Below are 72089 nucleotides of genomic sequence, written 5' to 3' on the forward strand. Positions count from 1 at the left end.
AGGGTGCCAAATATTGCCCCAATCCATGGTGGTTTTGTCAGTTTTTGGCCATTCCCCCCTCTTTTCGTCCGAAAACCCCTCTTTCGACACATCTACAGCATGGGGACACCATGCCACCAACTCCAAAAAATCAAAACCCATAGCAACCAAGGTGTCATATCACAATGTGCACAAGGGTGCCAAATCTTGCCCCAATCCATGGTGGTTTGGTCAGTTTTTGGCCATTCCCCCCTCTTTTCGTCCGAAAACCCCTCTTTCGACACATCTACACCATGGGGACACCATGCCACCAACTCCAAAAAATCAAAACCCATAGAAACAAAGGTGTCATATCACAATGTGAACAAGGGTGCCAAATGTTGCCCCAATCCATGGTGGTTTGGTCAGTTTTTGGCCATTCCCCCCTCTTTTCGTCCGAAAAGCCCTCTTTCGACACATCTACACCATGGGGACACCATGCCACCAACTCAAAAAAATCAAAACCCATAGCAACCAAGGTGTCATATCACAATGTGCATAAGGGTGCCAAATCTTGCCCCAATCCATGGTGGTTTGGTCAGTTTTTGGCCATTCCCCCTCTTTTCGTCCGAAAACCCCTTTTTCGACACATCTACACCATGGGGACACCATGCCACCAACTCCAAAAAATCAAAACCCATAGCAAAAAAGGTGTCATATCACAATGTGCACAAGGGTGCCAAATCTTGCCCCAATCCATGGTGGTTTGGTCAGTTTTTGGCCATTCCCCCCTCTTTTCGTCCGAAAACCCCTTTTTCGACACATCTACAACATGGGGACACCATGCCACCAACTCCAAAAAATCAAAACCCATAGAAACCAAGGTGTCATATCACAATGTGCACAAGGGTGCCAAATCTTGCCCCAATCCATGATGGTTTGGTCAGTTTTTGGCCATTCCCCCCTCTTTTCGTCCGAAAACCCCTCTTTCGACACATCTACAGCATGGGGACACCATGCCACCAACTCCAAAAAATTAAAACCCATAGCAACCAAGGTGTCATATCACAATGTGCACAAGGGTGCCAAATCTTGCCCCAATCCATGGTGGTTTGGTCAGTTTTTGGCCATTCCCCCCTCTTTTCGTCCGAAAACCCCCCTTTCGACACATCTACACCATGGGGACACCATGCCACCAACTCCAAAAAATCAAAACCCATAGCAACCAAGATTTCATATCACAATGTGCACAAGGGTGCCAAATGTTGCCCCAATCCATGGTGGTTTGGTCAGTTTTTGGCCATTCCCCCTCTTTTCGTCCGAAAACCCCTTTTTCGACACATCTACACCATGGGGACACCATGCCACCAATTCCAAAAAATCAAAACCCATAGCAACCAAGGTGTAATATCACAATGTGCACAAGGGTGCCAAATCTTGCCCCAATCCATGGTGGTTTGGTCAGTTTTTGGCCATTCCCCCCTCTTTTCGTCCGAAAACCCCTTTTTCGACACATCTACAGCATGGGGACACCATGCCACCAACTCCAAAAAATCAAAACCCATAGCAACCAAGGTGTCATATTACAATGTGCACAAGGGTGCCAAATCTTGCCCCAATCCATGGTGGTTTGGTCAGTTTTTGGCCATTCCCCCCTCTTTTCGTCCGAAAACCCCTCTTTCGACACATCTACACCATGGGGACACCATTTTTTGAGGTACCTAACTTGAAATGGACTGAAATTTGGCACAAGGGTGCATCAACATGTGGCTAATGACGCTAGCATGCTATCTTGGCAGTTTGGTTTGAAAATTTTCAAAAATTCATCCCCTAAACTCTAGAAGAGGCATCACTTGTCAAGCATGTACATCTTAGGGTATTGGGAAAATTGGGAGCACGTGTTGGTCTGATTTGGCATCACCACATTACCCTAGAACAAAAGTTTCACTTTGAAAAGGTTTGACAACCTCTTAGTACAATGGGGTCAACCTAGGTTTGACCAAACACTCAAAATTCCAGCCCTAATCATGGTATGAAATTCTTAGAAATTTGAAAGAATTTACATACTCGATTCATTTTTTATTTATTTATTTCTATGTGTGATCACTAATTCGTATTTAAAATATTTTATAGTTTTTAATACCCATCTTGAAAATTCTGTGCCTGCCCATCCGTCATGCGTGGGACCCATGTCAAAGTAATGGGAAAGTGGACTACATGCAGGAATCCATGTTTTCACACGCACGCGTCACACAGAGGAACCCAAACGGCAGCATCTACTGTATATCCATCGGCCCCATCGTCTCTCCCACCCGCAACTTCTATTCCCCAATCTGGCAAAAAACCCTGCTTGCACCTCCACCAGCGCACCACCGACCTCCCCTTCCACCGAAGATCCCGAAGATGAAGCGTGTTCGCGGAGACGAGCCGGAGGCGAGTGCGGTCGTCAACGTCGACAGAGGCGACGGCGATGCTCCGGTAGTAGTCGACGCCGCGGAGGCGGGATCTTCTTCCGGAACTAGCAGAGCCTCTCTTCGCCGCGCCGTGACCGTGGAGGGCTCCGCCCAACCGGCCGTGGTCGCCGTCGCTGATGAGGCCAACGGAGAAGTCCTCGCTCCCGCGGCACAAGCAGATGACCAGGGCTTCGATCCGAATGACCCGTTCTACCGTGACTCCATGCAGTACCGCGAGCTATATGGCCCCAGAGAGTGCGACGAGTTCGAAGAGGAGGCCTCGGACAACTGCAGCGAGGTACTCTACTATTCCGATCGATCCCCTGTTTTTCTTGATCTTACTGTTCACCATGGGGTTTGCTCGTACGGTAGATTGATTTGCCCTGTATGCTACTTGTTGTACAAATTGATGATTCTGGGGTTCTTACTCATCCGATTTATGGTTTGTAGTTACTAGATTTGTAATATTTGATGCACATCTTGATTCAACTGTACCAAAGTATCAACCAAATGATTTATGGTACCATGAATATTCATGCATGTTTCAAATTAGTAGATGACAGTTATCTTAATTAGGTCATGATTCCTTGTGTGTGATGAATCATACCTGCTTAGTGTAATGCTCACTGCATTTCAAACTTAAATTCATCCGAATATGAATCATACCAGAGTGATTATGATTACAAGAATTATATTATAGGTACTATTAATTGATCTGATCCATGGATTTTATAATCACCATTTGTCTTAAACTGGTGCTTATTTATACGATGAAACCATAGTGTGTACATCATTTTTATTTAGGGAACAAATGAATGATCAGATGCATGTAATTTATGACCACCATTTTTCTTGAATTCCTGCTTATTGACGTCATGAATCCATATTGTTTTATGAATCAGTACATCTTCAGGGAACAAATGATTGATCCCTGATCCATGATATTTATAATCACCATTTTCTCTTAAATTGGTGCTTAGTTATATTACTGAAATAATGATTGGACTACCCATGAACAATTTGTGACAACAGTTTAAATTGGTGCATATTTATATTAGTGAACTAATTATCTATGGTTGGATCTGGATCATAAATGTTGATTCTACATGATGATTACTTCTTCGTATTGTTCATAAAAAAATATTTAATGCTTGAATTGTATTTCAGTTAATTTCCTTCTCTCACTTCTTCTTTACTTTCAAATTCGCAGGAAGACTCTGAGGACATTGGCAGCGACAAGGAGGACCGGGACCGGAAGAGCCGCTCTGCTCGAAGAAGTCGAAGATCGGCTGATCCCGTTCCGCCGGGACGGTAAGCCTAATTGCCCATTCTGCGGCAGGGTTTTCCCGATGGATATTGACAGTCTGATCCAGCACACGACGGGAGTTGGAAAAGGTAGCGCGCATAAGCACAAGGGTGCTAGCAAGGCAAAGCACGCTGCCTTTGGCAAGTTCCTCAGGGACTACGTCAAGACTGGCCTCATCCCGCTCGTCGGTCCAGCTGTTGGCCCTCATGTTGTCCACTAAATTTAGTTTCTGTTTAGTTGTTCCCCTGGAGGTTCATGGTTAAACTATGTCATGTTTCAAAGACTATGTTCTACTTTTGTTATTTGGAACCTGGGCAATCATACCCAGTTGTTTAAGACTATGTCATGTTTATATGTTGTTTGCTATTGCAGAAGCATTACTGCTGCACATCTTATCTCTTTTTTCATGTTGATGCACGCTGCATTTGTGTAGATGTTTTATTCTGTAGCTAAGCAAGTTTCGAGTTAATTTCGACTACCAATGTTTGGCTACAGCAGAGTTGTGTAGATTACATATCCCTTTGTCCCACAAGTTTACTACTTTTATGTCTCCTTTTTTCGACTTGTAGTTGTTGTTGTTAGTTTCAAGTTTTGTTTTCATAAATACAATCTGTGTTGGTAATCAGCAAAATTGAAACCTCACAGGACAATTTGGAGGATGTGGTGCTCGAATAATAGTGGAAATGTGATATTATTTTTTACATGCATAATATATAGAAAATAGCTAGATTTCTAAATCGATGCATATGAAGCTACATATATAATCTTGGTCATAATCCCCTTATCTAAAGGGGATGGATGCATGGCTTCACGTCGTCGTCGCTTTCATCGTCAGTATCTTCGTCGTCTGAGTAGTAGTACCTCCTGCACATTGTTCCGTCGAACACCTTCACTGTGAGCACATCATCGCCTTCATATTTGAAGTGTACGAACCAGCCGAAATCCACACCGTGCGTGATGGCGAATTTCTCCCAGCCCTTGTCGAGGTACATTCGGCCTTGTCCGTCAAATAGGACCCCCACGGTCCAGAGACGAGGACCGCAGTCAGCTGCTCGCAGATACACCTTAGCTGGCTCCTGGCCATCAAGATAGTCCGCAAATTTTTTTGGTAGTTCCTGCAAAGAGATCGAGCGCTGATCGTTTGAAATTAAAGGTTTTTTAGAACATGCCCATAATTAATCACATGCATCATATATGTGGGAACGCGTACATACCTTCTTGACCAAAGGGTCTTCATACACGACGATGAAGAACTCCTCTATGATCAATGGCAGTGTTGACGGTGGTGGTGGCAATGATGATGATCCACTTCCCCTTCCCCTTCCCCTTCCCTTTCCCCTTCCCCTTCCGGTCCGCGTCCGAGACATGGAAGCCATGGCAATGTGGATCAAGTGTATGTGAACAAAGAAGAGAGAGTCAGAACCTATTGACAGAAGGGATGGCCGTGTGGGTGTTTATAAGGGAGAGATGACCGTTGTAGGTGTTTACACAATAAAATAAGGAGGAGGTGAACGTTGTTGGGGGTTTACACAATAAATTAAAGAGGAGATGACCGCCGTGGGGGTTTACACAATAAATTAAGGAGGAGATGACCGTTGTGGGGGTATATATCTCAACAAAAAAGTAATGCGGACTATCTTGACGGAAATGGAACAAATGGGTACAACAAATCGTTGATGGTTGATGACCCACAAGTATAGGGGGTGTATCGCAGTATCTTCGATAAGTAAGAATGTCGATCCCAACGAGGAGCAGAAGGTGTTGACAAGCAGTTTTGATGAAGGATTCACTGTAAATGCTCACAGACAAGTATTCAGGGGGTTTTGATGTAACAGATGAATAAAGTACGAGTAAGTAAAGTGCGAGAGTAATAATTGCAGCGAGTGGCCCAATCCTTTTTAGCACAAAGTACAAGCCGGTTTGTTTACTTATATTAACCAAACGTTCTCGAGGACACACGGGATTTTAGTCTAGTGCTTTCGCTACATACGGCTAATTAATCTTCACTGTTTTGATAAGTGTTGTGTGGGTGAACCTATGCTAATGTACCGCCCTTCCTAGGACTAATACATACTTGTGATTATACCCCTTGCAAGCATCCGCAACTACAAGAAAGTAATTAAGATAAATCTAACCACAGCCTTAAATTCTGAGATCCTGCTATCCCTCCTGCATCGATATACCAACGGGGGCTCAGGTTTCTGTCACTCCGGCAACCCCGCAATTGGCAAACGAGTACAAGATGCATTCCCTTAGGCCCATAAAGGTGAAGTATCGTGTAGTCGACGTTCACACGACACCACTAGAAGAATAACACCACAACTTAAATATCATAACATTGAATATTACTCAACCATACTTCACTACTAACATTTAGACTTCACCCATGTCCTCAAGAACTAAACGAACTACTCACGAGACATCATATGGAACATGATCAGAGGTGATATGATAATGAATAACAATCTGAACATAAACCTTGGTTCAACGGTTTCACTCAATAGCATCAATAACAAGTAGAAATCAACACCGGGAGAGTTTCCCCTATCAAACAATCAAGATCAAACCCAAATTGCTACAGCGGTGACGAGGTGCAGCGGTGGAGACGGCGGTGATGATGATGAAGATGATGGTGATGGTGATGGAGATGATGTCCAGCTTGATGACGGTGACGATGGCGTCGATTTCCCCCTCCGGGAGGGAATTTCCCCGGCGGATTCCTGCCCGCCGGAGAGCTCTTTTATCTCTGGTGATCTCCGCCCCGCAGAGGCGGCTGTGACTCTTTTTCGACATACCCCTCTGGCTTAGGTTTTCGGGACGAAGGCATACGCGAAGAAAAGGAGGCGAGAGGGGCTGTGGGCCCCCCTCCTCACAGGGCGGCGCGGCCAGGCCTTGGGCCGCGCCGGCCTATGGGGTGGGCCCACCTCGGGTCCCCTCTTCTCCCCCTTCTGGCTCCCTTCGTCATCTGGAAAAATAGGATTTTTCATATAATTTCTGTCAACTGTTGATCTTCCGAAATATTGCACTCTGACGGTGCTTTTTCCAGCAGAATCCTGGCTCCGGTGCGCGATCCTCTAATAATCATGAAACATGCAAAATAGATGAAATAACATAAGTATCATCTCCAAATATGAAATATATCAATGAATAACAGCAAATTATGATATAAAATAGTGATGCAAATTGGACGTATCAATGGTTTATCTTTTTTGCGTGAAGAGTTGTGTAGATTACATATCCCTTTGTCCCACAAGTTTACTACTTTTATGTCTCCTTTTTTCGACTTGTAGTTGCTGTTGTTAGTTTCAAGTTTTGTTTTCATAAATACAATCTGTGTTGGTAATCAGCAAAATTGAAACCTCACAGGACAATTGTTGACATATCATGGCAAAATATTTACTTCTATATAGTAGAAACCAAAGGTCTTTGGGTTGCAGACCATGCATCTACAGTTTCAAAAGAACTGACTACTAGCCAAAAGCACCTCACGCAGGAGGGAGACCAAACCAAAAGATCAGGGGGTCATGCAGCATCAAGGACTCTGTCGACCACGATCTTGCGGTAGAGCTCGTAAGAGACCCAAGCATCAATGGCTGCATAGTCGATGTTCATCTTTGGAAGTGGGAAATCCCCCCACAGTCTGTGCCGATGGTGGTGGAACTTCTTCTTCATATCACCGTACGATGAATCAATGAGTCTGGCTGCCATGGTAGCCATGCCAGCCCTCTGATGACCAGTGTACTTGAAGTACTCGTCCTGGAGATCGACGTAGTACTCACGAGGAATCTGCATGTGCCATGACCTCCACAGAACTCTCGTGTCACCACGGATGTCAACACTCGCAAACGTGATTCCTTCTCCAAAGAAATCGCAGATAGCCGGAGCGTCCCACGGGGCAGCACTGCAGTAAACAAAGTAATGTACTAGTCACAGATCGAGCATATGAACTAGGAAACAAATTAGGGATCAAGTAAAGTAAAAAAAGGAAGTCACAGATCGAGCATATGAACTACTCAATCAAATGAGGAATCAAGTAAACTAAAAAGGAGTCACAGATCGAGCATATGAACTAGTCAATCATATGACGAATCAAGTAAACTAAGTAGCAAATATGCAAAGAACCTACAGAGGAGACGAAGATGAAACAAATTAATAAATCGGGAACAATGTCTAGCAGATTTAGATCGGGAATGTACTGATATTCGGGAACAATGTCTAGCAGATTTAGATCGGGAATGTACTGATTTTCGGGAAGATTGTCTAACGAGAGTCGAAGAGAGACACAACGGCAGAAACTAAAAAAGCCCAATCGAAAGATTCAAAAAGGGGACTTACGCTGCGTAGTGGAACACCAGCACATGTCGACGCATGCAGAGTTGAACCACGGCGATCTTCTTCTCGTCCTCGGCTCGATGGTTGGTGTACTCGAAGTCGAGGCCCACGAACTTGTGCTCGTCCTCCTTGAGCCACTCCGTGTACATGTCGAGGACGCGGCACACTTTCCAGGGGTCGTTGGTGTAGACCACCTCCAGTTCCCCGCCGTCGTGGATGTGGACTGCGCGCGTGCTGGACCAGTAGTGCAGTTCCTGCTCATCCATGTCCATGGCGACGCGGCGGCGGGAGACGAATAGACTGAGGGAGCGGAGACGACGAGAAGTGGGGAAACCAGGAAGCGGTGCGAATATTGAGACGGTAGGGGAGGGGGAAGGGGATAAAAATCATCCCCATTAATTACTCCGTGCGAATATTGAGACGCGTAGACGACGAGAATATTGACGCGGGTCGTGACTTCTGACGTGCAGTCCAACTGACCAGTGGGGCCTGCGCATTCGATCGTGTTGTCACGTCAAAACCCAGCACCGCCCATTTGCCCTCCTCTTGACCTACCGAAATTTACTCCACGATATAACTGGCCATCATATCACGACCTCCTTCAGCCGCCGCCAGATCTCGCCACGTCTCTCGCCGCCACAACTCGCCACGTCTCTCGCCGGCGAGACTTGTAAGACTCTCGCTCCGCGTCGAGACCAAGGATGGCGCCTACTAGTGGAGTAAGTAAATAAAATGTACGTCTCGCGATCGATCGTTGTTTCCGATTTGTAATCTTTCTTCATATTTTTTGCAGTGTCCAGTTTGCTTTGACAAGAAGGGGATGTGCGGCGGAGGGGGAGTCACGTTAGGTTTTTTCGTGCAAACACTACAAGAGGGTTTTGAGGAGAAGACGGTACATGCACTTATAAGTTTAAAATTCATTCAGATGTTTTATTAATTCACCGCCACATCAAAGTTTAACACGTGATCCTAGTAGTTATTGCTAGTTTAGTACTATTATTCAGATGTGTGTAATAATTTTTGTTCACCATATGTATTAACCGCTTATTTATGGTTGAGTTTTAGGATAGTTGTGATAACTTTTACGTTCATATGAGTTTTACGATAGTTGTAGCTGTTAGAGATAGAGGTATCGGTAGTTCAGTCCTATACCGATAGAAGTTCAGATATGTGCTGATAGAAGTTCAGATATGTGCTGATAGAAGTCCTAGATACATACGATGTATTACTTGCGCAACAATGTACCTCCCCTATATATTAATGAGATCTGAGAATAGTTAACTTACTTTTGTATTAACTCTACTGAATTTAGGTCATCCCTTGCTACTATAGACCGTATTTCCTTCAGAAGTATGGTGTCCAGACCTCCGACAGGACAACTTTTGAAGCTGCACTTAGAACCAAAGATGGCCATGCATTTGTTGTTAATGTTACCAACAGAGCTGGCAGAACCTATATCAACGGAAGATTTTGGAACGAATTTGCTAGAGTGTACAATTTTAAGGTTGGCATGGAGTTAATTTTCAGAATTAAGTCATCTGGTCAGGATACTCTTGTAATAACTGGAACTGAACCACTAATCCATCCAGGTAATTATCCACCTTTGGACAGAATGATTGATCATATTAATTATTCCATCTTATGTCAGTTATTTTAATTATGCAGCTTACTACCAGTTGTCCCGTACGAAGCGTGACATTGTTGACTCGCTCGCATTACCGATGGAACAATGATAAATTGGAGGATGATGCATATCTGTCATTCTTCAGGTGGACAACTTGGACTACCTTGTTGAGTACCACAATGCTGGAGATTATGATCAAGGAGCACTAGTTGTCCCAATGCTGCATACTACGAATTGGATAAACAATGAAAATTACAACAAACACGTGGTAAGCAGACCATGTCATTTCATTAAGTTTGCGACCTACATTACGTACAAGTGTTAACTAAACTATGTCCCTACTGTTGGAACAGAAAATCCCTAGCCGTTTGGTTCCTAAAGATATGGAACAATATGGTGCAATCAGTATTGTGTGCCATCCCAGTACTTTGGTGTGTGCATCCTACGCAATTTCTTCAGACGATGGTCGTCTCTGCGTCAGTGGGTGGAAGGAGTTCATGGACAAGGAAGAGCACCTTCAGATGGGTGACAAGATGTTGTTCTTGCTTTACCTGGGAAATGCAGGGGTTTACTTGTTTGCTACCCATGTGCCTGAAATCGATCTGGAGTAGCTAGTCAGTGATTCATGGTGCCCGTGTGTCCAACTATGCAGCCCCTTTAGGTTTTAATTAAGTTGTAAGACTCTTTATGCGATTGTCGATTTTGCTTGTGTTAAAACAATAGTTAGTCATATCGTGCTGCTGGTTGTAATCGTGTCAAGTGTCGATTAATTAAAACCATTGTCAAAGTTATGTTACCGACATGTTGGCTTTCTTATATCTGTCCATATTTTTGCTTATATTAATTTGCTCTTAAACCCTTCTGGATAATTCAATGACAAGTTCGAGATCGTAAACATCTAAATAAGAACATTTCAAATGTTTGGAACAAAACATATAGTTGTATGCATTACATGTTTCTATCAATCTACATCACTATCTTCTTCTGAACTTTTTCCCTCGTCATCATGTATGTTCTCTTCCAATATGAGACTATCTTCCTGATTCTCTAGTTCATCTTCGCTCATATCCATGTCAACATTGGGACTATCTTCCCCATTCTCTAGTTCACGAATTGTACGAGCATCATGAATACGTACAACTTCAGCAAAGACGATGATCATCCTCCTCTGCTTCCACCTCTGCTTCCTCGTCTAGGTCGACAACATCATGAAATGTATGGTCGACTGAACCTTCATCCTCCTGGTATGCGTCTTCATTCCGTACAAATGCATCATCATTACCATCTTCTAATTCTGGAACGTCGTACACGTGTCTATGGCTGAACTTCTGCACCACTTTCCACGGATCACCAAACTTTGTATCCTCCAAATAGAAGCATGTTTCAGCTTGACTGGCCAATATGAATGGTGAATTCTTGAACCATAGGATAGAAGTGTTAATGCTTTTAAAATAACCATCATCTTTTATCTTGGAACCCTTGCCCGCAAGGTCGAACCAGTCGCAACGAAACAAGTACACGGACCTGTCACCGTGCTTGTTACTCCCGTACTGCAGTTCAAGAACTTCTTGCAGAACACCATAGTACTCGGTCTCATCTGCATCACCAAAAGATCCCTTAGTCGCTACGCCCGAATTTTGAGTCTTCAGGTCTTTATCCCGAGTAAGCGTGCGAAACCTCGCACCCTTTACGTTGCAACCAGCGTATACTACTACACGCCGGTCTGGCCCAGCAGCCAGAGACTTCAAATCTTCTGATGCATTGTCCAACTGTCTCACATGGTTTGCAAACCAACCTGCAAACTCTCTCTGAACCGTCTCCTCGATGTCATGCACACCCCTACCTCCCAATTCTTGTCGGAATTCACTGAAACATAGAAAAAACACATATGAAATACAGGATAATTATGTCTGCAACATTGAGAAGTAGTTATTAAAGTGAAGCTAACTACTTACTTGATATAACATTCTACATCGTCACAGTTGTTCAGCACATACCAAACCATTTTGTCAAATTCCTTGTCAAAATGTTTCAAAATGGATTTCCCAAGAACTTTAGCCCCAACTGAAAATACTTCCATCTCGTCAGGATCAGGTTTTCTCCGTATGTCTTGGTTCCTATCATCTTTGTTAAATCTTGTTTCTGTGCCATCCTTGAAAAATCTAGAGCAAAAAATCAAACACACATCAACAATGTAGCCCTCTGCGATAGAACCTTCTGGCCTTGCTTTGTTACGGACCGTAGACTTTAGATAACCTAATCTTCTCTCAATTGGATACATCCAACCATAATGAACAGGACCCCTCAAAAGAGCCTCGTCAGGAAGATGAATAGCTAAGTGCACCATTACATCAAAAAAAGCTAGGGGGAAGAGCTTCTCAAGTTTGCATAGGATCACAACAATTTCAACCTTCAATCGATTCAGCACATCAACTTTCAGGGTTTTGGCACACAGCTCCCTAAAAAATCTTCCTAGCTCTGCAATAGCCACATACATTTCCTTAGATGCAATTCCCTTGAGCCCAGCCGGCAACACTCGCTGCAGAAGTATGTGGCAATCATGCGTCTTCATACCGGTAACCTTACAACCAGCAATATTCACACATCTTCCCCAGTTTGCGCAATAACCATCTGGGAACCTAGTGTTTGCCAAATACCTACACAAATGTCTCTTTTGTTCCTTCGAAAGCGTCCACGGTGCAGGGGGCTTCGCATAAGTTACTGCTGCATCATCATCATCCTTTACAATTTTCTTCAACCAATACTTCTTCCAGATTTTGAATTTCTTCAAATCAATTCTAGCACTAACAGTGTCCTTATTCCTGCCCTCAAGTTCAAGTAGTGTACCAACAATATTGTCACATATGTTCTTCTCAATATGCATCACATCTAAGTTGTGAGCTATCTTAAGTTCTGGCCAGTACGATAGATGATGTAAGCTGACTTTCAGTGCCATGTTGGTTCACCGGTATGCTTGCACGCTTCCGCTTTCTACTTATTGGATTTTTCCCATGTTCAAAATCCTTAACCCTTTCTACCTTCCCAGCTACCTCTTTGGGTGTGTACTTCCTTGGTGGATCTCTAGTCTCAGTTTTACCATTGAAAAGTCTGCTTTTCCTGTATGGGTGATTTTTATCAAGAAATCGCCGATGCCCAATATATCCAATTTTGTTTTTCAAAGATTCAGCGCAAGGATTCTCATCGCAATGCACACACGCATGAAATCCTCTTGTGCTTCGGCCTGACATAGTGGCATATCCAGGATAATCATGAATAGACCAAAGAAACGCAGCATGCAATGGGAAATATTCCTCTGTGCATGCATCAAATGTCTCCACACCACTCCATAGCTGCATCATATCTTTTATCAGTGGCTGCATAAATACATGAAAATCTTTCCCTGGGGAATACTTTCCGGGATTAGCAATGCCATCATGTAATTCGATTGATCCATGCACATCCATGGTGGGAAGTTGTAAGGAATCACAAAAACAGGCCACATATCGTAAGGATTACTCATACTTCCAAAGGGACCGGCCGTACGTGGCAAAACCTAGTCTTATGTTACGAGGATCTTTAGCAAACCAATCAAACCTGCCATCAAACTGCTTCCATGCCTCACCATCAGCAGGTGCCTCAAGACATTGGGCTCAACAACCCTCTTCTCTTTGTGCCATCTAGTATGTGTCGACATTTCCTTTTTAACAAATAGTCTCTGCAACCTTTTAATTATAGGAAAGTACCTTAACACCTTGTGAGGGATTTTCTTTTTCCAAAGAGGGTCTCTATATCTTGATAATCCACAAACATGGCAGTTCGTATCGTCCTTGTGATCTCCCCAAAATAAAGAACAATCAAACTTGCATGCATGAATTGTCTCATAACCAAGCCCAACATCAGAAAGAACACTCTTAGCATCAGCATATGATTTGGGAAAGTCCACATCTGGCAAAGCTGTACGTAAAAGCTGAAGTAAGAGATCAAATCCTCTGTTTGTTATCCGGCTGTATGAATTGACATGAAGGAGCTTAATAATGAACGACAACCTAGTGAAAGAGGTGCATCCCTCATAAAGTTCTTTTTTCGCTGACTCAATTAGATTAGCATACAGATTTGGCAGGTCAGGACCTTTATTTCCAGACTTCTGCAGTTCATCGATCATACTAGACGAATCATCAACATAACAATCACCATTGTCTTCCTCTTCATCGTTGTCACTATCATACGCACCATCATCGTTTCTATCCCGCCCTTCGTCATCACTAAAACCTTCCCCATGTCTAGTCCATCTTGTATACGTCATGGACATACCTGAACAATTGCAGTGATCCTCGACTGTTTTTATATCCTGGCGTATCAGATTTAGGCAGTCCTTGCAAGGGCACAAGATTGGTTCATCTGTATTGTCCAAGTGTTCTCGCGCAAACTTGATGAAATCCCTAACACCTGCCATGTACTTTGTTGTGAACTTCTTGGTGCCATCAGTTATCCAACTTCGATCCATTGCCTACAATTCAGTTAAGAACATGCCAACGTTCTTCAGAACAGATCTTGACAACTGATTAAAAAATCTAGACCTAACGAACAATCAGGAGAACTCACCGATGATGCGTCTCGCCGCCACCACAATGGAGCCTTCACGGAATTCTTCTCACCTCGACGAGAACGCTAGTCGATTCGACTGTTAGCAAGATCACCTATATAGGCCGTGTCTGCTAGCGGCGCGACTTAAACGAGGCACCCTCGGCCGACATAAATTAATAAGGGAATTATTATGTCGTAGCATCTAGATCACACCATTGAAATAAATATGTAGAATAGACTAGTTACGGATCCAGATCAAAATTCCATATCTACCTTAGCGGTAAGACTCCACGTCGGTCACGCCAAAGCCCTGGTTCGATTCTTCCAAACCACAATTTTTACTTAATTAAATATGTTCCTGACAAGTGGGTCACTCATGATATATAAAACTAATAACATTTAATAAAGTAACTTAGTATTATTTCGTCACCACGATCTTTGATTTCGTCACCTATTAACAGACACGATGGAAGCCCTTCCCGCTTGGGTAATGGGTGACGATTTTTTGTTGACGAAAAATCATACCATCAAGCATTACCTTAAATGCTTGACGAAAGATGAATTCGTCACCTATAAGGACACATCCATGACGGTATGCATTTTTGTCACCAGGGTTTTCGTCAACAAATCCCCCATCTCTTGTAGTGACAATTTCTAATGTGAGAACTATCAGAGTGGGAACTATTGATTGTCCTATATATGAGCCTAAAGAAGAATATCAAACTCTTGTGATTGGATCCTATCAATACAATACAAGGCAACATGATTGATTTGAGGTTTAATTCTTCTTATGCTATGTAAAATTTATTTGGTGGCAAGACTTGATCAACCTTGTTAACAAATTCATTTTATATGCATGAAGGAACTAAACAACATTTCTTTCTTCCTCCACTTGTTCTACTTGCTGTAGCACCTTTGTTTTGCAAAGTTCTTTAGTTATATAGAGATTTCAAAATCTTTTTCTGCCAGTAATAATAAATTTAATACCCAGAAATGTGCATTTTTGAAAGTTTTCAAAAATTCAGAAAAATTATACCATTGGTCTTATTTTTCGAAGAGGCGCCTGGGGGCACCATGGGATTGAACTCCACTTAGGCCAAAAGCCTAAGCTTGGGGGGAGGTATACCGGCATCACTCATTCCTTGCATATTATAGTTGCTGGATACTTGTACATACTTGTTTAGCTTCTTAAAGTGGTTTTCTAATAAGAGGGAGATGATATTTGGGGAAGTGCTGATTGAAAACAGATTCTGGACTGATACCAAAAAATTCTCAAAAACAGCCAGAACGTTATTTTGCAAAGCCAATTTTTGTGCATGTTCCCCAGGTTGTTATCTAACATTCATTAGTTGAACACTTTTCGAGCTGAGCAGCGGAAGAATTTCTTAAAAATCGATTGCTGTACTGTTGTCAAGTTTGACGAATTTCTGCTGCTTTGTGTTTATGTGATTCTTTTAGTTTTATTTTCTTGTTTTTGCTTTGTTTCTTTCCTAAAACACAAAAAGACCAAAAATATTTATGTTGTTTCTCTTTACCATTTGTTTATTTTGGTTTCTTTCTTTTATTTTTCTTTATTTGCTATCGTTGGTTTGCTATAAGAAAACCCAAAAAGATTTTGCTTTGTTTGCTTGTTTCCTTTTGTTCTTGTTTCCAATTCGAAAACACCAAAAATATTTGCTGTTCTTCTTTGGTTTTGTAAAGTTCATCATGGATTTCAGGGGTCTTTGGTGGCGGGAGCTTGGTTTTCATTTCATAATATTCAAGCTACACAAGTGAAAAGGCAATAATGACGATCTACGACAATTCGACTGTGGTGAGAGGCTGGTATGAACTCTATTTGTTTTTATTTTTGTACATATACTCATCCATGTGAGCATGCTTAGTTGGTTCATGTGAGGTATATGTCATTTAAGAAAGTCTAGTAGTTCATGATCTCTCATGATTAGCTCCAATTTATTAATATGAGTAGCATATCATAAATATTTGCTTGCATTGCTTTATTCATAGATAGGTATGACATTGTGGTATCCTCCTCTGAATAATTCACTTGAATCAACTTGGCACATGCTCACGCATGCATATGACTGAACAAAAGTCAATTAAGCCTCGATGATTTACTTTACCTCAGAGTTCTTGTATCACTTTTATGCATCCGTTAATTTATTTTGTCGCAAGCATGATTATGACAGTTACTGCTCTCTTGATTGTCGCTTCCCAGTCTATTGGTAGCCTTCATTTGTACTGAGCAGGAACGCTGCTCGTGCTTCCAAACCCCTGAAAACCAAGTTATTCCAAAGTGTCCACCATAAATACCTATGCATGGCATTTCAAACCATTCCAAGTAAATTCTCATGTGCTACCTTTAAACCTTCAAAATGCTTCTCAATTTGTGTCAATGTTTTATAGCTCATGAGGAAATATGTGGTGTTTATCTTTCAATCTTGTCATTTACTCCTGACAGACTTTCATAATGGACTAGTGGCACATCCGCTTATCCAATAATTTTGCAAAAAGAGCTGGCAACGGGGTTCCCAGCCCCAATTAATCAACTTTCATTTATAATTCTCTTCACATATTTTTCCCTGATTTATCAGTAAGCAACTTAAATTGCAAATAGACACTCCTCCATGGTATGTGATTGATGGAAGGCACCCGAGGATTCGGTTAGCCATGGCTTGTGTAAGCAAAGGTTGGGGGGAGTGTAATCCATAATGAAACTAAAATATATGTGTAAACAAAAGAGAAGAGGGATGATTTACCTTGCTGGTAGAGATAACGTCCTTCATGGGAGCCGCTCTTGAAAGTCTGGTTGACGAGGTAGTTAGAGTACCCACTATCATTCGTTGACAACAACAAACACCTCTCAAAATAATTTTACTCCTGTTTTACAAATGAAAAGCTCTAGCACATGTTAATCCCTGCTTCCCTCTGCGAAGGGTCAATCTTTTACTTTTACATTGAGTCTCCATCCTTTCTTTGAGCACTTTCTTGAGAGCACAACTGTCATTCTTAGTATAATATGCTTGTCCCAAAATGTGATTAACTGTGGTATAACTTTGATGCTTTTATCTTTGATAATCTCTATTTCCAGTCTTCCCATGAACTTCAAAGGTGCCCAAGCATTTATGTTTTGCTGTACAAATACGGGCAAGCGAGATACCACTTTATCATATCATTCTATAAACATTGCAATCCTGCTTATAGACATGATTCATGATGCTCATTATTAATTTGTTGGTACCTTTTCCATGATTGACATAGCTATTAGATGATTTTATTTGCATGTATATTATTATGAATTGCTTAAGTACTTGCCATATCATGAGAATATTTACATCATATGAACAAATGTGTTCGTGAAAGTTCTTTTATCGCACTCAGTTGTTAACTGAATTGCTTGAGGACAAGCAATAAGCTAAGCTTGGGGGGGAGTTGATACGTCCAAAACGTATCTACTTTTCCGAACACTTTTGCTATTGTTTTGCCTCTAATTTGTGTATTTTGGATACAACTAACACGTACTAACGCTGTTTTCAGCAGAACTGCTCTGGTGTCTCGTTTTTGTGCAGAAATCCAACTTTCAGGAAAATCCCCGGAATTAATGCCCAAGGGCTTATTTTTCCAGAAGATTCACGGAGCCAGAAGGGCAGGCCTGGGGGAGGCCCAGGGCCCCCAGACAATAGGTCGGCGCGGCCTGTAGGGGGGGGGGGGCGCCGCCCTAGCGTGTGGCCCCCTCGGCTGGCCTCCGACGCCCTCCTCTGGACTACTTAACGCCTTCGACCTAAAAACGCACGGGGTGAGACGAAATCGCCAGAAGACATCCAGTACGCCGCCACCATCGCGAAACTCCGTCTCGGGACCAGAAACTCCGTTCTGGCACTCCGCCGGGACGGGGAATTGGAGGAGATCATCGCCATCATCACCACCGACGCCTCTCCATCGACCAGCCATGTTTCCCCCATCCATGTGTGAGTAATTCCTCCGCTGTAGGCTGAAGGGGATGGTAGGGATTGGATGAGATTGGTCATGTAATAGCATAAGATTGTTAGGGCATAGTGCCTAGTGTCTGTAATTGGTACTTTTGTGATATTGTTGCAACTTGTTATGCTTAATGCTTGTCACTAGGTCCCGAGCGCCATGATCTCAGATCTGAACATGTTATCAATTCATGATGATATTCATTGCTTTATGATCTTACCTGCAAGTTGTATACACGTATCGCTGTCCGGAACCCGAGGCCCCAAAGTGACAAGAATTGGGACAACCGGAGGGGAAGACGGTGATATGAGGATCACATGTGTTCACGGAGTGTTAATGCTTTGCTCCGGTGCTCTATTAAAAGGAGTACCTTAATTTCCAGTAGATTACCTAGAGGCCCGTCTGCCACCGGCTGGTAGGACAAAAGATGTTGTGAAAGTTTCTCATTGCGAGCACGTACGACTAAATATGGAACACATGCCTATTGATTGATTAGTACTTGGATACCGCTTTATTATTATCTGCAAACGCTCTGCGTTGATTGTTACATGAGTTTCTCTCATCCATGCAACGCCCATTCATCCATCCATGTGCCTACAGTATTTTAATCCTGCTGTTTACTATAATCACTACTGCTGTCTTTGTTACTCTGCTGCTGATATTTCACTACTGCTACTGCTATAAAACTGTTATTACTGATAAACTCTTGCGAGCAAGTCTGTTTCCAGGTGCAGCTGAATTGACAACTCCGTTGTTAAGGCTTTCAAGTATTCTTTGTCTCCCCTTGTGTCAAATCAATAAATTGGGTTTTACTTCCCTTGAAGACTGTTGCGATCCCCTATACTTGTGGGTCATCAAGTACTCAAAATTTATTCGAGAAATGTTGCATTCAAACGGGAAGAGATTTACAGGTTTCACTGACGAAGGAGTTGCAGCAGCGGAAGTTGAAGGAATATCCTTCCCCTTGGAAAGGGAAGAAGCAGATGATATTTGGGCCGCGGGGACTGTGGCAGGGGCTGAAGCCTCGGAAGCTGCAGGATCCGGCGGAGCAGCGCTAGTTTTGGACTTTTTGGGAGGAGGCTCGATGAAACCTTCATCACTACAAAAGTAAATGATTGACAGAGTCAAACAGAGGATGCGAATAGCAAAATTGGAACGAAGGAAAAGACGAGGACTTACAGATCGTAAAGATCATCTTCATCGGCAAAACCGCCGGATGATCTCTTCGAAGGCAGAGCTTCGGCTTTCTCCGCCGCTGCATCAACAAAGGCAGCATGATCAGCGTCGTCATCATGCATTGATCCAGCTGTGTCGCTAATATCATTGGCTGCAGTTTCGGGATCGATGAGGACGGTCTCAGGGTTTATTGGGTCAGCATGTTCGGCTTCTGGACTAGCATTTCCTTCAGTATGAGACCCTACAGGGGCTGAGGAATCTCCTCTCTCGGAAATATCGTTCGGCAAGTCTTGCAAATAATCAGGATCTATAGGATTCTGTCAGGAGTAAAACAAGTAAGGACAATGGCAGTCGAGTTAAGCAAGAAAGACAACACAATGGGAATATGAAAGAAGGGAATTACCTCGGTTGGCGGGTAATCAAAATCAAATGGTAAATGGGAAGATGTAAGAGGAATCGAATCTTCCTGGCTGAAGTGAGTAAGACGCCAAACTTCGTCAAGCAGTTCCTTTTCACATAGTTCGGCAGCATTTATCCTAGTCTCGTCCTTGGGACCCGAATACAGCCACATCGGATGAGCTCTGACCATGATCGGCTGAACTCGACGTTTCAAGAACACGGCGGCTACCTCTGTGCCTATCATGGTCTGACCATCGGCTTCCTTGATCCGAAGGAATTTGTCAAATAACTTGTCGACTACTGGTTTTTCATCGGGAGATAGAGTATTTTTCCAAGATTGCTTAGGCTTGGCTTCAAGAACATCAGATAAGCGAGGGAGCTGGGATTCGGCTGCTGAAGAATATCTAATATAGAACCACTTCAACCTCCATCCTTGCACGGACTCTCTCATTGGAAAGTTGAAGTAATTAACCTCTTTTCGGGCAACGAAGCCGACTCCACCGATAACGAAAGACCCGCCACTACTGTTGTACCTTTTCACGAAGAAAATTTTCTTCCACAAACCAAAGTGTGGCTCAATGCCCAAGAACGATTCGCATAGAGTTATAAAGATAGCAAGGTGAAGGATTGAGTTGGGAGTTAACTGCCACAGTTGGATCTCGTAAACTCGAAGGAGATGGCGAAGAAATTTGTGAGCAGGAAGCGAGAGACCTCGATACAAGAACGATAAGAACATCACGGAAAAACCGGCAGGGGGATTAGGTTGTGAAATCGCACCTGGGAGAATAACATTCCCCTCGTCGGGCGAGATCAATCCGAGGCTCTTGGCCCTCTTCTCATCACGCTTCGTAATTGTCGACGCCGGCCAATCGTCGGGATTGGGCCCAGCAATGGAGCTCGACGGCGCTGACGGTGCCGGAGCCAAGGGAGGAGCGCTTGGGGCGCCTTTCTTCGCCAGATTTGGAGGAGCTTTGGCGGTGGCGCCGCTGCTCGCAGCGCTGGTGGCAACGACGGGATTCTTCTTCACCATCTTGGGGATTTGAAGGAGATCTGGAAATGGTGGTGGCGGTGCAGTGGTTTTGAGCGCAGGAGGTGAATGAGAAAAGGATGCAATTATGGTGTGTGAAGAGGAGAAGATTTGCAACGAGAAATTATAAGATATAAAGCTAAGGATAGAACGGGCACGTGTCCCCAGTTTACTGAAAGAGTCTCTTTTTCATCAACAAATCACGGGAATCGAGGAGATGCCTTGGTAATTGCACGCGAGAAGCGGTCATTTCCTAAAAACTGCCCGCGCAGAACTAGGGTGGGCCCGTCAGGTCACCTCTTATCAGTCAAACCATGGCAGTGATTACGTCATCAATGACGTCGTAAAATTTTGGTTGAGGAGTCGAAGAAATGAAACTGTCGAGTGGTCAACTTGAGTCTATGCACATATTACAAGCATCCGCGTCTAGACTCGGGGGCTACTCCCATCGGGAGCGCTGGACGCGCACCCGATAAAAAGAAGACTCGAAGATTTTTTCAGGAAGAAGGGCGTGAAGAAGACTCGAAGATTTATTGAAAGACTCGGGGACTACTCCCATCGGGAGCGCTGGATGCGCACCCGACAAAACTTTTTTGCATTCCAGGATCATGCCCGGGGACTTGATTCTGAGTAGAGTAACGTTGTTTTGCCAACGGCAGTTAACCAGCAAAGCTGGGCACGTTACTCCATATCCTTTACGCGTCCAAGCTTTGCTGAAAAGTACAAGCCCTGATATGCATCTATCGGATGACCTATGAAGACTTGCAAGAAACTTCGGCAGAAGAAGAAAATCGAGTGGCACAACTTGAGTCTACACACGGATTGCAAGCATCCGTATCTAGACTCGGGGGGCTACTCCCATCGGGAGCGCTGGACGCGCACCCGATAAAAGAAGATGAAGCTGTTACAAGATGGACAAGAGCAATCTAGGCAGAAGAACGTTCAGTGGAGGCATGCTTTAGTCTCTACCCAAAAAATCTTCGGTAAACACTCGGGAACTACTGACGTGGGCATTACCCTTCGGGTAACCGACATTGCCCTATCCTATGCGGCCCAACGGGAGGCCCATGAAGATACCCGATGGCAAGGTGGGCCACTAGGGCGGTGCCGAAGAGGATTCCTTGAAGAACAAGACGAAGAGGAGCTGAACAAGGAAAGTTTAGAGCTAGGTCTTTTGTAAACCTAGACGTACCCGGACAGATCTCTTGAGACCTGGCCTCCTATATAAAGGCCAGGAGAGGGTCTGCCGAGGGACACAATCAATCTTAGCAACTTTAGCCACCAGAAGTCTAGAGCTAGGTCACCGTAGCACTTAGCCTCTCGACGAGATCATAGCCGAAACCTTCGGCACCCCATTGTAACCCGATATTTTCATAATCAAGATCAGACAGGCAGGACGTAGGGGGGTTACCTCATCGAGGGCCCTGAACCTGGGTAAATTGCTCTCCCCGCTTGTCTATTAACCGATGGTTCGTATCAGCTTACAGGATTCCATCAACCCTAAGCCCCTACCGGAGGGCATTGTCGAGGAGCACCCCCGACAAGAGGCGATCACGGCGATTCCCATACACCTCCCATCGGCGCTGGCGATCTGCATCAAGTCTGTGGCATTCGGGCCATGGAGGAAGGGTGGATCTGGCCCCCGTTGGCCGGACCGGAGGGCTCCATTTTCTAGTTTTAGGGTGAAGGTTTGGTGGGGCAGCGCTTAGGTGGTGGCGGCAGCGTCATCTCCAATAAATTCTCCCCGGCTTTAGCCCCATCTCAACGGCGACGTCGAGAAGCTTGTGGAAGTGGTGTGGTTCTTGAGGACCTTTTCTGGCTGGGGGATCTTCGGATCATCATGAAGCTTCATCGGCCGTTATTCCTTCGTTCTCGTCTCTGGGATAGATGTGGTCTTCTTGACCCGTTCAGCGAGTTTTCATTCGCATCCAGCAATGTCAGGCCGGTTCAGAGAGGAGCGGTAGCAGCGGCGTGCCATCGACACGGTCTGGAGGTTGAAGACGAAGGACGTCTCAAGAATTCCATTGTAATTTTCTTTTTTGTTGAGGTGATTTGTATTGTTCAATGTTTCTCTTAATGCTAAGGATCTTTTTTGCACAAAAAAATGACAGATGCACATAAAGCGGTAATCACATACATTTTCACGGATGGACGTAGAGAAAGGTGGGGTTAAAGGTAATCACGGGAAGCAGTCCATTGATGCAGATTTACAGCTCTGAAAGGTGGGAGTAATCTGCACTGAGATGGACTGCTTCCACCTCATTTCCGTCGCTCTAGTATTATACTATTGCGCATAGAGATTGCTCACCAACCGATTGCTACATAAAGTGTTGATGACAGTCCCCAGCGTGGAGAAAAACCGAAGAAACTTTTTGCACTTGAAAAAATCTGGAACGAAACAACTGATAATTCGACCACGTCGCCCTTCCTCTCCCTTCTTTGGTAGCAAAATCCCCACCACAGCTGCGCCACAGCGGAGGAGAAAAGTCTGTGCTCGGCTCGCCATCACTGCCTGCTATTTATAGACTCCATTTCCTTGCTCCGTTCTCTTATCCCCTCACATTCACACCCTTCCCGGCTCCGATCCGCTCAGGTGAGTGCCGCGTCCTAGCTGAGCTCCCGTGATTTCTTTACCTTGTCGCTGCGACATTCCGTTGTTTTAATTAGCTGAGCTCAGGTGAGAGCGTGTGTGTGTAATCATGCACTGGGGCTGCTACTCTAGGTTTTAGTGGCTGTAATAAGGATAGTTTGGAATCGTCGTTAGCTTGCTCGTCTGAATTGGTTGTTTACTTTTTGAGGATAGACAAGCTGCAGTTCAGGAAGGAATAACTGGTTTGTGGCACCTGTAGATTGTCTAATTTTGTTCTAGTTATATCTAAACAGCTGGTCACAATAAGGATAAACTAGGATGTGATTCCAGGTATTCCCCTTAGTGCATCACTGTGTAGTTTTTCTTTCGAAATGGGGATACCGCGTCTCTGCATCAATAGATACCTTTATCCTTAGTGGGATTTTATTTTGAAACCATATCTTTTACTTTTAGCTAAATTATCTCGCGTGAGCAACACTTTTTTTATTTATGAACCATGTAAATACTTTTATCTTTAGTGCCATTTTCAACTTCCAGAGATATTTTCCAAAAAAACATGTGTATCCATTCACTAAATCCGCGTACACTAATTTGATGCTAAAAACACCTGAAGCCGTAAATTTGCATAAATTATGAGGTTCCTTATTTAAAGATACCCCCATCAAGCGGATGCATAAGTGAATCCAGGAGTTCCGTTTATTACCTGTCAGCTGTCGTGTAAAGCCAATGTTTATGCATGCTCTCTGTGTAGTAGCATGCTCTCTGTTTTTCCATCTATGTTCTTTCAGTTGAACATTATTACTGTATTATTTTACTGTCTCGTACGCAAAGGTATAGCCTAGCACTTCTGCCATGTTCAACTCAAACTGAGCGACTCCTCATTCCCTTTCCGGCAAGAATCTTTCCCCAATGGAAGGAAGCTTCATCAGCTCATCTGAACAAAGGTAAGCCTCAATCTCCTGTTTCTTCGAACGATGTTAACCCCAAATTTGGCTTCCCTCTTGAATGGCTAATTTGGTTGCTCTCTTCATACAGGGTTGCCGTGGTGACCGGTGGCAACAAAGGGATTGGATTGGAGATATGCAGGCAGCTCGCGTCCAACGGAATCACCGTCGTCTTGACAGCCAGGGATGAAAAGAGGGGTACCGCAGCAGTCGACGCTCTTCGAGAGGTCGGGCTATTAGATGTCATGTTCCATCAGCTGGACATAAGCGAGCCGTCGAGCGCCGCTCGTTTGGCAGATTTCGTCAAGGATAAGTTTGGCAAGTTAGACATATTGGTACGGTTTGGTTTTCCTTTCGATTGGTTGTTGTCACAATAGCATGTTTAGTTTTCTTCGCAACTGTGTATGGTGTGCTGCTAATATGGAATTATACGCGACAAAAGTTGTATAGTTAGTTCTGTTGTACAATATGCATAAGGTTTATGCTGTGATAACGAATTCTTCCTGTGTTGCAGGTCAATAACGCAGCAATCCTCGGGGTGACGGTAGACGTCGGAGACCCAGACCCGGCAGCTGTTCAGGAAGTGGTTGGCTTCGTTCCTTTTATTTCTTCGGCCTCGCTAATTTCAAAAAAAATACATAGTAGATTAGACTAGAGATGAGTTAATACTTCCTCAGTTCATGAAAAAGTAGATTGATAATCGTAGTATTGACTACCACTACAACTTTTGCAATGGAATCCTAGATTTCATCAGAGAAGTTTACAAGCATGAGCGCAACGGAGAAGCTCGAGTGGGTGGACAAGCGGTCAACAGAGACTTATGCGGAAGCAGAAGAATGCCTAAGAACAAACTATGGCGGCACCAAGAATGTCACGGAAGCGCTGCTTCCTCTGCTCCTATCCTCCTCCGATGCAAGAGTTGTTAACCTCTCATCTTTTATCGCATTACTGCGGGTACTCTATCCAATCCCAAAAATGATAGTACCATATAAGTTAGATTGAGGGTATTTCATGAAGTAACGTTCATTTTTCAAAACCAGGTTTTCAGTGGAGAACTTAAACAGGAGCTTAACGACATCGACAAGCTATCTGTAGAGAGGGTGGACGAACTGTCTGAACTGTTCCTAGAGGACTTCAAGAATGGTCAGCTGGATCAACGTGGATGGCCAATCGAGAAAGGGCCTTCGGCCTACAGAGTGTCCAAGGCCCTGGTGAACGCTTACACCAGAGTTCTTGCAAAGAAGCACGCCTCACTGCGCATCAACTGCGTGAATCCTGGCCATGTCAATACCGACGGCAACTACCACACCGGGGATCTAACCGTCGCGGAAGGCGCAAGAGGCCCTGTGACTGTGGCACTTGCGCCGAGGGAAGGACCAACAGGAGCGTACTTTGACGGAACAGAAGAGGCCTCTTTTGTGTAAGGTTGTGTAACTCAGTTCGAAGGACTCGAAACAATATCGAGCAATGTATCATAGGAATTTAGTGGTGAGCCAGGCTTTGATTTTCATGATTTTGTTTGGAAATTTGATTTTAATGATTGTGTTTGAAAATTGTTGAGACTTAATAGATGGGCAGTCTTTATCTGTGGTATATGAAGGTGTATGTTTTAGCAACAATGATACAATTAATCATAGTAATTAAAAACATGAGACTTTTAGATATTGATGACAAATCCAGATATAAAATTCATCACAGCTCAAGTGATGTGAGCTCCACTAAGAGAAGTTTCTTCCTTTGTTCCTAGTAGTAAATACTATAACACTTCATACAGTTCAATTTGAGCGGTCAAAAACATCTTACATTTAGAAATGGGGGAAGTGCTAGTATGAACAATAAGCAAGTTTTACTACAAGGATAAAAGTTCCTTCCTACTGTACACCTTATACTATTTAGAAACGGAGGCCCAGTAATAAAAGTTCCTTCCTCTTTGACACTGCCAAGGATAATAACTATGCAAGTTTTACTAAGCTGTGAGTTAGCAAATCGCATGGCATGATCAATCTCAGTTCTTCTCACAAAAGAGAGAGGTGCGATAACAAGAAATTCACAAGGAAAAAACCCAAAGACAAGCTACAACAATCAGTTCCCAGAAAAAAAAATGAATACAATTTACATAAATCGTGTATCTTATTTTCTTTCCTCGGACAACAGCACTGTTCAGAGGAAAGTAGCACTACAGATGAACACTTTATTACATCGAGCAAGATAGCTGAGATTATTTATTATACAACAGTTCCATAAATCAAATAGCAACAGGATATACTGGACAAGAATTTTCGAGGTCTCACATTCTCAATCATCGTTTCGCCATTATGAAAAACGGCATGGGGTTCTGTGGATCTAACGCTTCATATAAATACAAAATTCCTGGTCTTAAGCCTGCAGGAAGCTAGCATACTTGGCGCCGAGGAAGAGCCTCTGCACACAGAGTAGGGAGTTCTTCCTCACTTCGCCGTTGTCATGGTTCATGAGTTTCATAACACGGTCCTTCGCCTTCAGGTCTGCCACTACCAAGCGGCCAGAAGGGTGGTACTGAAGGAACTGTGAGAGATCGTAGCAGGCGACGGCGAGAGCAGTAGTGTCGGTTGAGGTGTCGATGACTGTCATAAGGACACGTAGGATCTGCAAAACTGACGGTGTCACTCCACAATACAGAAAATTTAGACTTAACTTCATTGAACAATACTCTCTCCGTTCCATTCTATAGTGCTTATAGTTTTTTGGCACGAAAATTAGCGCTAGAGTATTTTTTACACAAGACCCCCTGGCTGAACGATTTGAGATCAAACTAAAGTTATGGAAATCGATAACTTCCTAACTTACCATAACAAATCCCACAAATCTGTCTGGTTGACTCTCCATATATGTGCAGCCAGGTTTAATTAAGGAAAGAAAAACATTGCTTCCTAAATCTAAGCAATCCTTTGGGGTCATGCATTAGGAATCTCAAATAATTGTTTCCTATTTTGTATGGTTTTTTTTTCATGCATGTCGTGTGGGAGTTGACCGGTGGAGGGGGTAATTGAAAAAATTCAAGCTACAACCTTATATTGTGAAACAAATGCCAAAAATCTATAGGCACTATAGAAAGGAACGGAGGGAGTATTAGACAAAGCTCGGCTGGTGCTAACTGCAAACAGTGAAAGCAGATGGTATTGGGTGTCAGCTGGGTTGGAGCCAAATAGCATATATGTATATACTTGTCTATAATTGCCGAAAAAGGTCCATACAACTAGTTAACCATATGGAAGAACACTGCAACAAGAGTGAGAGTGCAATCTAGGGTGTTTCGTGCACTGGTGTCTTAACTTGCTGCACTGGAACTAAACATAAGTGGAAAAAAGGTTTTAGCATAGGAGAACTGGACCAAATCTAAACTAGATTGGTAGGTCACTTTGGATTATAGAAGGATTTATTCCATGAAATGACGCAGAAGAGGAAAGTTTTGCAGGAAGTTCCACAATATATTCTTAATTGTTCACATTTTCAGTCGAGAAAGAACAGGACATACCTGGAAATCATTTTCCTCAAAATTAGTAATATTCTCCCGCCAGAAGTTTGGGTCTTTGTGCATTGGAGACCAATCGAGATGGCCAAGAAGAACTTGCTGTTTGTATTTATCAAATGAGCTCAACCTCTTAAGGTTCTCTTTGAGGCCTACTTCTAGTTGATTCAGTGCATCCAATAAATCCTGGGTGCACAGGCAATAAAATGTCAGTTCAAAGAGGTATTAATCAGGCTCAACTGAATGCACAACAAACTAAATAATTCTACACTAATTTATGTTTGCATTGGTTCCCAAGTTCCACACAATTTTTTTCAAGATGCTCCTAAATCTCTCTGATCCTGCAATCACATGCATCATATCACACTGGCAGTATATTACAGACAAGATCACTGTCATAAATGTCAATGTGCCAGCAGCTCTTTGTAGAGTTAACAAGCAAATAAATCCATCAAACTACCAAGGTTGGCATGAGTAGTTTGGGACTAGAACACAGAAACCTTGAGCAAACAAGAAAATAAACTAAAGAGTGTACTCATTTAGAGTAAACAGTAATAAAAGGAAAATTAAAAACATATACTCCCTCCGTTCCAAGATATAAGGCATATACTTTTTTGGAAAAATTCCAGAATATAAGGTGTATTGCGTTGCACCACTTGTCTCGGCAATTTTTGAAGGGATTCCTTATCTTATGCGAAGTCCTCTATTTTCTCGCGTCAATTGTTCAGTGGTAATCCCGGCCAAACATGGTGTAATTTTTCCTCGATGTGCGTTCTTTAATTTCCATGCCAAAAACTATATGGCTTATATCAAGGAACAGAGGGAGTATCATTTCACTTCATTAGACTCCTAGAAGGGAATATATTTCAGGTGGTTCATTCTTAGGCATGCATCTACCCACAATTTCCACCCAAAATAGGTTTAAGCAATGTTTCAGCTGTTGACAGTCTTCAAAGGAATGCTTGCAATTCTGAATGGAATGCTTGAAATTCAAAATGTTCTGCAACATCCTCACCTCATCACTCCATGCTTGAGCTTTCAAGTTCTGTACTATATGTGGCAACCCAAGATCAATCATTTGGGCAGCAAATGCGCCCTTTGCCAGCAAATTACGGAAGGACATAACGACAACTCTAACAACCTTCAAAAATAAGAAAATGGAAAAGATTATCTTGGTATTTCAGATATGAAGGAAATGTGGTACATAATAAAACAAGAAAACTTCAAAGCTCACCTTCTCTTTAGTAGAGCCTTTGACAACTTCTACAAGTCTTGGCAAAACCCTTGTAGTGGACAAATAATCAACAGCTGCATCATAGAAGGATAAAAGCCAGATACAAAGGCAGGTTTCATAGAGGAGCTGCACAGGATACAACAAGGGGTGAGTTCACGATGTACAGAAGATGAAAAGGTTACCGTTGTTATCTACAATTGGGATGATTAAAGAATTGATAAATGTTCATATTAACCCAAGATGATTGTCCATGTTAATAAGATTAGCCAAATGGAATTTTAGGTGGAATAGGGGCATGCATGCATCCAGTAAATCTAAAAGGAACGCCATGGGCAATTTGGGCAAGGAAAAACCAACTTGTGTTCTTGACAGACAAAAAGCATACATATTTCAATTATATCTTATTAAGGGCCACAGCAATCACCTGAATTGACTGTTGTGTTGAAGCTGGAGATATTAAAGGAATGAGCAATTTAACACCATCTGCCTGAACAAATAAAGTTCTGACATATATCTCCTTTAGCAAAGTGGCAAGACAATGGGTAGCAGTAGGAATAGAACAGTTCGGGTGGGTGGGGTTCCTCAGCTGCAAAGCATACCATTCTTGAGTTTAGAGCTCATGAACACTATTTTCATAGCACAATACATGCAAAGCTATAATAAACCAAAAAGACACTTCACAAGTTTCTGACCTGAGAACAGAGCCAATCAACCAAACCCTTCAACACATCATGAATTGATGTAAGCTTGCTCTTTGAATTTGAGGCCTCTCCATTTGGAACCATGCCATTCTGAAGCTTAGGTCTCGCACTATAAGCATATATAGTTAGATAGTCCAGAATAAGGAAAACCACGATACAATCATTTGAATATATAAACAGAATGTACCTTATTAACTGGGTCAATATCTTGCAGCTTTTTTCTTGTACGAACCAGTTACCTTTCCAGAGCAATCTGGAAAGTGGTAATTTTGTGAGCTAAATATGATAGCCAGAGAGCAAACTAATACAGGGAAAAAGCTGGTGATAGCATATGAAATATGGGCTCAGCCCATTCCAGTACAGATGGTGCAAGGTAAAAGTGGTTCATTCACAGGCTGGCTTGATATCCAACTTTAGTTGAAGGGATTGAATGATGGATACTGAACAGTGTGAAGTCTCAAGAGAGGCAACAATATGGTAAATACTAATTATCAAGTGGCACCAGTTTGGATGGCACCCAATTAAGAGTCCGAGCAAATAAAGTGCCAGACTACCAGTATATGTAAAATATTGGTACTCCGTAATACATTTTGAGATCAACTAAAGTTAGCTCCATTTTGCAGAATACAATTGTCATTCAATCCAATAAAATTCGTTTGGCGAGTTGAAAGCAACCATTAAATAGTGCAGGTTTTGTTCCGTTAGTAGAATGGATTGACCCCATCCTAGGACCAACTCGCTCCAAAATCGGATGACATTTCTAGTAAATATGTTTTCTAAACCCATTCAATTAGCAGACAAAACAAATAAATGTAACACCTGTACTGTTCCCATGGGTTGCTCATACACCAACTGACTTCTCCGCATGAATTGGTGCACAATTACCATGATGTAGCCTATTTTCGCTTTTTTGTACAGTATAAATGAGGTGTCCAGCTTTTAAGATGATGAATACAACACAATATATGGCTCCAAATATCTATAATACTTGCCTTAGGAAAGGATCGTAAATGTCTTCACCAGAGAGAGATTTGTCATAGAACAGTGCTGCCCGTTTAGGATTTGCTGAAAACAAAGGCAATAATTTAACACTCCAACAGATACAAAAAGTTATAAATACCACACTTACAAATAGTTTAATCAAGTGGATGAGTAGCTGAGCACCTGCAAGCATCTCATCAATGAGGGCAAGCACATATTCCACGGTCTCTTCCTTAGAGATGCTCCGCAAGATATTCAAAAAAAGTTGAACGTAGGATGGCCCGTCCTATAAAAGGTAGAAAAATTTCAGGAACCATTCCATTACAAAGTTATTTAAATTTTTTCATTTATGTAGTCTAAAATATTTGGCAATGATCTCTGGAATCACAAATAGAAGGTACTATTGACAGTTATGACTAAGGATTCTCTTGGAGGAGAAGAAAATACATGTAGTGTTTAAAAGTGGACCTCTTAAACGCTAAACCAATAGCATAGACTAATTGCTATGATTTCATGGCACGTGAGATAAAGCTAAATTCTTAATGGATATAAGTAATATACTTCGTAGGAGAGTAACAAAAGGAGAAGAATGGTGATCTTCAGATGAGATGGCAACAAGATGCAGTTATACAGTGGTGTTTTCTAAGCTATTTAACGCAAAGATAAATAGATCTAAGACAATAAAGCTACTCACCTCCTCAAGCAACGGACCTCTCTGAGCTTCTGGTTTGTGGTCATAACGCCTTAAAAGCTGAAGGTCTGTCGAAGAGATGAGCTTAGTTGACATATACGACTCCCATGGAATGTCCCGCTTGAGAACCTTGAAATACAGAACGAGGATAAGATAGTTAAACTCAAATATCAGTAATGCTTGAAATTATTTCATGAATTAAACTAGCTAACAAAGAGATGACGACAAGTACTGAGGGAGAGTAAAAAATGGAACCACATCTGCTCTCACACAACGATTTGACTCTCTGGATACAATCAGTTAGCCATCCCTTTGCCACAAAAAAGAAATGATTCTACCATAAATTACCCTACAGAAACAGCACACAATTTTTATTTCTGACAAAAAAACCATAGGCTCTGTCGAATCACGATTGCAGAAACCAAATGCATAAGCATGTCGTTTTGCACTGTTCAATCACAGAAGGTACTCCTGAATTCTTAAGATGTAACATCAAGATAATGCGTGCCATCAAGCAAACTCGTACACCCAGCGCGTCCTAAAATCTGAACACACCAAAGCTAGTAGCCTCGTATCATCAAACATTCGTGTCACGCCCTTATACAATCAGGTACCAGCCTCGTGCTGCCTGATCCAACTCAAGGATCAGTAATGCTTGCATATAATTCATGAAAAAACAACCATGCTAGTAAGGACCTGGCGACACGCATTACGGGTATGGCGATGCAAATTACAATGCACACTAGCTAGGGCGTGTACCGACACATCATCAGAAAGTAAATCCATCGGGCAGGGCGAAATCCGAAGCGTCGACTGACCTGGTCGGTGGTGAGCTCGGCGCGATCCATCGCGGCAGGTCAAACTCCACCACCCTGGGCGCCCACGCCTGCACAATCAAAGCCGCCCGGGCCACGGATCAGATCGGAATCCCCTCCGGACAAAAGATCGGATCGGAGCGACGAAACAGCCCGCAGCCACGAAAATAAACGAAAGAGCGCGCGTATCGAGGCGCCGGCGCGCGGCGGAACCTGCTGGCGCGAGCGATTCCGGCGAGCAAAGCGGGGGAAGGGGGGAGATGGCGGATTCTGAGCTCACCTGGCGCGATGGGCGAAGGAGGGGATCAGAGGAGAGGAGAGGAGGTAGGTTGGAGACGATGTGCGGGGCAAGAGATCTGAGAGAGACAGGAGGGAAGGGGGAGAAATTAGAGATGAGCCAGAGACGAGTGGCCGAGTCCTTATGGAGGTGGGACCCACCCACGTCGCGTACTTGGCCACGTGGAGGAGGTGTCGTGCTCGGCTAAACCTGCCTTGCATATCCCTTTGGCGCGAATCTTACAGCCACTCTTCTTCTCTTTCTTTTTCTTTCGAGAAATCTACTCCTACCAATCTATTACGGTAGTACAAATAGCTTTAAAAAAAATTACAAATTAGTACTCGGACCACCTAGCAACGAATAGACACTAGCACGAGCCGAAGACGCGCCATTATTCTCGCCCCTCCATCATCGGAACCAGTCAAAGCTTGTCGTAGCATAGCTTGTTGTAGTAGGCAGACGTGAACTCGTCGTGCTAATGTTCCAAAGGACCAGCGCAGCAGAGCAACAACCATCATCAATGATGACAACCGTACGTCGAAAGAGACTGACATGAAACCACACCAACAAACACGAAAACCGATCGGATCCCCGGAGGTCCGACGGGCACACAACTCCACGCGGCCTCCGTCAACGCTAGATGCGCGCACCATCGAAGCGAGGATAAGATGGGAAGAACCTTATTCTGACTTCAGAATGTAGCCGCCGCCTCACCATCCCATAAAAGAGAATGAAAAACAAACTAAATTAACAACGAAAACTTCCCACTAGCGTCTGGTGAGGAACCGTGGTCTGCTGAAATTTTGTCAAAAGAGACCACCTGCCCCAATTCATTAACAAAAAGGACCACCTCTGAGGCAAATTGACAAAAAAAGACCCCCTCTGGGGTGGCGGCAGCGCCCCCAGCCGACAAGTGGCGCTTGCCGCCGGAGGGAGGGGCGGCAGGGGCCCGCCGCCGACGTGCCTGGCGGCACGTTACCTAGTCCGGCTCGCCGTCACTCGCCGTTTGGTCCGGTGGGCCATGCCGCCGGCGCATGGGGCGGCAGGTCCACGTGGAGCTTGCCGCCATCGACGGTGGAGGCAGGGCCCGACAGATTTTTCATCCGGCCGACCAGCTCCGACATCAGCTGGTGACACAGACTAAAGCTGACTGCACTGATTTCAAGCCATGCTTTAAGTGTCGGAGTTTCCCGCTCGATACAGGAAATTAACCACCGAAAGCGCCATATATGCGTAGGAATTCTGTGCAGATACAGCAATTAGAGCACCGACAGCCGATACCAATAATTGTGCGCTAATTTTTTGGTACTGCTCACACTAATTGAAGGCTATATAAGTCGGCTTCCCCGCATAAAAATCGAAACAGCAGGATCAAGTTTGCCTTCTCCGCGTCTCTATTTCGTGCGCAAAATATTGGAGTGAGTATGAGTTTGCCTTGTTCGTACCAGGATTTTAGGCTGATGAAGGGGAAGAATGCAAGCTTGCCACCGGGGGTGAGAGCAGAGAGGTGTTGGTGCGGCCGCCTTGCGAAGGTGAAGGAGGTGGTTGATTTTTCTGATAAGTTCGGCATGAAATATTTCATGTGCGCGAGCTATGATCATGATCCACCCAGGCAAACAAGTTCATCGTCCTCGAGGCCTGCGGTATGTTATAACAGCATGATAAAAAAATTATTTGTATGTCATTAATTTTCGTTGATTAACCGTACTATTTGTGTTGCAGTCTCCCCCGCCCCTTTGCATGTGGTTTCACTGGATAGACCAGGAGCAGCCGGAGTGGGCACGCCGTGAGGTGGAGGAGAAACAACGGCGTGCATGGGCAAGGTTCCATGAGGAGGAGCGTTTCGAAAAAGCTATTGCTAATGATAAAGCAGAAAGAGAGAGACAGATACAAAAATTAAGGGCGGAGCAAGCTCGAAATCGTGAGGTGAATCAGAAGATGATAGATGATGAGGCTGCACGTAGGTATGCAGAGGAAGAGGTGCGCAGAGAGGCCTGTGAAGTGGAGATGAAGAGATTAAGGGAAAGAGCTGCCGAGGCGCAAGCGGCAAAAGAACGCGGCGACAAGTCCGGAAAATGGCCACGCTGGACGCAGGGCAAGTAGAGTGATATATTTGTACTAACTACGTATGTTAAATTCCGTTTTACTTTGTCATTGTATCTTAAATTCTGTTGTAGTAAGTAGCCGTATTTTAATTGTAGTTAAATTTCCATCTTTATTTCGTTCGATGTATTAATAATAAATGTTGATTTCACGGAAAAAATTACGAGGCTAAAGTTCGCGCCATATTGTTTGCCGCGACATTTTCCCGCCTTATTGTTTCCCGCAAAATTTTCCCGCTTTATTTTTTCCCGCCAAAAGTTCGCACCTTATTTGTCCCGCCAAAATTTCCCGCCATGTATCCCTGCTTTTTCGCTGAGCCGCGTGCTATAAAATCCCTCCCCGGGCATTCATTTTTTAAACACAATCGCAGCCGCTCCAGGATGGCTCCTCCTGGCGATCGTAGTTTTACTGCATTTATGGCTGCTCCTCTTATCTCCTCTGCTTCTTCAGTTATGAGTGCCAATAACATAGACAATGTCCAAGATCTGGTCATGAATGTGACCCTTCTCGTCGAGTTAGGCAAGCTTTTCTCTAGGCATGCAGGTATGCCTGGTCGAACTCCGGTGGAAATACGACAAGAGCTTCTTAGGTTGCAAGCTAGGTTTGAGAAGAGGAAACCGAAGGATGAGAAGAAACAAGAAGATTTTCTAAGGCATCCATTGACATGGGCTTCCTCGACCGAGGATGACGAAGAAGTCTTCACGCCGAGGAGTCTGGCTAAGAGCAATGAATATTTCAAGGGGAAGAGCGCTGCATCCGCTTGCGTTGACTCAGACGACGATTTTATGCCACCGAGTAAGAAGGGAAAGGCTAGTTCATCGTCGAAGAGCAAGAAGAAGGGGGAAAAGTGAAGCTTATAATGTTACTCGTAGCGTTTGGTTTAAGTAATGGTGTTGGCAGTGCCGATGTATCTTCATTCAGGGTAGTAACTTAATTGTACATAAGAGGGGCATATTGTTCGGTCTCACCGCCGTATGGGTGAATTGGTTTCAGGATGTGGGGACGCCCAACTGGTAGGTACTCCCACGACCATAGCTGAAGAAACTCTGCGCTTACAGCAAGTATATGTCCCTTTGAAGATGCCCTGGTTTTCTTTGTTGCATCACACAACCCCCTATAGGTATACGCGAGCATTGCAGAACCAAAGCTGTATATAGGGCTGGGTGGTGGAGGCGAATCTACTATGTTCTCGGCTATCTTAATAAGACCCTGGAGAACAATATCACCATGGGACGAAGGAAACATTATACCAAATAGGTACAGTAAATACACAAAAAGATGTCGCCTCATGATCGCAGCATCTGCTTCAGCTGGTAACTCTTGAAAATTATTTACCAACCAGCTTAGAGGGACCCCCCTTGGACGTGACCCTCCGCGGCTCGTAGCAGGCATTGCCACGCCAAGACGGTCATGTACCTCAGTCGGCCAAATACTAGAATAAGCGGCAGGGACCAAAGGAGTACCCTTGATTGGCAGGGCTGTGATCATGGAAACATCTTTCAGCGTCGGAGTCAGCTCCCTGATACGTCTCCAACGTATCCATAATTTCTGATGTTCCATGCTTGTTTTATGACAATACTTACATGTTTTGCTTGCACTTTATAATGTTTTTATGCGTTTTCCGGAACTAACCTATTAACAAGATGCCACAGTGCCAGTTCCTGTTTTCTGCTGTTTTGGTTCCAGAAAGGCTGTTCGGGCAATATTCTCGGAATTGGACGAAATCAACGCCAAACATCCTATTTTTTCCCGGAAGCATCCAGAACACCGAAGGAGAGTCGGAGGAGAGCCAGGGGCCACCAGGAGGGTGGGTCGCGCGGGCCACACCTAGGCCGCGCCCCCCTATGGGGAGGCCACCCTGTCGACCCTCCTGCGCCGCCTCTTCGCCTATATAATCCCTTTCGACCTAAAAACGCAGTACCAATTGACGAAACTCCAGAAAGACTCCAGGGGCGCCGCCGCCATCGCGAAACTCCAATTCGGGGGACAGAACTCTCTGTTCCGGCACCCTGCCGGGACGGGGAAGTGCCCCCGTAAGTCATCTCCATCGACGCCACCGCCTCCATCATGCTCTGTGAGTAGTTCCCCCATGGACTACGAGTTCTAGCAGTAGCTAGTTGGTATTCTCTCCTCCATGTACTTCAATACAATGGTCTCATGAGCTGCCTTACATGATTGAGATTCATCTGATATAATCGGTGTTGTGTTTGTTGGGATCCGATGGATGATACATTATGATTAGTCTATCTATAAAGTTTGTGAAGTTATTGTTGCTGCAATCTTGTTATTCTTAATGCTTGTCACTAGGGCCCGAGTGGCATGATCTTAGATTTGAGCTCTATACTTATTGCTTAGATTGTATCTACAAGTTGTATGCACATGTCACTGTCCGGAACCAAAGGCCCCGAAGTGACAGAAATCGGGACAACCGGAGGGGATGGCGGTGATGTGAGGGACACATGTTTTCACCAAGTGTTAATGCTTTGCTCCGGTGCTCTATTAAAAGGAGTACCTTAATATCCAGTAGATTACCTTGAGGCCCGGCTGCCACCGGCTGGTAGGACAAAAGATGTTGTGCAAGTTTCTCATTGCGAGCACGTACGACTATAATTGGAAAACATGCCTACATAATTAATGAATTGATGTTCTTTCTTAATGCTTTGATTCCTATCAATTGCCCAACTATAATTTGTTCACCCAACACTTGTCACTTATTGGAGAGTTACCACTAGTGTAGATCGCTAGGAACCCCGGTCCATCTCTCATCATTATATACTCGTTCTATATGTCATTGGAAGTAGTATCAACTATTTTCTGGTGCCATTGCTCTCATATTGCTATTACTGCTGCTGTGTTACTGTTACTACTGCTCTCATATTACTGCTACTTTCACGTCACCCTGTTGCTAGTGCTTTTCCAGGTGCAGCTGAATTGACAACTCAGTTGTTAAGGCTTATAAGTATTCTTTACCTCCCCTTGTGTCGAATCAATAAATTTGGGTTTTACTTCCCTCGAAGACTGCCGCGATCCCCTATACTTGTGGGTTATCAGGACTGTTTTCTGGCGCCGTTGCCGGGGAGGCATAACTCTACTCATAAGTTCACCTAGGGAGTACACTCTACCTCTCTCTCTGTTTTTATTTTCTTTTATTTCGTTTCGCTTAGTTTACTTTTGTCTAGTTTATTTGTGTTTAGTTTATTTCTGTCTAGTATTATTTTGCTTAGTTTACTTTTGTCTAGTTTCTTTTTGTCTTGTTTTACTTTTCTCATATACCCAAAAATCCATAAAAAATTGAAAAACCTAAAAATTAAAAACTGTTGTTATGGGGGAACCAACAACCTACTTGGAGCTTATAGAATGTTATAATAATTATAGAGAATCAAGAACTGGTAAAATAATGAGTGCTATGATAGAAAAATTGAATACAATGGCTAAAATCTTGCTTAAACGCCATGATATAAACTGTTGCTCTCAACAGGATACTAAACATCTTAAATTTCAATGTGGCTTTAGTGAGGAATTTTTAATTAAGAGCTATAATCGGAATTGCTATATTCATTATGGGTTCGAAGAGGTAGAACAATTTGTCATATTTATGGGAGCCTCCGAGATAGAATCCTTCATGGCTAAAAATTATGAAACTTGTGTTGTTTGTAAGGACCTTAAAGATTATGTCTCTTCTATCCTTAATTTTTTCAATGAAAGTTACAGTGATAATCCTTATATCATTGATTATAAAGAGAGACTCATTAATGCACAAGAATGCACTCACAATTTGCAGGAACCGGTGGAAGAAGAAATTGATGAACCTGAAAGCTCATTGGATGAAAAAGAGGAGGAAATTGATGAACCTGAAAGCTCATTGGATGAAAAAAAAAAGGAGAGCGACGAACAAAAGGAGGAAGAATGGATTAGCTACCCATGCCAACCTTCTGATGAGAGTAACTATTTATCTCTTACACTATTTGATTGTCCTCCATGCTTACCGAAAGAGGTTGAATGTTATGTTCCTGTGGATTCTCTTGAAATAGTCCCTATGAGTAAAACTTGTGAAAATAATTATGCTACTGTTATTTATGATAATCCATGCTACTTTGATAAATCTTATGATAATGCTTTGTTTGTGCCTGATGTCGAAATGCATGGTACTAAAGAATTTTGCTTGGCAAATGTTTATGATAAAGCTTTAGATGATGGTCCTATGTTACTTGATAATATTAATTGTACTACTAATGAAAATGGGATTGGAGAGTCCTTGACTTTATCTATGTGTCCCATATCTCTTGAGATTGATCGATCACCTTGTTATATTATTGATAAAAGTGAGTTTGAAAGTTTGGATCCCACTATTTTTGAGTTTGATAAAAATTATGTGTTTGGAAATCATGAAAAGTATGCTGCATGTGATAGTTATATTGTTGAGTTTATTCATGAAGCTAATGAAAATTATTATGAGAGAGGAAAATATGGTTGTAGAAATTTGCATGGTACTAAAACACCTCTCTATATGCTTAAAAATTTGAAGTTACTCTTGTTCTATCTTCTTATGCTTGTCACTTTGTTCTTCATGAATCTATTTGTGTACAAGATTCTTTTGCATAGGAAGCATGTTAGGCTTAAATGTGTTATGTATTTGTCTTTTGATGCTCTCTTTTGCTTCAAATACTATTTTCTTGCGAGTGCATCATTAAAACTGCTGAGCCCATCTTAATGGCTGTAAAGAAAGAACTTCTTGGGAGATAACCCATGTGTTATTTTGCTACAGTACTTTGTTTTATATTTGTGTCTTGGAAGTTGTTTACTACTGTAACAACCTCTCCTTATCTTAGTTTTGTATTTTGTTGTGCCAAGTGAAGCCTCTAATCGAAGGTTGATACTAGATTTGGATTTCTGCGCAGAAACAGATTTCTATCTGTCACGAATCTGGGCTGTTTTCTCTGTAGGTAACTCAGAAAAATATGTCAATTTACATGCGTGTTCCTCAGATATGTACGCAACTTTGGTTAGTTTTGAGTTTTCTGATTTGAGCAACGGAAGTATTTCTTTAAAATTCGTCTTTACTGGCTGTTCTGTTTTGGCAGATTCTGTCTCTGTTTTTTGCATTGTCTCTTGTGGACTTTAAGAGAAGCTTTCTAGACGTGGAGAGCTGTAGCTAATGTTTTATTGAGTTCTTGCAATGTGTCACTACAGGACCAAGGTGGATTCAAATTTTTTGAGTACTAACCCCTCTAATGAAGTTTATGAGAAGTTTGGTGTGAAGGAAGTTTTCAAGGGTCAAGAGAGGAGGATGATATATGATCAAGAAGAGTGAAAAGTCTAAGCTTGGGGATGCCCCCGTGGTTCATCCCTGCATATTTCAAGAAGACTCAAGCGTCTAAGCTTGGGGATGCCCAAGGCATCCCCTTCTTCATCAACTTATCAGGTTTCTTCTATTGAAACTATATTTTTATTCGGTCACATCATATGTGCTTTACTCGGAGCGTCTGTGTGTTTATTTTCGTTTTGTTTATGTTTGAATAAATTCGGATCCTAGCAATCCTTGTTTGGGAGAGAGACACGCTCCGCTTTTTCATATGAACACTTGTTCTTCGTTTTACTTTTAATGTTCAATGATAAAAGTTGGAAGCTACAATACTTATTTGGTTGGAAACAGAAAATGCCTCATAATGTCTTGGATAATTTGACACTTGGCAATTGTTTTGAGCTCTCAAGTAGATTGTGATTAAGTTTTTTCATGTAGTTTAAACCTATTAGTGAAGAACCACCGTAGAGCTTGTGAAAATTGGTTTGCATGATTGGTCTCTCTTAAGGTCTAGATATTTTCTGGTAAAAGTGTTTGAGCAACAAGGAAGACAGTGTAGAGTATCATAATGCTTGCAATATGTTCTTATGTGAGTTTTGCTGTACCGGTTCATACTTGTGTTTGCTTCAAATAACCTTGCTAGCCTAAGCCTTGTACTGAGAGGAAATGCTTCTCGTGCATCCAAATCCTTGAGCCAAAAACTATGCCATTTGTGTCCACCATACCTACCTACTATGTGGTATTTCCTGCCATTCCAAAGTAAATTGCTTGAGTGCTACCTTTAAACAATTCAAAATGCTTCTCAATTTGAGTTAATGTTTTATAGCTCATGAGGAAGTATGTGGTGTTTATCTTTCAATCTTGTTGGGCAACTTTCACCAATGGACTAGTGGCTTCATCCGCTTATCCAATAATTTTGCAAAAAGAGCTGGCAATGGGATTCCCAGTCCCAAATTAATTAACAAAAATAGACACTCCTCCATGGTATGTGATTGTTGGACGGCACCCGAAGGATTCGGTTAGCCATGGCTTGTGTAAGCAAAGGTTGGGAGGAGTGTCATCATAATAAAACTAAAATAAAAGGGCACTCCTTCATGGTATGAGATTGTTGGCAGGCACCCGAGGATTCGGTTAGCCATGGTTTGTGAAAGAAAGGTTGGAAGGAATGCCACCAAAAAATAAAAATAAAATGGGAGCCGCTCTTTGAAGGTTTGTCTGGCAAGGGAGTTAGAGTGCCCACTACCATTCGTTGACAACAACAAACACCTCTCAAAACTTTACTTTTATGCTCTCTTTATGTTTTCAAAACCAAAGCTCTAGCACAAATATAGCAATCAATGCTTCCCTCCGCGAAGGGCCATTCTTTTACTTTTATGTTGAGTCAGTTTACCTACTTCCTTCCATCTTAGAAGCAAACACTTGTGTCAACTGTGCATTGATTCTTACATACTTGCATATTTGCATTCATCATATTACTCTATGTTGACAATATCCATGAGATATACATGTTGAAAGTTGAAAGCAACCGCTGAAACTTAAATCTTCCTTTGTGTTGCTTCGATGCCTTTACTTTGAATTTATTGCTTTATGAGTTAACTCTTGTGCAAGACTTTTGATGCTTGTCTTGAAAGTACTCTTCATGAAAAGTTTTGCTATATGTTATCTATTTGTTAGCAACTATAGATCATTGCCTTGAGTCACTTCATTCATTTCATATGCTTTGTAATAGTATGATCAAGGTTATGTAAGTAGCATGTCACTACAGAAATTATTCTTTTTATCGTTTACTGCTCGGACGAGCAGAACTAAGCTTGGGGATGCTGATACGTCTCCAACGTATCCATAATTTCTGATGTTCCATGCTTGTTTTATGACAATACTTACATGTTTTGCTTGCACTTTATAATGTTTTTATGCGTTTTCCGGAACTAACCTATTAACAAGATGCCACAGTGCCAGTTCCTATTTTCTGCTGTTTTTGGTTCCAGAAAGGCTGTTCGGGCAATATTCTCGGAATTTGACGAAATCAACGCCAAACATCCTATTTTTCCCGGAAGCATCCAGAACACCGAAAGAGAGTCGGAGGAGAGCCAGGGGCCACCAGGAGGGTGGGCCGCGCGGGCCACACCTAGGCCGCGCCCCCCTATGGGGAGGCCACCCTGTCGACCCTCCTGCGCCGCCTCTTCGCCTATATAATCCCTTTCGACCTAAAAACGCAGTACCAATTGACGAAACTCCAGAAAGACTCCAGGGGCGCCGCCGCCATCGCGAAACTCCAATTCGGGGGACAGAACTCTCTGTTCCGGCACCCTGCCGGGACGGGGAAGTGCCCCCGGAAGCCATCTTCATCGACGCCACCGCCTCCATCATGCTCCGTGAGTAGTTCCCCCATGGACTACGGGTTCTAGCAGTAGCTAGTTGGTATTCTCTCCTCCATGTACTTCAATACAATGGTCTCATGAGCTGCCTTACATGATTGAGATTCATCTGATGTAATCGGTGTTGTGTTTGTTGGGATCCGATGGATGATACATTATGATTAGTCTATCTATAAAGTTTGTGAAGTTATTGTTGCTGCAATCTTGTTATTCTTAATGCTTGTCACTAGGGCCCGAGTGGCATGATCTTAGATTTGAGCTCTATACTTATTGCTTAGATTGTAGGGATTTCTATTTTCGTGCCCTCGGGTCCTTAGTTGTGCTCAGTTTTCTCCAGCTCCTTAGTTTTTCCTCAGTTTTACCCAAGCGTTTGTCTGAAACCATCACACGTGATGTAACGGCCGGTTGCCCGACGGTTGACCATTATCTTCTGACTAGTGGGGCCACGTAGAGCCTGCAAAGACACGTCAGACCATCCATCTTTGTTTGACCGTAAGCATCGCTGTATCCCTGACCAAAACGCGAACGAGTGGGGCTTCGCTATATCAAATGACAAGTGGGGCCATGACGCTGATACAAGGGGCAATACACGGGTAGGATTAGATTTTTAAATGGAGCTCTACAGCGATGGCACGGAGGAGGTGGCATGCGGGGTGCCGAGATGAGATCGACCTCCACAAAGAACTGCATGAGGCGAGACCAGACGCATTAGATAGATATGAACTAGACGCGTTTAACCATGCAAAGAAGAGAAGAAATGGTCGACGACATCGACGACCACCTCAAAACTTTGACTGACCGTGTCGGACACGAACGCGAGCAATGTAGAGAAAACTAGTGTCTCTCCTTTCTGGCGTGTATAGGTGGGTGCTAGGAGAGTGTGGTGGCGAAGGGAAAGACCTCGCGGCGGTCTGTGGCGTCCAGCATAGCGGGTCGGCGTGGCCGTGCCCACAGCGGCGTGCATGCATGTTCGGCATTGGCATCAGCATGTACATTCGGCATTGGCCTCGGCGATATCTCTGGTGTGTCAGTGATCGAATGAGGGGACGGGATTGAGGGTGCATCCCGACGTTGACCTAGCAGTGGCGGCGAGCATAGCCATTCTGACCATGCCGATATCGGCATCGGCATCGTTTGGAGGCTGTGGTGCTCGAATCAAGTTGGGATTTGTTTCTTGTAGGCTAAAATGAATTTGAAACAAGTTTCATGTTGAAGGTTAGGTAACGAAAGTTTGTAACTATCCCAAAATTATACTAGCGCCATGGTGAGGTTCTTTTTGATAGAGCTATACGGTTGGGCAAACTTTTTTGACACTTTTTAGATAGGGTTCCTTGTTGTTACACGTATGGCATCATGTATGGAAAATTTGGGGTAATTTGGAGATGTTCGAAAAAATCACTTTGCTTAAGCGCATGCCGTTTCGTCTCGCTGAAACCAGCTTTTCTAACAAGGTGATTATTTCTACCTTCTCTAAATAACCTCAAATTTCATACAGCTGATCTTCTATACATAGATAGATAGATTGTTTCGTTTTTACATTTTTCGAACTTTTTATTTCCCTTTATAATACCCAATTGATTTTCAGGTCAAAGCCTCGAAAAACAGCATCATGTATGGCATCATTTTCACCCTAAATTTCAAATTTTCTGAAACTTTCCCTTTTAGATATTCCTTGTTGTTATAGGTATGCCATCATGTATGCCAAACTTTTGTAACAAATTAGGTTTTTTCTGCCTTCTCTAAATGACCTCAAAAATCGTACGTGATAGGTTTATCATTTTATACAAAGATAGATGGTTTATGATTTTTTGCGTGAAAAGTAATGGCTACAACAAATTGTTGATGGTTTATCATTTTTTGCGTGAAAAGTAATGGCAACAACAAATCGGTGATGGTTTATCATTTTTTGCGTGAAAAGTAATGGCAACAACAAATCGGTGATGGTTTATCATTTTTTTGCGTGAAAAGTAATGTCAACAACAAATCGGTGATGGTTTATCATTTTTTTTTGCGTGAAAAGTAATGGCTACAACAAATTGTTGATGGTTTATGATTTTTTGCGTGAAAAGTAATGGCAACAACAAATCGGTGATGGTTTATCATTTTTTTGCGTGAAAAGTAATGGCAACAACAAATCGGTGATGGTTTATCATTTTTTTTTGCGTGAAAAGTAATGGCTACAACAAATTGTTGATGGTTTATGATTTTTTGCGTGAAAAGTAATGGCTACAACAAATCGGTGATGGTTTATCATTTTTTTGCGTGAAAAGTAATGGCAACAACAAATCGGTGATGGTTTATCATTTTTTTTGCGTGAAAAGTAATGGCTACAACAAATTGTTGATGGTTTATGATTTTTTGCGTGAAAAGTAATGGCAACAACAAATCGGTGATGGTTTATCATTTTTTTGCGTGAAAAGTAATGGCAACAACAAATCGGTGATGGTTTATCATTTTTTTTTGCGTGAAAAGTAATGGCAACAACAAATCGGTGATGGTTTATCATTTTTTTGCGTGAAAAGTAATGGCAACAACAAATCGGTGATGGTTTATCATTTTTTTTTGCGTGAAAAGTAATGGCTACAACAAATTGTTGATGGTTTATGATTTTTTGCGTGAAAAGTAATGGCTACAACAAATCGGTGATGGTTTATCATTTTTTTTGCGTGAAAAGTAATGGCAACAACAAATCGGTGATGGTTTATCATTTTTTGCGTGAAAAATAACGCCTAAAAGAGTTTATAATTTTTAGCGCGTGAAAAATAATACGGAAAACCGCCCTTCAGCATACTTAGAGGGTGGAAGCTAATTAACCGCCAACAGAGAGAGAGAGGGGTTATCCTGCCCGTTCCCTATATCATACGATCAACGGTCGGCGGACACGATCCGCGTGACATGGGATAGACCAATCAGGGCGATGTTGCACGTCTGCGAGAATTTGTGAAGAGAGAGGGCAAAACTGAGTACTATCAAGAAACCAAGGGCACCTGAGTAGTAAATAGACTAAGGGATTCAAATATGAGATTTAAAAAATGGAAAATGCGTGTTTTGTACAATGAAACCCATCTTGGCCTACCTCAAACTATTTGCAATACCAATATACATCAGTGTGAGAATTGTGGCCTCATTTAGACAAAGTATGATTTGGGGAAAGCTGTTTTGGGAAGGGCTTATTGTGGAAAACCATGCACCTTCATAGCTACTAGGTGATTTGAGAAGTGGCAATTTGTGGTAAAACTTGATTTATCTATGATTTGAGAAGTGGCAATTTGTGGTAAAGACTCCATGAGTAAGTGCCACTCTTTTTCGGATTTTTTTGCACATTAAATGACTCATTTAACTAGTTAATCCCATTTGTTGACTCTCTGTTGACCAGCCACTTGAGGGTAAAACTGAGTATATTGCACTAGCCAGTATTAGCACTCGAGGGGAAAATTGAGCACACAAAAAATGCTAGTATAAGACTCGAGGGTATACCTGAGTATATCTAAATTTCCAGGGTTAGACTCGAGGACACGTGCCATTGTTGACGCGTAGACGCGGGTCGCGGTGGAGAAGTCTAGACGTGCAATCGTGGACGCGTGTCGCGCTGCGTAAGTCCAAGACGTGCAGACGTGCACCTGTGCACGCGTAGGACGCGGGTCGCATTAACCACCCCTCGCCTTTATAGACGCCTCCTCGCACTCTCTCTGTCACTCTCACTCGCTCACGCATCGCCAACTCTCTCACGTCCCATCATCTTCTCCAAAGCAAAAAACCCTCTCCCTCTTCCTCTTCCTCCGCCGGAGAGATGGACAAGGAGAATGCCAATCCCATCGTCGAGGTAGGCTCGAAGCGCGACGCCTCCATCTTCGGCGCCGTCCCCTCTACGGACGTCGCCGCCGCCGCCACCATCGCCGGTGCATCGGAGGCTGCTGCCGCCGGTGGCAGTCAGATCCCGGCGGGATGGGACCCCTACGACCCCGTGCCGTACGTCCCGCCCCCGAACCCCTACGACACCTCCCTGGAGGACCCATGGAACGAGGTAACTACGGTTTGCTTCCTTTTTTGTTCCCCATTCCTTTTTGAACCCTATTTTTGCTGGTGTAGATGGATCTGTAGATGGATGAGTATTGGACTAATATTTGCGCCGATTTTATTCCATTTTGTTTTGATCACTTCTTGATTTCGTTTAAGATTTGGGGTTCGGCTGTTCGGTTAATTTATGCAAGTAATATTGGATCTCAATCAGTTAATTTATGCAAGTAATCATGGGATCTCAATCAGTTATTTTATGCACTAATCAAAAGATATCAACCGTTTAATTTTGCAAATAATCTCGAATGTGTTCAAGTTCAGATCTAGTTCAGATCTAGAATCTGTTTCTTTGCCTATGATGAATGGTTGGGCACAAATTTTTACAGGGAGGGTTCAGCGAACCATTGCTGTGTACAAATCTGTTGTGCATGAGCTTTAGTTCGCTTACACCTTCCCTGTAGATATATAATCATGTCCACTCTAACTGAGGCTGACTGCTTTTTCTTAACTTTGTTATCATGTACGTTAGTCATCGTTGCAACTCATTCACTAGTTTCTCGTTTGATATGGATCAGATGTTCTGGCAGCGACGTCGGCAACGACGAGGAGGAGGAGGACGTCAAGACTCGCCAAAGCCGCGGAGGCTGCAGTCGGCCAAGACATCTCCTACTTCGCCAAGGAGGTCTACAGGTGCCCCTTCTGCACCAGGAGACTCGGCGCCACGGACTTCAACTGCCTCGTCACGCATGCTGAGAACATCAGCACCACCTTCCCCAAGGTCGGCACGACGGTGAACGTCCACTCCTTCCGCGCCAAGCACAGGGCGCTCGGCATGCACCTCCGCAGCTTGCAGCGGGTGGAGATCTCCGCCAGGCGCATGCCTCCGCTCAAGCCCAAGGCTCCCAAGGGGAGCAAGAGCAACAAGTGGAGGCAGAGCCAGATGGGGTAGGCGGAGTCCTGGACGTGTGCTGCTGCTGCTGCCTCCTAGTTTGTTGTTGGGATCCCTTTGTTGTTAGCTAGGGATCCCTTGTTGTTATGTTAGTATGATGGTGCTGTGAAGAACCTGTTACTATGTTGGCTGTTGTGTATGCAGCTTTCCCTATTATCTATCCATATTATCTAGGGATTATCTATCCCTAGTCTACTATATTTTGTTGGCCGTACTTAGTTTTCTTGATTTACTTTGACTGTGAATTTATCGTACATTATCCTGGAGATTTGCTTCTAGATTTAACTACATACATATGGACCAGAGGGAGTACTAGATTTGCTGCCATATTGGGCAAACAACGAGGGCCAAAAGGCACAAATAATTGAAGAAAGTCAGAAATGCAAGCTTCTCTAGATTTTATACTAATTTGGTGAAAAGGACAGAGAGAAAGAGGGGGAAAAGGTGCACTTAATAATGCCAATTTGGGGCCGAGAGAGACAGAACCCAGCTCCTGGTCACGTGCAACCAAACGCTTCTCGTCATGTCCCACGCGGTCCCTTTCTACCAGCCCCACGCGACGCGGGCCCACACGACGCGGCCCCACACGACGCGGCCCCACACGTGACAGAACGGTCAACTAAACGGGAATCCTGCCGTCTGAGCTGCTTCTGCGGGTTTCAAACAAGGGCTTGGGGAAAACTGAGGAAAAACTAAGGAGCTGGGGAAAACTGAGTACAACTAAGGACCTGAGGGCACGAAAATAGAAAGCCCTAGATTGTATCTACAAGTTGTATGCACATGTCACTGTCCGAAACCAAAGGCCCCGAAGTGACAGAAATCGGGACAACCGGAGGGGATGGCGGTGATGTGAGGGACACATGTTTTCACCAAGTGTTAATGCTTTGCTCCGGTGCTCTATTAAAAGGAGTACCTTAATATCCAGTAGATTCCCTTGAGGCCCGGCTGCCACCGGCTGGTAGGACAAAAGATGTTGTGCAAGTTTCTCATTGCGAGCACGTACGACTATAATTGGAAAACATACCTACATAATTAATGAATTGATGTTCTTTCTTAATGCTTTGATTCCTATCAATTGCCCAACTGTAATTTGTTCACCCAACACTTGTCACTTATTGGAGAGTTACCACTAGTGTAGATCGCTGGGAACCCCGGTCCATCTCTCATCATTATATACTCGTTCTATATGTCATTGGAAGTAGTATCAACTATTTTCTGGTGCCATTGCTCTCATATTGCTATTACTGCTGCTGTGTTACTGTTACTACTGCTCTCATATTACTGCTACTTTCACGTCACCCTGTTGCTAGTGCTTTTCCAGGTGCAGCTGAATTGACAACTCAGTTGTTAAGGCTTATAAGTATTCTTTACCTCCCCTTGTGTCGAATCAATAAATTTGGGTTTTACTTCCCTCGAAGACTGCTGCGATCCCCTATACTTGTGGGTTATCACTCCCCACATCTTAAGTGGAAGGTGTGGGTTTCAGGTCTCCAACGATCAACAAGGGCCGATAGAAGAGATGGGTCTAACGTGAACTTCTCCATGCTCGATGTCAGCTTAGAAAATGGTAGAAGTCCATGGGCCATGAGATGTTCCTCATAAACACTGTTAACAAGAAACATGTTCTTAATGGTTCATACCCTGAAGACCGGAGGTGGGTTTGAGTGCGCATTCGGGTTCAACCAGAGGTGGCAACGGTGTCCGGCATCGCAGGATCTTCGCAACAGGTCTGGCAAATCCGACATCATAACCTGCATCCATCGATGGTATAATCATACATTAATACATTAATCAGACATTCATAAAAGTTTAATTAAAATATTTTATTACAGCACACCAAACATATAATAATACATTAATACATGTCTCTTTATTACAGCACACCAAACATACAAATATTTGAAAACAAAAAATTACATCATGTAGGGTTATTGTTGGTGCGGTAAGGGCATTCCCTTCGTGCATGACCGGGGCATCTGCAAAGGCGACAACGTCGAGGTTCTCCTGCCTGGCTATGATCCATGTCATTCCTATGACGACGAGATTGGTGATACGTCCAATTTGCATCACCATTTTATATCATAATTTGCTGTTATTCATTGATATATTTCATATTTGGGCATAATACTTATGTTATTTCATCTATTTTGCATGTTTCATGATTATTGGAGGATCGAGCACCGGAGCCAGGATTCTGCTGGAAAAAGCGCCGTCAGAATGCAATATTTCGGAAGATCAACAGTTGATGGAAATTATACCAAAAATCCTATTTTTCCAGATGACGAAGTGAGCCAGAAGGGGGAGCTGAGGGGACCCGAGGTGGGCCCACCCCATAGGCCGGCGCGGCCCAAGGCCTGGCCGCGCCGCCCTGTGAGGAGGGGGCCCACAGCCCCCTCTCGCCTCCTTTTCTTCGCGTACGCCTCCGTCCCGAAGACCTAAGCTCCAGAGGGTACCTCACGAAGAGTTACAGCCGCCTCTGCGGGGCGGAGAACACGAGAGAGAAAAGAGCTCTCCGGCGGGCTGAGACCCGCCGGGGAAATTCCCTCCCGGAGGGGGAAATCGACGCCATCGTCACCGCCACCAAGTTGGACATCATCTCCATCACCATCATCATCATCTTCATCATCATCACCGCCGTCTCCACCGCCGCACATCGTCACCGCTGTAGCAATTTGGGTTTGATCTTGATTGTTTGATAGGGGAAACTCTCCCGGTATTGATTTCTACTTGTTATTGATGCTATTGAGTGAAACCGTTGGACCAAGGTTTATGTTCAGATTGTTATTCATCATCATATCACCTCTGATCATGATCCATATGATGTCTCGTGAGTAGTTCGTTTAGTTCTTGAGGACATGGGTGAAGTCTAAATGTTAGTAGTGAAGTATGGTTGAGTAATATTCAATGTTATGATATTTAAGTTGTGGTGTTATTCTTCTAGTGGTGTCGTGTGAACGTCGACTACACGACACTTCACCTTTATGGGCCTAGGGGAATGCATCTTGTACTCGTTTGCCAATTGCGGGGTTGCCGGAGTGACAGAAACCTAAGCCCCCGTTGGTATATCGATGTAGGAGGAATAGCAGGATCTCAGAGTTTAAGGCTGTGGTTAGATTTATCTTAATTACTTTCTTGTAGTTGCGGATGCTTGCAAGGGGTATAATCACAAGTATGTATTAGTCCTAGGAAGGGCGGTACATTAGCACAGGTTCACCCACACAACACTTATCAAAACAATGAAGATTAATTAGCCGTATGTAGCGAAAGCACTAGACTGAAATCCCGTGTGTCCTCGAGAACGTTTGGTCATTATAAGTAAACAAACCGGCTTGTCCTTTGTGCTAAAAAGGATTGGGCCACTCGCTGCAATTGTTACTCTCGCACTTTACTTACTCGTACTTTATTCACATGTTACATCAAAACCCCCTGAATACTTGTCTGTGAGCATTTACAGTGAATCCTTCATCGAAACTGCTTGTCAACACCTTCTGCTCCTCGTTGGGATCGACATTCTTACTTATCGAAGATACTACGATACACCCCCTATACTTGTGGGTCATCAAGACTATTTTCTGGCGCCGTTGCCAGGGAGTGAAGCGCTATTGGTAAGGGAAACTTCTACTGTTTGTGCTGATTTTATTTCTGCCTGATGCCATAATTCATTATGGAGAGATCATCTCTTGAGTTTTTATTTGGAAAATCTGCTACTACTGCAAAGGTAGTGGATGAGGCGCCAGGTGAGGAAGAGATACCATACAAAATACCTATGAAAATTATTGAACGTGTAGTGGATAACCGTTATACAGGGGATGGAACTGTCCACCCTGGAGATCATTTACTGTTCTTACATTAATTATGCGGTTTATTCAAGTGTGCAGGTATTGCTATGGATGAAGTGAGGAAGAAACTATTCTCTATATCGCTGTCTGGTAAAGCGGCGCATTGGTATAAATTACTGGATAATGGGGATTCTCTTGAATGGAATGATATTGTGCCCCGGTTTTATTCTAAGTTCTATCCTCCAAGTGAAATTCACAAGGATCGGAACCGCATATATAATTTTTGGCCTCATGATGGAGAGAGTATTGCCCAAGCGTGGGGGAGATTGAAGTCTTTAATGCTCAAATGCCCCATTCATGAGCTTCCTGGTAATATTATTATTGATAATTTCTATGCAAGACTTTCTTTTGAAGACAAGACCTTGCTGGATACTTCTTGTTCTGGATCATTCACGCGCAACAAGGAAGAGTTTAAAAGGGACCTTCTCAATCGGATCCAGGAAAATACTGAAGGATGGGAGAACGACAAAGATAGAGAATCAGGTATAAATAATGATTATAAATGCATTGAAGCTTTTATGGATACTGATAAATTTCGTAATATGAGTGCTACTTATGGTCTTGACTCTCAAGTTGCTGCAAATCTTTATAAAGCTTTTGCCTCTCATTATGAATTGCCTAAGAAGAATTTTGATAAGTATCATGAACCGTATAAAGATAAAATTGATTCATCTATTAATAAATGCGTTGTAGTTGAAACTGTTGATCCTGTTATTCCTGAAGCTTATATTGAAAAAACTTCTTTCCCTGCTAAAATGAAGGAGTACTCTGTTATAAATAGTGCGGTTCATAAAAGTGAAAAGAAACCTATAGAACCTGAAGAACAAATAAAAGTTGAACCTGCTGTTGCAATAGTTAAAGATCTTGTGACTGAAAATGTGGAGGATGGTCATATTATTTTCTGTGAAGATGCTTCTAATATTGTTTCACATCCTAATAAGTCCAAGCAAGCTAGTGTTCCTATGCTATCTGTTAGAATTGGTGATCATTGTTATTATGGTTTATGTGATATTGGTGCAAGTATTAGTGCTATTCCTTATGAGCTTTACACGGAGATTATGCACGAAATTGGTTCTTGTGAACTTGAAGATATTGATGTGGTTATTCGGCTGGCTAATAGAGAAACTATTTCTCCAATTGGTATTGTTCGAGATGTGGAAGTTCTATGCGGTAAGATTAAATATCCTGCTGACTTTTTGGTACTTGGTTCTGCTGCTAGTAAATATTGTCCTATCATTTTTGGTAGACCTTTTCTAAATACTTGTGGAGCTATTATAGATTGCAAGAAAGAGAAAATTTTGACTAAATTTGCTGGTGAATCTTATGAGTTTAACTTCTCTAAATTTACCAAAACTCTTTATAAAGCTGATTTGCCTAATAATGATTTTAAAGTTGAACAATGTGCATCTATTGTTCTTGCTCCTAATAATCCTTTGCAGCAACATTTGGAGAATAGTGAGAGTGAAGTTTTTAGGGAAGAAAGAGATGAGCTTGATGAAATTTTCCTTCGTCAACCTATTCTTAAGCATGATTTACCGGTGGAAGATCTGGGTACAACACCACCACCAAAGGAAGATCCTGTCTTTGATTTAAAATCATTGCCTGATAATCTTAAATATGCTCATATTGATGATAAGAAAATATATCCCGTTATTATTAGTTCTAAGCTTTCAGAGTTTGAAGAAGAAAGGTTATTGGAAATACTGAAGAAGCACCGAGGAGCTATTGGCTACACACTTGATGACTTGAAGGGGATTTCTCCCTCTATTTGCCAACACGCCATTAATATGGAAGATGATGCGAAGCCTGTTGTTGAACCTCAGCGTCGTCTAATTCCTAAGATGAAGGATGTGGTAAGAAATGAGGTATTAAGACTTCTTGAAGCTGGTATTATATATCCTATTGCTGATAGTAGATGGGTTAGTCCTGTGCATTGTGTTCCTAAGAAAGGAGGGATGACTGTTGTGCCTAATGATAATGATGAGCTCATACCTCAAAGAGTAGTTGTAGGGTATAGAATGTGCATTGATTATCGAAAAGTTAATAAGGTTACTAAAAAAGATCATTACCCTTTGCCTTTTATTGATCAAATGTTAGAAAGGTTATCTAAGAATACTCACTTTTGCTTTCTTGATGGTTATTCTGGGTTTTCACAAATTGCTGTTAAAACTAAGGATCAAGAGAAAACCACTTTCACTTGTCCCTATGGAACTTATGCTTATAGACGTATGCCTTTTGGTTTATGTAATGCTCCTGCTACTTTTCAAAGATGCATGTCTGCTATTTTTCATGGCTTTTGCGAGAGTATTGTAGAGGTATTCATGGATGATTTTTCTGTCTATGGGAATTCTTTTGATAATTGTTTGCGGAACCTTGATAAAGTTTTGCAGAGATGTGAAGAAACTAACCTTGTTCTTAATTGGGAGAAATGCCACTTTATGGTTAATGAAGGAATTGTATTGGGACATAAAATTTCCGAGAGAGGTATTGAAGTTGATAGAGCTAAAGTTGAAGCAATTGAGAAGATGCCCTATCCCAGGGATGTTAAAGCTCAGCAAAGGAGGAAATTCTTTTATGACTTCAGGCATTATTTCTGGGATGACCCACACTTATATAAAGAAGGAGTGGATGGTATTCTGCGAAGATGTGTTCCCGAATATGAACAACAAGAGATATTGAGTAAATGTCATGGTAGTGCTTATGGAGGACATCACGCCGGAGATAGAACCGCGCAAAAGGTTCTACAATCATGTTTTTATTGGCCGACTCTCTTCAAAGATGCAAGGAAGTTTATCTTATCTTGTGATGAATGTCAAAGGGTTGGTAATATCTCTAGACGCAATGAAATGCCTATGAATTACACTCTTGTTATTGAACCGTTCGATTGTTGGGGATTTGACTTCATGGGACCTTTTCCCTCTTCAGAAGGTAACACTCATATACTTGTTGCTGTTGATTATGTTACTAAATGGGTGGAAGCCATACCTACAAAAAGTGCTGATGGTGAGACCTCTTTAAGAATGCTTTAAGATATTATTTTTTCCTAGATTTGGAGTTCCTAGATACATTATGACTGATGGAGGTTCTCATTTTATTCATGGTGGTTTTAGAAAAACTCTTGCTAAATATGGTATTAATCATAGAATTGCTTCCGCTTATCATCCTCAAACTAGCGGACAAGTAGAATTATCAAATAGAGAGATTAAATCTATCTTGGAAAAAACTGTTAATAAAACTAGAAAGAATTGGGCTAGTAAATTGAAGGATGCACTATGGGCTTATAGAACTGCTTATAAAAATCCCATGGGAATGTCACCTTATAAAATGGTCTATGGAAAAGCTTGTCATTTACCTTTAGAACTAGAGCACAAAGCTTATTGGGCTGTTAGAGAATTAAATAAAGATTCTAAACTTGCCGGTAATAAGAGGTTGTTGCAATTGAGTTCTCTAGATGAATGGAGAAGTGAAGCTTATGAAAATGCTAAACTCTTTAAAGAGAAAGTTAAAAAATGGCATGATAGAAGGATTATCAAAAGAGAATTTAATATTGGGGATAAAGTCCTATTGTATCGGTCTCGTCTCAGATTCATTGCAGGGAAATTACTCTCGAAATGGGAAGGACCATATGTTGTTGAGGAGGTGTATTGTTCAGGAGCAATTAAAATTAGCTCTCTCCAAGGCAATGCCACGCAAGTGGTGAATGGACAAAGACTCAAGCATTATATCTCAGGTGATTCTTACAATGTAGATGTTGATGTTATTCGAGTGGAAACACCGGAGGCCTTCATCAAAGGTCAAATTGACAGTCCGCGTAACTCGACTGTGAATAGGTAACAGTACTGGTAATAAAAAGTTCGCAATTTACTTTCCGAACAATGTTTTTGCTGTTTTTGGAAAATATGAAAAATTACGAGATCGAAACGGAGTGGAGGAGACGCACGAGGGCGTGCCCCCATAGGCCGGCGCGGCCTGGCCTTGGCCCGCGCCGCCCTATGAGCTGGCCGCCTCGTCGCCTCTTTCCGACTCGTGTTCGACCTGGTACTTTCCTTTTGTCGTGAAAATTTTTGCTATATAATCCCCCGGACCCCTTGAGGTCCGTATATCATTTTCTCGACGTGTTTTGTTTCGAGCTGTTTCTGCCAGGATCTGTTTTCAGTCTAGAAGCACCATGGTCTCCAAGAACAAGGGCAAGGAGCTTTCGGATGAAGATATTCGAGATCCCGAGTGGAAAGAGGTGGACAAGAGCGTCAAGGAAGAGGATGAAGAAGAGGTGGAGGAAGACTCGCGCACACACCCGCGTGCTACCATTGCAAGCATCAAGGTGGTGGACAACCCTTTTAGTGCAAACAAGAGCGCAAGAATTCGCACCGGGGGAAGAGTTTCTCGTCATTACCTAGCTCCGAAGACATCTTTCTCAGGCACTCACCATCCCTTCCGCAATCTAATTTTCAATAGTCAAATTGAAAGGACTCCCAGGGCAGCATTGCCTAGCAATTGGGATATAGATCGTTCTAACACTGCAGGAAGGATGAAGCCTGAGGGTGAAGAGTGGGGAAATAACTCCAAGAGTTGGGACTCGCCGTCGGATATACTTCTTAACCGTGTCGAGCACAATTCGGAGATGATTCGCAACCTCATGTACAAGATTGATGAGCTTCAGGAGCTTGTTGAGAAGCTTGTCAGGAATTCATCACCACCATCGCCGAAGGAGTAATTCATCATCGGTATTGGCATCCCCTTGGTTTGTTCCAAGCTTGGGGGAGTGCCGCGGTATCACATCATCACTACCTTTTACTTTTTACTGTCAAGTAGTGTCATATCATGAGTAGGGAAGTTATCATATAAGATGGGTTGCAGTTTGGAAGTATCTCTCCTTTAGTTAGTTGTCTATGTATCCCTTGGTGTGAGTTATCGTTATGGAATATTAATGAGAAGTCTTATCATTTACATATTGCACACCTTATTTTAGTTTGCAATCTCTATTATATGATCGATCTTGATTTTAGTATTGGTATCACTTTGGGAGCATTGAATAAATCTATTTGGTTTTGGCAAACTTAGCATTGGTTAATAGCAACAACACTTTGAGGTTTAATTAGAAAAGAGAAATACATGTAGTTGTTTCATTATCTTTCTTTCTTGTTAGCTCATAGCTTATTATTCTGAAGTTAAAACTGTTTGTGTTTGCAAGGAAGATGCATGATTGTTTCTATCACATGTATATTTGTTTGTTTCCTTCAACTCTTATGCTTGCTAATTAACCTTGCTAGCCAAAGACCTGTACTGAGAGGGAATACTTCTCGTGCATCCAAACCTTAACCCAAACCTATGCCATTTGTGTCCACCATATCTACCTACTACATGGTATTTTCTGCCATTCCAAGTAAATACTTCGTGTGCTACCTTTAAATAATTCAAAATTTACTATCTCTTATTTGTGTCAATGTTTTATAGCTCATGAGGAAGTATGTGGTGTTTTATCTTTCAATCTTGTTGGGCAACTTTCACCAATGGACTAGTGGCTTCATCCGCTTATCCAATAATTTTGCAAAAAGAGCTGGCAATGGGATTCCCAGTCCCAAATTAATTAATCTAAATAGACACTCCTCCATGGTATGTGATTGATGGACGGCACCCGAAGGATTCAGTTAGCCATGGCTTGTGTAAGCAAAGGTGGGGAGGAGTGTCATCATAATAAAACTAAAATAAAAAGGCACTCCTTCATGGTATGAGATTGTTGGCAGGCACCCGAGGATTCGGTTAGCCATGGTTTGTGAAAGAAAGGTTGGAAGGAGTGCCACACAAAAATAAAATGGGAGCCGCTCTTTGAAGGTTTGTCTGGCAAGGGGGTTAGAGTACCCGCTACCAGTCGTTGACAACAACAAACACCTCTCAAAATATTACTTTTATTCTCTTTATATGATTTCAAAACTGAAAAAGCTCTAGCACATGATTTAATCCCTGCTTCCCTCTGCGAAGGGCCTGTCTTTTACTTTATGTTGAGTCAGTAAACCTATTTCCCTCCATCTTGAGCAAGCATTTGAGTTGTTGTGATCAAACCATTATATTGTGATTTGTTTCATCATGTCTTTTACTTTTCCTTGTTTAGTACAAGTTTTATCTGCATGAATATAGCTTTGAAAGTTATCAATGATCATGAGGAGACTATTATGATTGAATATGCAAGTTGTGCCATATAAACTTTAACATGAGAGCACTGCTCGATAGATAAGTATAACCTGTTAATTGTTCTCTGACCAAGAACGAAGTTTGCCATCACCAACTATGATTTCTTATGCACCTTTATTTGTGATTACCTTATACTTGTTTCAAGTTGAGTTATATGAGGAAGTTGTTTAATAGAATGTCTTGTGTGAATGAATATGATGCTTCTTGTCCGTATTTTATTTATCGACTCTTCACTCCATAAACATGTGGTCCTGTTTACCGAGTTCAGTTTCGCTTGGGGACAAGCGAAGTCTAAGCTTGGGGGGAGTTGATACGTCCAATTTGCATCCCCATTTTATATCATAATTTGCTGTTATGCATTGATATATTTCATATTTGGGCATAATACTTATGTTATTTCATCTATTTTGCATGTTTCATGATTATTGGAGGATCGAGCACCGGAGCCAGGATTCTGCTGGAAAAAGCGCCGTCAGAATGCAATATTTCGGAAGATCAACAGTTGATGGAAATTATACCAAAAATCCTATTTTTCCAGATGACGAAGTGAGCCAGAAGGGGGAGCTGAGGGGACCCGAGGTGGGCCCACCCCATAGGCCGGCGCGGCCCAAGGCCTGGCCGCGCCGCCCTGTGAGGAGGGGGCCCACAGCCCCCTCTTGCCTCCTTTTCTTCGTGTACGCCTTCGTCCCGAAGACCTAAGCTCCAGAGGGTACCTCGCGAAGAGTTACAGTCGCCTCTGCGGGGCGGAGAACACGAGAGAGAAAAGAGCTCTCCGGCGGGCTGAGACCCACCGGGGAAATTCCCTCCCGGAGGTGGAAATCGACGCCATCGTCACCGCCACCAAGTTGGACATCATCTCCATCACCATCATCATCATATTCATCATCATCACCGCCGTCTCCACCGCTGCACATCGGCACCGCTGTAGCAATTTGGGTTTGATCTTGATTGTTTGATAGGGGAAACTCTCCCGGTATTGATTTCTACTTGTTATTGATGCTATTGAGTGAAACCGTTGGACCAAGGTTTATGTTCAGATTGTTATTCATCATCATATCACCTCTGATCATGTTCCATATGATGTCTCGTGAGTAGTTCGTTTAGTTCTTGAGGACATGGGTGAAGTCTAAATGTTAGTTTGGTTGAGTAATATTCAATGTTATGATATTTAAGTTGTGGTGTTATTCTTCTAGTGGTGTCGTGTGAACATCGACTACACGACACTTCACCTTTATGGGCCTAGGGGAATGCATCTTGTACTCGTTTGCCAATTGCGGGGTTGCCGGAGTGACAGAAACCTAAGCCCCCATTGGTATATCGATGCAGGAGGGATAGCAGGATCTCAGAGTTTAAGGCTGTGGTTAGATTTATCTTAATTACTTTCTTGTAGTTGCGGATGCTTGCAAGGGGTATAATCACAAGTATGTATTAGTCCTAGGAAGGGCGGTACATTAGCACAGGTTCACCCACACAACACTTATCAAAACAATGAAGATTAATTAGCCGTATGTAGCGAAAGCACTAGACTGAAATCCCGTGTGTCCTCGAGAACGTTTGGTCATTATAAGTAAACAAACCGGCTTGTCCTTTGTGCTAAAAAGGATTGGGCCACTCACTGCAATTGTTACTCTCGCACTTTACTTACTCGTACTTTATTCACCTGTTACATCAAAACCCCCTGAATACTTGTCTGTGAGCATTTACAGTGAATCCTTCATCGAAACTGCTTGTCAACACCTTCTGCTCCTCGTTGGGATCGACATTCTTACTTATCGAAGATACTACGATACACCCCCTATACTTGTGGGTCATCAATTGGCGTCGTTCCCTCGCGATTCTCTTCAATGTCGGGTCCGGAACCCATTTGGTAGTTCTTTCTGGAAACTCGTACCTATAGTGTCCGTTGAGTCCCCAGGTCCAGAACTCACCGTTCCAAGTTCCGAGTAGGTTCTGGATGTTGAAGTAGGGAGATATGTAGTTCTCCACGCTGATGTTTTGTGCTGCAGTCGCCCTAAGGACATGACTACATGGGTATCCTAAAAGCTTGGGCTTGTTGCAACTGCATTCACACGTGTTGGGGCCGAGTTGAACAGCTTGCTTTCTCGATCCTCTATGGTGGCCTTTCACATACTTGGCTCGTACGTGGATTTCCCACTTATTATTAAGTGCATCAATTTGACGAAACCCATGACTTTTGGATTTTTCAGCTTTCTCATCGAAATGTCATTGCGTCTTTTCAGACCATTGCTTGTTCATCACGTACCGAGTGTTTGCGACCTGCACTCTGTCTGCAAAGTATGACAGAGTCCGGTTCCAAGTTTCAGTAATCAGGGCTGTGATAGGGAGGGCTCGTACACCTTTCAGCACGCCATTGTAAACCTCTGACATGTTGCTGGTCATTATGCCGTACCGAGCCCCTGAGTCGTGAGCTTGCGCCCACTTACTTAAATCGGGGCAGTTCTGATTAATCCATTGTACTCAAATTTATTTCAGTCCTCCGGCCCCTCCGGTCTTCTCTCGGCGGCAAGGCAGCACTCTCGATTTCTTTGTTGATTCCAGCCCAAATAGCATTCATCTTCGCCTCAGTCTTCTGCATGCACATCCTCATAAATAGCTTGAACCAGTCCTTGTTCTTGAACTTTGAGTAAAAATTGGCAGCCAGGTGCCTCATGCACCACCTTGTCTCCAGGTCGGGCCACCCCCAGAGAGGGTCCGATGAATTCTTGATTATTTCGAGAGCGCTCAAAAGGCCTGTGTTGCGATCTGATATGATGCAAACATCGGGCCGATCTATCACGACTCCCATCTTCAAGCAGCTGAGGAACCATAACCAGCTATCTTTGTTTTCACTCTTGATACGTCTCCGACGTATCGATAATTTCTTATGTTCCATGCCACATTATTGATGATATCTACATGTTTTATGCATACTTTATGCCATATTTATGCGTTTTCCGGAACTAACCTATTGACGAGATGCCGAAGGGCCAGTTGCCGTTTTCTGCTGTTTTTGGTTTCAGAAATCCTAGTAAGGAAATATTCTCGGAATCGGACGAAATCAACGCCCAGCATCTTAGAATCCCCGGAAGCATCCAGAACACCCGAGAGTCGCCAGAGGGGAGCCCTGGTGGGCCCAGGAGGTAGGCCGGCGCGGCCCAGGCCCTGGCCGCGCCGCCTTATGGTGTCGTCGCCTCGTTGACCTTCTGACGCCGCCTCTTCGCCTATAAGAAGCCCCTTGACCTAAAACCTCGAGACGGAAAAGCCACGGGACGAGAAACCTTCCAGAGCCGCCGCCATCGCGAAGCCAAGATCTGGGGGACAGGAGTCTCTGTTCCGGCACGCCGCCGGGACGGGGAAGTGCCCCCGGAAGGCTTCTCCATCGACACCACCGCCATCTTCATCAACGCTGCTGTCTCCCATGAGGAGGGAGTAGTTCTCCATCGAGGCTCGGGGCTGTACCGGTAGCTATGTGGTTAATCTCTCTCCCTATGTACTTCAATACAATAATCTCATGAGCTGCCTTACATGATTGAGATTCATATGATGATGCTTGTAATCTAGATGTCATTATGCTAGTCAAGTGGATTTTACTTATGTGATCTCCGGAGACTCCTTGTCCCACGTGTGTAAAGGTGACAGTGTGTGCACCGTGTGGGTCTCTTAGGCTATATTTCACAGAATACTTATTCACTATTATGAAGAGCATAGTGAAGTGCTTATTTATATCTCTTTATGATTGCAATGTGTTTTGTATCACAATTTATCTGTGTGCTACTCTAGTGATGTTATTAAAGTAGTTTATTCCTCCTGCACGGTGTAATGGTGACAGTGTGTGCATCGTGTTAGTACTTGGCGTAGGCTATGATTGTGATCTCTTGTAGATTATGAAGTTAACTATTGCTATGATAGTATTGATGTGATCTATGCCTCCTTTCGTAGCGTGAAGGTGACAGTGTGCATGCTATGTTAGTACTTGGTTTGGTTGTGTTGATCTGTCATGCACTCTAAGGTTACTTAAACATGAATATCGAATATTGTGGAGCTTGTTAACTCCGGCATTGAGGGTTCGTGTAATCCTACACAGTTAGTGGTGTTCATCATCCAACAAGAGGGTGTAGAGTCTAGCATCTACCTATTTATTTATGTGATCAATGTTGAGAGTGTCCACTAGTGAAAGTATAATCCCTAGGCCTTGTTTCCAATACTGCTATCGCTGCTTGTTTACTGTTCTACTGTACTGTCTGCAATATTACCACCATCAACCACACGCCAGTCCTGGATAGCAAAGCACTTTTCTGGCGCTGTTGCTACTGCTCATACTTATTCATACCACCTGTATTTCACTATCTCTTCGCCGAACTAGTGCACCTATTAGGTGTGTTGGGGACACAAGAGACTTCTTGCTTTGTGGTTGCAGGGTTGCATGAGAGGGATATCTTTGACCTCTTCCTCCCTGAGATCGATAAACCTTGGGTGATCCACTTAAGGGAAACTTGCTGCTGTTCTACAAACCTCTGCTCTTGGAGGCCCAACACTGTCTACAAGAATAGAAGCTCCCGTAGACATCAAGCACTTTTCTGGCGCCGTTGCCGGGGAGGAAAGGTAAAAGGCACTCATACTCCGGTTCCTGTAACGATTTTCTGGCGCCATTGTGTGTGTGCTCAAAGCTATTTCCTTTAGATCCTGCAATTGCATCTTTTTGTTTCTTGTTTACACTAGTTAGGCATAATGGAAAACAACAAAAATATGAGAGATCTTTATGAACTTTATCTTGAATTAGGACATGATGTGTTTGAAGAGAGAATTAAAAAACCCATGGAACTTTATATGCATGCTAATGGGAATGTTATTAATATGAATGCTTTGAACACTATTGTTGCTAATGCTATGGAAAATTCTAAGCTTGGGGAAGCTGGTTTTGATGAGCATGATCTTTTTAGTCCCCCAAGCATTGAGGAGGAAATTTACTTTGATGATACTTTGCCTCCTATTTATGATGATTATAATGATAATAGTCTTTTTGTGCCCCCTGTTATGGAGGATAAATTTGATTATGATTACAATATGCCCCCTACACTTGATGAGAAGAATAATGATAGCTACTTTGTTGAATTTGCTCCCACTACAATTAATAAGAATGACTATGCTTATGTGGAGAGTAATAATTTTATGCATGAGACTCATGATAAGAATGCTTTAAGTGATAGTTATATTGTTGAGTTTGCTCATGATGCTACTGGAAATTATTATGAGAGAGGAAAATATGGTTGTAGGAATTTTCATGTTACTAAAACACCTCTCTTTTTGCTGAAAATCTTGAAGCTGCACTTGTTTTATCTTTCTATGCTTGTTGCATTATGCTTCTTGAACTTGTTTATTTACAAGATTCCTATGCATAGGAAGCATGTTAGACTTAAATGTGTTTTGAATTTGCTTCTTGATGCTCTCTTTTGCTTCAACTCTCATCTTTATGAGTGCATCATTAAAACTGCTGAGCCCATCTTAATGGCTATAAAGAAAGAACTTCTTGGGAGATAACCCATGTGTTTATTTTGCTACAGTACTTTTGTTTTATATTTGAGTCTTGGAAGTTGTTACTACTGTAGCAACCTCTCCTTATCTTAGTTTTGTTGCATTGTTGTGCCAAGTAAAGTCTTTGATAGTAAGGTTCATACAAGATTTGGATTACTGCGCAGAAACAGATTTCTTTGCTGTCACGAATCTGGGCAAAATTCTCTGTAGGTAACTCAGAAAATTATGCCAATTTACGTGAGTGATCCTCAGATATGTACGCAACTTTCATTCAATTTGAGCATTTTCATTTAAGCGAGTCTGGTGCCTCTTTAAAATTCGTCTTTACGGACTGTTCTGTTTTGACAGATTCTGCCTTTTATTTCGCATTGCTTCTTTTGCTATGTTGGATGGATTTCTTTATTCCATTAACTTCCAGTAGCTTTGGGCAATGTCCAGAAGTGTTAAGAATGATTGTGTCACCTCTGAACATGTAAATTTTTATTATGCACTAACCCTCTAATGAGTTGTTTTGAGTTTGGTGTGGAGGAAGTTTTCAAGGGTCAAGAGAGGGAGATGATACAACATGATCAAGGAGAGTGAAAGCTCTAAGCTTGGGGATGCCCCGGTGATTCACCCCTGCATATATCAAGAAGACTCAAACGTCTAAGCTTGGGGATGCCCAAGGCATCCCCTTCTTCATCGACAACATTATCAGGTTCCTCCCCTGAAACTATATTTTTATTCCATCACATCTTATGTGCTTTACTTGGAGCGTCTGTGTGCTTTTGTTTTTGTTTTTGTTTGAATAAATGCTTGTGTGGGAGAGAGACACGCTCCGCTGGTTCGTATGAACACATGTGTTCTTAGCTTTTAATTTTCATGGCGAAGGTTGAAACTGCTTCGTTAATTGTTATATGGTTGGAAACAGAAAATGATACATGTAGTAATTGCTATAATGTCTTGGATAATGTGATACTTGGCAATTGTTGTGCTCATGTTTAAGCTCTTGCATCATATACTTTGCACCCATTAATGAAGAAATACATAGAGCATGCTAAAATTTGGTTTGCATATTTGGTCTCTCTAAGGTCTAGATAATTTCTAGTATTGAGTTTGAACAACAAGGAAGACGGTGTAGAGTCTTATAATGTTTACAATATGTCTTTTATGTGAGTTTTGCTGCACCGCTTCATCCTTGTGTTTGTTTCAAATAAGCCTTGCTAGCCTAAGCCTTGTATCGAGAGGGAATACTTCGCATGCATCCAAAATACTTGAGCCAACCACTATGCCATTTGTGTCCACCATACCTACCTACTACATGGTATTTCTCCGCCATTCCAAAGTAAATTGCTTGAGTGCTACCTTTAAATTTCTATCCTTCACCTTTGCAATATATAGCTCATGGGACAAATAGCCTAAAAACTATTGTGGTATTGAATATGTACTTATGCACTTTATCTCTTATTAAGTTGCTTGTTGTGCGATAACCATGTTCCTGGGGACGCCATCAACTACTCTTTGTTGAATATCATGTGAGTTGCTATGCACGTCCGTCTTGTCTGAAGTAAGGGAGATTTACCACTAAAATGGTTAGAGCATGCATAATGTTAGAGAAGAACATTGGGCCGCTAACTAAAGCCATGATCCATGGTGGAAGTTTCAGTTTTGGACAAATATCCTCAATCAGAAAATTAATTGTTGTTACATGCTTATGCATAAAAGAGGAGTCCATTATCTGTTGTCTATGTTGTCCCGGTATGGATGTCTAAGTTGAGAATAATCAATAGCGAGAAATCCGATGCGAGCTTTCTCCTTAGACCTTTGTACAGGCGGCATAGAGGTACCCCTTTGTGACACTTGGTTAAAACATATGCATTGCGATGATAATCCAGGTAATCCGAGCTAATTAGGACAAGGTGCGGGCACTATTAGTATACTATGCATGAGGCTTGCAACTTGTAGGATATAATTTACATAACACATATGCTTTATTACTACCGTTGACAAAATTGTTTCTTGTTTTCAAAATCAAAGCTCTAGCACAAATATAGCAATCGATGCTTTCCTCTTTGAAGGACCTTTCTTTTACTTTTATTGTTGAGTCAGTTCACCTATTTCTCTCCACCTCAAGAAGCAAACACTTGTGTGAACTGTGCATTGATTCCTACATACTTGCATATTGCACTTGTTATATTACTCTATGTTGACAATATCCATGAGATATAGATGTTACAAGTTGAAAGCAACCGCTGAAACTTAATCTTCCTTTGTGTTGCTTCAATGCCTCTACTATGAATTATTGCTTTATGAGTTAACTCTTATGCAAGACTTATTGATGCTTGTCTTGAAGTACTATTCATGAAAAGTCTTTGCTATATGATTCATTTGTTTACTCATGTCATTTACATTGTTTGGATCGCTGCATTCATTACATATGCTTACAATAGTATGATCAAGGTTATGATGGCATGTAACTCCAGAAATTATCTTTTTTATCGTTTACCTGCTCGGGACGAGCAGAAACTAAGCTTGGGGATGCTGATACGTCTCCGACGTATCGATAATTTCTTATGTTCCATGCCACATTATTGATGATATCTACATGTTTTATGCATACTTTATGTCATATTTATGCGTTTTCCGGAACTAACCTTTTGACGAGATGCCGAAGGACCAGCTTCTTTGTCATTGTTTTTGGTTTCAGAAATCCTAGTAAGGAAATATTCTCGGAATCGGACGAAATCAACGCCCAGCATCTTAGAATCCCCGGAAGCATCCAGAACACCCGAGAGTCGCCAGAGGGAAGCCTTGGTGGGCCCAGGAGGTAGGCCGGCGCGGCCCTGGCCCTGGCCGCGCCGCCTTATGGTGTCGTCGCCTCGTTGACCTTCTGACGCCGCCTCTTCGCCTATAAGAAGCCCCTCGACCTAAAACCTCGAGACGGAAAAGCCACGGGACGAGAAACCTTCCAGAGCCGCCGCCATCGCGAAGCCAAGATCTGGGGGACAGGAGTCTCTATTCCGGCACGCCGCCGGGATGGGGAAGTGCCCCCGGAAGGCTTCTCCATCGACACCACCGCCATCTTCATCAATGCTGCTGTCTCCCATGAGGAGGGAGTAGTTCTCCATCGAGGCTCGGGGCTGTACCGGTAGCTATGTGGTTAATCTCTCTCCCTATGTACTTCAATACAATAATCTCATGAGCTGCCTTACATGATTGAGATTCATATGATGATGCTTGTAATCTAGATGTCATTATGCTAGTCAAGTGGATTTTACTTATGTGATCTCCGGAGACTCCTTGTCCCACGTGTGTAAAGGTGACAGTGTGTGCACCGTGTGGGTCTCTTAGGCTATATTTCACAGAATACTTATTCACTGTTATGAAGAGCATAGTGAAGTGCTTATTTATATCTCTTTATGATTGCAATGTGTTTTGTATCACAATTTATCTGTGTGCTACTCTAGTGATGTTATTAAAGTAGTTTATTCCTCCTGCACGGTGTAATGGTGACAGTGTGTGCATCGTGTTAGTACTTGGCGTAGGCTATGATTGTGATCTCTTGTAGATTATAAAGTTAACTATTGCTATGATAGTATTGATGTGATCTATGCCTCCTTTCGTAGCGTGAAGGTGACAGTGTGCATGCTATGTTAGTACTTGGTTTGGCTGTGTTGATCTGTCATGCACTCTAAGGTTACTTAAACATGAATATCGAATATTGTGGAGCTTGTTAACTCCGGCATTGAGGGTTCGTATAATCCTACACAGTTAGTGGTGTTCATCATCCAACAAGAGGGTGTAGAGTCTAGCATCTACCTATTTATTTATGTGATCAATGTTGAGAGTGTCCACTAGTGAAAGTATAATCCCTAGGCCTTGTTTCCAATACTGCTATCGCTGCTTGTTTACCTTCTCATCAGTCTTGTCTGCAATATTACCACCATCAACCACACGCCAGTCCTGGATAGCAAAGCACTTTTCTGGCGATGTTGCTACTGCTCATACTTATTCATACCACCTGTATTTCACTATCTCTTCGCCGAACTAGTGCACCTATTAGGTGTGTTGGGGACACAAGAGACTTCTTGCTTTGTGGTTGCAGGGTTGCATGAGAGGGATATCTTTGACCTCTTCCTCCCTGAGATCGATAAACCTTGGGTGATCCACTTAAGGGAAACTTGCTGCTGTTCTACAAACCTCTGCTCTTGGAGGCCCAACACTGTCTACAAGAATAGAAGCTCCCGTAGACATCAACTCCCGACAAGTGCATATGCAATAGGCAAGAGCTGATTATTTGCGTCAGCTGCGATCGCCACCAAGAGTGTGCCCTTGTACTTTCCTGTGAGAAAGGTACCATCTATTGACAGCACCGGGCGGCAGTGATGGAATGCACGTATAGTCTGGGGGAATGCCCAGAATAAACGATCAAGGATTTCTTGGTTTTCCTCCAGAGGGTGTTGCCGAACTCTCCTGACCACTTGAGTCCCCTGGTTTGTTGCTGCTATCTGATGGAGTAGTCTCGGGGCAAGATCATATGCCTCCTCATAGGTGCCATACAATCTCTGGAAAATCTCCTCCTTCGCTCGCCTTGCCTTACTAAAGCTGACCGGGAAGCCAATCAGATCTTCCGCGGTTTTTTGCAGCTTCTTTGTACCAAGGGTTATATCTTCTTCCACCGCCACTTGCATGATATGCGATACATATTTTGCAGTGACGTTGCGGTGCTTGTCGAGAGCCCCCAATTGCTTGCAGCTATGGGGTTCTATTTTTGAGATATGCCATGGCTGACATACCCCAGGGCTCACCCGAGCGATAACTCTCCCCCTGCAACCCTCCTCATTCAATTTGACGCATATGACTTTCAGCTGCCTTCGATCAGACTGCTTCACTCTGTGTTGCCGAGATATGGCCAACGCATACCTCTTGATTGCTTGGTCAGCCGAGTCCTTGTATGGGAAAGTTTGCCCAACCTGCAGACTCGCCTCCCCTAGGCCTGGAACAGAGCGGAATTCATTGCTGATGGTCATTGTTTTTAAGAACTCAGGGTCCATTGGTGCCGCAACCGCCCTCCGGGAAGGACCGACGCCTTCTTCGTCCGAGGAGGATTCAAACGAAGAAGAACGAGCGTCATCGTCCAACGCCTCTGGCAGTCCCTCCACACACTCGCTAATGTCAACGAACGCGGACCAGTATCCTGGCTCGGCAGCAAACTGGGCGACCATCTGCTCCGATGGGCCGGAGCTATGGCCTGCAGTCAGTGCCGCTTGCTCTGATTGGCCTATCATGCCTGCTGCAGTCAGGGCCAAATGCTCCGACTGAACGGTGCTCGGTCCTGTGATGATGGCCATCTCCTCTTCACCAGCGCCGGTACTGCTTCCGGCACCATCATCACATGATATAAACTGAACATACACCATGGGCTCTCCGTACATAGCAGCACCAGGTGTGCTTGCAAACCTCATGTACGTACCCCAATTTCTATCACTCTTTACCTCCCGCAAACCCCAACGGGCAGGTGTCCCATCATTCCCTCCTACGACGATGAGAGCCTCAACGGTCATCTTCTTCCCACGCATCTCACGCCCAAACTGTGCTCGGATGCATCTTCTAACATCCAAAAATTCTCTATTGACCATGTCTGTCACTACAACTTTCATCGAGTCGCAGCGCGACACATCGACACCAGAAAATTCGTCGCGTACGACGTCTCCATAAAAAACTAACAAAGTTTCCATCGTACCTACCGCACAATATTTTTATAATTATATTAGATTACAACACAATAATATTTAACATGTCATTAACATTTTTAAATAATCATAACACAACACAATTACTTACTCCACTTAGTCCTAAGATGCACCATTACTTAGTCTAATTAGAAGAGATCATTATTTACTACTAATGTTCACCGTTACTTACTCCACTAAGTCCTAATATGCATCATTACTTAGTCTAATTAGAAAAGATCATTATTTACTACTAATGTTCACCGTGTCTATGCATGCAACCGCAACACATAAAATAATAGTCTATATCCTAACATTTTTTTAACCCTGTCTATGCATGCAACCGCAGCACATGCACTAATGACACAAACTAATTATATTACATACCTAATTACGTTGTAAGTACATAAATAAAATATAATGGATCTGCTTGTTAAACTCTTACCTTGATATATCTTTTGTGCAGCTAAATCAGCTCCTGCACCGTACACATAATACTTGAGAGAGCTGAGAGTGAGAGTGTGAGCGAGCTGAGAATGAGAGTGTGAGTGTGACCAAGCTGAGAGTGACAGCGTGAGAGTGTGAGTGTGAGTGTGAGCGAGCTGAGAGTGTGAGTGTGAGTGTCAGCAAGTTGAGAGTGACAGAGTGAGTACGCGCGTAGAATGTGAGAGCTCAGAGTGAGGGTGTGAGCGATTTAAATAGAAGAGGTTGAATGCATGTATAGCGTGTATAGAACTCGCATCTCTTACAGCATCCGAATAAATATGTAGCAAACTTCAGTCAGCCTCGCACTCAACGCAGTCACGAAAATCAGCTCACTCAGCCTCGAAATCGAATCAATCAGCTAAAAGTCACCGCATGCACAGAAATATTCGAGCGGGAAAGCAGCCTCGGAATCAGCGCCGTCAATCTCGGAAATCAGTGCAATGATGCTGCCGGGAAGATGCTTTGTCGGGAGCCAAATTTATCCCACGACGCCAGATTCTCCGCGCGGTCGTCGTCGCGCGGTGCATGGCGGGGCCTACCGCCACCGGGTGTGGAGGCATCTCCACGTCGACCTGCCGCCGCTGCGTCCGGCGGCATGGCCCACCAGGCGAACGGCGAGCTGACGGCGCAGGACACCGGCTAACGTGCCGCCGAAGCCCCTGGCGGCGGGGCCCTGCCGCCACAGCCCCTGGCGGCAAGCGCCACGTGTCGGCTGGGCGCTGCCGCCACCCACGACGTGGTCTTTTTTGTCAATTTGCCTCACAGGTGGTCCTTTTTATCAATGAATTGGAGCATGTGGTCTCTTTTGGCAAAATTTCTGGTCTGCCACACCTCAAAAACCCAAGGTTATCGGAGGCGAAGCAGACCGATGGTATCGCCGGCGTAGCTTTTTTTCCCGCCTCATGGTGTCTTCGCACGTACCAACAAATTATAACACTCTTCTTCTCTTTCGGAGCAGTAACTGGAAAAGCGGTAACTTACTCTTCGCCATGGAGCAGCGCCGCCGGTTGCCGGCGGGCGGCTGCCATCAGGGAGGCGTGGGATTCTGTTTAGGTTGTCGAGTCTTGAGCCTCTCCTTCTCTCCGAGCTTCTGCAAGGTGCCTCTGCTGTTTTTCTTCAATCTGATTTTCGCCTGAAACTGAGTTCTATCGGAATTTCGCATTGCCGTTGGATGCACGGAACAGGTTAATCGTTCTATTAATAAATCTTTCTAAAAAGCTCTTGCCATGATTATAGCTCGTTGGAGATAGTGAACTTACTCTAATATTCGTTCAATGACTCAATAGACCTTTTCCTTAATGAAATCGGAGAGAGGTCCCTTTTCTCCACAAAAAGAACTTTCTGAAAATATCTGGACATTTTTCACTGTCATCGTGTAACTTACAGGTTTCATGAAATTCAACCTGTCAAGATTAGGTTCGGTTGCTGCATGTATGAATTATAATTCCACCCACACCATTAGTGCAGAAAAATAAAGAAAATGGTGAATTCTGATGTGAATTCGCAACTCACTGGTTCAGTGCGCCTCTGGGTTCAACTTCAACACAAAATTCAGACATTTCCCGAAATTGGAGGCAAAGAACTTTGCCTCGCCTCGTTAATTGACAAGAGTTCAGACCTTTCAGAGTCAGTTTTTGTCAGCTCAACATGTATCTCTGTATGCGCCCTACACAAAGTCTATGCCACACTAGAGTTCCCTTCTTTTTTTTTTCTAACAAGAGAAGGTGCTTCCACAGAATCATATAGTACGTGTTCTCTAACATGAGTTCTGTGAGTTATTATCCGCAAGTGCCTCAAAGAGTCAAATGCTTGGAACCTCCACAATACTGGAGAGGATGTTCCTTAGATCCACCATCACAGCATCCTGCTCGCCCTTTACCTGCACATGGGGACATAGAGAAGAAGCCGTTCACCTTATCAGGAAACTAATAACAATAACAGGTTTAGAAGCTCAGTAGGATCTCTTATTCTTCTGTTGTAGCCAAAAGTTGTGAGGGCAATGTTACCTCAATGGAGAAGAAGCTCTCTGCATAGCCATAGAAGGTGATGGTGTTTAGGCTAAGCACTTGCACATTGTTGCTGTAGAGTGCCTCCAGCACCTTGGTGAAGAGGCCTGCCCTTTTGGTCCAAAATATCTTGAGGTTGTACTTGCATGAACCCAGAGGTATCAGCTCAACCTGACCCTGTGAACATGTAGTATGAGAAAATCAGCAGGATATCACAACTAAAGTTTGGCAGGAAAATAAGGGACGAATTTGATAATTCGATATCTGATGTTTTTCTTTCGTGGCTTCTACATTTGTGTTTCTTTTACAAACTTGGAAGTTTGAAATTACAGTACATGGGTTTTTTTAGGGGAAACAAATTATATGACTATATTTTACTAGACCAAATAAGAGCGTGAATTTCTCGCCTTCGTTTAGCTGTGTTCAGAAGTATGTTGGAATTAAAATAAGTTGGGCAACTTCAAGGATATGCAATTAAGTGGCCATCGCTGGTGAAAAGTACTTGGTCAGTGTGGTGAAGTTGAACAATCATATTTTGTGCATTGGTTGATCTGAATTTTAGGTTCCATAGATGTGCAATGGTTGATCTTAAAAGGTCAAGTTAAGCCCGATGCTGCCCTGACATTGTCTTTCAGCAGGTAGTACCTGGTAATGGATGCTGTCCGTGGGGGCGAACGATTCTGAACACGACGCGCTGCCTTGCTTCTCCGGGGCCTCGCCGGGGGAGTCTGCTAGCTGGGTCTGCAGCTCAAGGACCTCGTTCTGGAGCTTCTTGATGTGATCGATTGCGTCCGACAGGGTGGACTCCTTGCTCATCTGAAAACACCGGACAGGTAAACCAATGGGTACATCATGTGAGAGAACGGCAACTGAATTTTCTCCCATGAGGAAGCAGTTCTGATTATTATTTTGTTCTTTGCGTGCGAACACATAAACGAGACAGTCATGGCTTGAGAAACACAAACAAATTATTCAGCGACTAATTTCGGTGGCGTGCGA

At 43.0% G+C, this 72089-nt stretch overlaps 3 protein-coding genes across 5 annotated transcripts in view; 1 reads left to right on the top strand and 2 right to left on the bottom strand.

Annotated features, from left to right (window-relative positions):
• Positions 1–23284: 23284 nt before the first annotated feature.
• LOC127333162 ((+)-neomenthol dehydrogenase) lies at positions 23285–25964 on the top strand. Of its 3 annotated transcripts, none has more exons than XM_051359492.2 (6): positions 23285–23430; positions 24259–24371; positions 24463–24706; positions 24886–24957; positions 25116–25325; positions 25412–25964. In XM_051359492.2, exons 2-6 carry the CDS (start codon positions 24337–24339, stop codon positions 25793–25795), a joined length of 945 nt encoding a protein of 314 aa, XP_051215452.1. In that variant the 5' UTR covers positions 23285–23430; positions 24259–24336; the 3' UTR covers positions 25796–25964. The 3 variants fall into 3 exon arrangements, with proteins under 3 accessions (XP_051215452.1, XP_051215453.1, XP_051215454.1); XM_051359493.2 differs by having other exon boundaries at positions 23311–23430; positions 24265–24371; XM_051359494.2 differs by having other exon boundaries at positions 23322–23430; positions 24325–24371.
• Positions 25965–26463: 499 nt separating this feature from the next.
• Positions 26464–32717, bottom strand: LOC127333163 (probable V-type proton ATPase subunit H). The gene is made up of 12 exons (XM_051359495.2): positions 32582–32717; positions 32305–32372; positions 31490–31615; positions 30979–31081; positions 30807–30879; positions 30002–30067; positions 29806–29923; positions 29538–29699; positions 29114–29239; positions 28895–29020; positions 27886–28065; positions 26464–26996 (listed from the first exon to the last, which is right to left on the bottom strand). Exons 2-12 carry the CDS (start codon positions 32332–32334, stop codon positions 26748–26750), a joined length of 1359 nt encoding a protein of 452 aa, XP_051215455.1. The 5' UTR covers positions 32335–32372; positions 32582–32717; the 3' UTR covers positions 26464–26747.
• A 38057-nt stretch (positions 32718–70774) lies between these two features.
• LOC127330106 (transcription factor UDT1-like) overlaps positions 70775–72089 on the bottom strand; it is a 1911-nt gene continuing 596 nt past the window's right edge. Inside the window, exons 2-4 of the mRNA XM_051356441.2 lie at positions 71736–71906; positions 71091–71267; positions 70775–70963 (exon numbers count right to left, since the gene is read on the bottom strand). Coding sequence (XP_051212401.1) covers positions 70886–70963; positions 71091–71267; positions 71736–71906 — 426 coding nt within the window. The 3' untranslated portion in view covers positions 70775–70885. The remainder of the gene's footprint in view (positions 70964–71090; positions 71268–71735; positions 71907–72089) is intronic.

This window comes from Lolium perenne, chromosome 2, assembly GCF_019359855.2.
Source record: "Lolium perenne isolate Kyuss_39 chromosome 2, Kyuss_2.0, whole genome shotgun sequence".
NCBI classification, from domain to species: domain Eukaryota; kingdom Viridiplantae; phylum Streptophyta; class Magnoliopsida; order Poales; family Poaceae; genus Lolium; species Lolium perenne.

Coding starts and splice junctions, on each gene's coding strand:
- LOC127333163 (XM_051359495.2), bottom strand. CDS start 32,334: ATGGATCGCGCCGAGCTCACCACCGACCAG. Junction 29,700..29,805: donor TTGATTGGCTCTGTTCTCAG/GTCAGAAACTTG, acceptor TATGCTTTGCAG/CTGAGGAACCCCACCCACCC. Junction 29,021..29,113: donor AAGGCTCTACTAAAGAGAAG/GTGAGCTTTGAA, acceptor TTATTTTTGAAG/GTTGTTAGAGTTGTCGTTAT.
- LOC127333162 (XM_051359492.2), top strand. CDS start 24,337: ATGGAAGGAAGCTTCATCAGCTCATCTGAACAAAG. Junction 24,707..24,885: donor TTGGCAAGTTAGACATATTG/GTACGGTTTGGT, acceptor CCTGTGTTGCAG/GTCAATAACGCAGCAATCCT. Junction 25,326..25,411: donor CTTTTATCGCATTACTGCGG/GTACTCTATCCA, acceptor TTTCAAAACCAG/GTTTTCAGTGGAGAACTTAA.